Source organism: Thalassophryne amazonica, chromosome 15 (genome assembly GCF_902500255.1).
Source record: "Thalassophryne amazonica chromosome 15, fThaAma1.1, whole genome shotgun sequence".
NCBI lineage: Eukaryota > Metazoa > Chordata > Actinopteri > Batrachoidiformes > Batrachoididae > Thalassophryne > Thalassophryne amazonica.
The window spans coordinates 40,692,264-40,761,471 of NC_047117.1; the positions used below are offsets into that span (position 1 = coordinate 40,692,264).

General features: G+C 44.1%; 1 protein-coding gene and 1 pseudogene across 1 annotated transcript; both read left to right on the forward strand.

Moving 5' to 3' along the window:
* Window positions 1-7,373: 7,373 nt before the first annotated feature.
* On the forward strand, window positions 7,374-22,845 carry LOC117526832 (NADH dehydrogenase [ubiquinone] iron-sulfur protein 8, mitochondrial-like). The gene is made up of 3 exons (XM_034188909.1): window positions 7,374-7,544; window positions 21,619-21,747; window positions 22,561-22,845. Exons 1-3 carry the CDS (start codon window positions 7,389-7,391, stop codon window positions 22,690-22,692), a joined length of 417 nt encoding a protein of 138 aa, XP_034044800.1. The 5' UTR covers window positions 7,374-7,388; the 3' UTR covers window positions 22,693-22,845.
* A 15,438-nt stretch (window positions 22,846-38,283) lies between these two features.
* Window positions 38,284-50,789, forward strand: LOC117526579 (annotated as a pseudogene).
* Window positions 50,790-69,208: the final 18,419 nt, after the last annotated feature.

The following is a 69,208-nucleotide window of genomic DNA, read 5'->3' on the forward strand; positions in this document are numbered from 1 at the left end:
AATTTATTTCTAGTTAATTTACCTTTGCTTTTTTGCCTTGTCAGCAATAGAAGGGGTCTCGCTAGGACACACAAACTTTCATAAAATACCTGGAATTATCCTGTACATCAATTTAATTATATATATCATAGCCATAATTGTAAACTATATTATAAAAAAAAATGATAATAATGATAATAAAATCTTGCTATAGGTTTGTTAATATAATAGATGTTAACATATTTGCATAATACCTGTTATTGCCGGTGTCGTAACCATGGTCAAAAGTATTATTTTTATACATCATGATCCTGTAGTTGAAATGCTAGTCAAATAGAAGTATGGTGATGATGGTAATAACTTAGAGAGAGGGGAAAACATGTATACGAGGGCTGTCAATAAAGTAACGGTCCTTTTTATTTTTTTCAAAAACTATATGGATTTCATTCATATGTTTTTACGTCAGACATGCTTGAACCCTCGTGCGCATGCGTGAGTTTTTCCACGCCTGTCGGTGACGTCATTCGCCTGTGAGCACTCCTTGTTGGAGGAGTCGTCCAGCCCCTCGTCGGAATTCCTTTGTCTGAGAAGTTGCTGAGAAACTGGTGCTTTGTTTGATCAAAATTTTTTCTAAACCTGTGAGACACATCGAAGTGGACATGGTTCGAAAAATTAAGCTGGTTTTCAGTGAAAATTTTAACGGGTGATGAGAGATTTTGAGGTGATTCTGTCGCTTTAAGGACTTCCCACGGTGCGAGACGTCGCTCAGCGCTCTCAGCCGCCGTCGTCAGCCTGTTCAAGCTGAAAACCTCCACATTTCAGGCTCTATTGATCCAGGACGTCGTGAGAGAACAGAGAAGTTTCAGAAGAAGTCGGTTTCAGCATTTTATCCGGATATTCCACTGTTAAAGGAGATTTTTTTAATGAAAGACGTGCGGACGGATCCGCGCGTCGGGACGCAGCCGACGCGGTGCAGCGGCACAGGAAAAACACCTCTGTGTTGATAACCATTTGTAACATCCAGGCGACTTTTGATGGCTTTCAGTGGAGTGAGTATATGAGAAATTGTTTAACAGGCAGGACATGTTCCAACTTGTCCTTAAGGCTTTCAACAGAGGTGTTTTTCCTGTGGCGGAGCGTCGCGGCGGCTGCGTCCCGATGCGCGGACCCGTCCGCACGTCTTTCAGTAAAAGAATCTCCTTTAACAGTGGAATATCCGGAGAAAATGCTGAAACCGACTTCTTCTGAAACTTCTCTGTTCTCTCACGACGTCCTGGATCAATAGAACCTGAAATGTGGAGGTTTTCAGCTTCAACAGGCTGACGACGGCGGCTGAGAGCGCTGAGCGACGTCTCGCACCGTGGGAAGTCCTTAAAGTGACAGAATCACCTCAAAATCTCTCATCAGCCGTTAAAATTTTCACTGAAAACCAGCTTAATTTTTCGAACCGTGTCCACTTCGATGTGTCTCACAGGTTTAGAAAAAATTTTGATCAAACAAAGCGCCAGTCTCTCAGCAACTTCTCAGACAAAGGAATTCCGACGAGGGGCTGGACGACTCCTCCCACAAGGAGTGCTCACAGGCGAATGACGTCACCGACAGGCGTGGAAAAACTCACGCATGCGCACGAGGGTTCAAGCATGTCTGACGTAAAAACATATGAATGAAATCCATATAGTTTTTGAAAAAAATAAAAAGGACCGTTACTTTATTGACAGCCCTCGTATGTATGTATGTATATATGTATGCGTATATATATGTGTATGCGTGTGTATGTATGTATGTATGTGTGTGTATGTATGTATGTACGTATATATGTATGTGTGTATGTATATATGGGTGTGTATGTATGTATATATACATATATGTATATTTATGTTTACATTTATATAAACATGTACATATGTAAGCTTATTGATACATAAAAAGACTTTTCCTTTTCTTTCCTCCTTGTTTCCCCCTCTTACATCACTTACATCATTATCACCAGATCAGGGTTGGCAAGTGCTCAAAGGTCTCCCCCTTCTGCCAGCAGACTCCAAAACCTTGTCTTTTAATGCAGAGCCTAGGACATTCAGCAAAGGGTGGACCTGTGTCAGGGGGCGACCCCTCTCTGGCAGCAGGTTTACAAAATACTTTGCATCTTTTAATGCACCACACACATGACAAATGGGGAAGGAGGGGAAGGGGAAAAAAAAAGAAAATAATAATAATGATAATGATAAATTAATAAAAAAGTTAAGGTAATTAAATTAATAAAATAAAATGAATGTAGCATAATTGTATATGTGTATATGTATTATGTGTATACATGTGTGTATAGGTGATGTGTGTATTTTGTGTATGTATGTTTGCATGTATGATGTGTATATATATATATTGAGACAGAATTACCATCGACACACACAAGAATAGTCCTTTTAAATAGTCATTTTCTGAGTAAATGTGGGGAATTTGACATATGGAAATGGCTTAAGGAATGACACCAGCAATATCAATAGCAATTAAAAAAATGGTAGTAATAATAATAATAGAAATAAAAAAATAAAAAAAATTTTTTTGATTGACAATAATTATTGTCATTATTACTGTCTACAATGGTGGGAATTGTTTTTATCATCATCATTATTATTATTATTATTATAGATACTCATCACTAATATATGCTATCAATTACATAGTAATAAAAAAGGAATATTGGTCACACTCGGTAGTCGTAATAAGGTATGGGTATTTGGGGGTGGGATTAAATAAGTTCGTCTTCATCCCACCCCTTTTCGGGTTAAGTGCGCGGGTATGTATGCGTGTATGTTTGTATCTCCTGTTCTTTTCAACCCAATGTGGGTAAATGTAGATGTCAAACAAATGCTTATTTTGTAAAACTCAAATGATCAATCAGTCAATATGTATGTATACGAGGTCTGTCAATAAAGTATAGGTCCTTTTTATTTTTTTCAAAAACTATATGGATTTCATTCATATGTTTTTACGTCAGACATGCTTGAATCCTCGTGCGCATGCGTGAGTTTTTCCATGCCTGTCGGTGACGTCATTCGCCTGTGAGCACTCCTTGTGGGAGGAGTCGTCCAGCCCCTCGTCGGAATTCCTTTGTCTGAGAAGTTGCTGAGAGACTGACGCTTTGTTTGATCAAACTTTTTTCTAAACCTGTGAGACACATCGAAGTGGACACGGTTCGAAAAATTAAGCTGGTTTTCAGTGAAAATTTTAACGGCTGATGAGAGATTTTGAGGTGATAGTGTCGCTTTAAGGACTTCCCACGGTGCGAGACGTCGCGCAGCACTCTCAGGCGCCGTCGTCAGCCTGTTTCAAGCTGAAAACCTCCACATTTCAGGCTCTATTGATCCAGGACGTCGTGAGAGAACAGAGAAGTTTCAGAAGAAGTCGGTTTCAGCATTTTATCTGGATATTCCACTGTTAAAGGAGATTTTTTTAATGAAAGACGTGCAGACGGGTCCGCGCGTCGGGACGCAGCCGGCGCGGTGCGGCAGCACAGGAAAAACACCTCCGTGTTGATAACCATTTGTAAAATCCAGGCGGCTTTTGATGGCTTTCAGTGGGGTGAGTATATGAGAAATTGACAGCTGGTCATTTTCCAACTTGTCCTTAAGGCTTCCAACGGAGGTGTTTTTCCTGTGGCGGAGCGTCGCGGCGGCTGCGAGCCGACGCTGCAATCCGTCCGCACGTCTTTCATTAAAAAAAAATCTCCTTTAACAGTGGAATATCCGGATAAAATGCTGAAACCGACTCCTTCTGAAACTTCTCTGTTCTCTCTCAGCCGTTAAAATTTACACTGAAAACCAGCTTAATTTTTCGAACTGTGTCCACTTCGATGTGTCTCACAGGTTTAGAAAAAATTTTGATCAAACAAAGCGCCAGTCTCTCAGCAACTTCTCAGACAAAGGAATTCCAACGAGGGGCTGGACGACTCCTCCCACAAGGAGTGCTCACAGGCAAATGACGTCACCGACAGGCGTGGAAAAACTCACGCATGCGCACAAGGGTTCAAGCATGTCTGACGTAAAAACATATAGTTTTTGAAAAAAATAAAAAGGACCTCGTATGTACGTGTATATGTGTGTGTATATATGTATATGCATATATGTAGTATGTGTGTGTATATATGTATACATGTGTGTGTGTGTGTATGTATGTACATGTCTGTGTGTGTATGTATGTATATGTGTGCGTGTATATATATGTGTATATGTGTAGGGGTATGTATATGTATGTGTAAGTATAAATGTATGTATGTGTATATATATGTAGTGTATATTTATTTATGTGTTAGTGGGTATGTATATAGGTATATATGTGAGTGTGTATATGTGTGTGTATAAGTGTATATATGTATATAATGTGTGTGTGTATGTATGTACGTATACAGGTATATATGCACGGCCCAAGCAGAGGGTCACCTCCTAGAGCCTGGTCTGCTTGAGGTTTCTTCCTAAGAGGGAGTTTTTCCTCACCACAGTTGCCTAGTGCTTGCTCTGGGGGTCGGCAGGGTTAATATGGAGTGACTTGGGCCAAGTTTGTGATTTGGCGCTTTATACATAACATACTTATACATGAATTGGAATGTAATTGAATACTGAAGTGTATATCTGTATTGATATGTAGTGTGTTGTGAATTTGTGTATATGTTGTTATGACTGTTATAATTGTTGGACTCATTCTAGCAGGGGTGGGCGTTGATAAGCTTTGCTTCTGCCCACACCCTTTCGGACTCACAGGCTTGTTTATATAACATTCATATTATTGGTATGTTTCTGTTCTGTTGGATTTGTGTGTGTGCCGAATAAATCCATTCATTCATTCAATACCTGTTGTGTCTCAACCCCATTAAGATGATATGACTGTCTGAGTAGCTTCAGATCAGTGAGAAAGGCTTCTACATCTTCCTCGGGGTGGGGGGGTCAGGCTTTTGCATGCCTTTCTCTCATCCTCCTGAGTCCAGGTGCGGTACACCATTGTTGTTGGGGCATCATCAGCTCGTGTTCGTGGATTTGCTACCTCAATTAGGGGACACATTTCTGCCTCACCAGGATGTATTTGTGGTTCCTGCTTTTGCTTCTGTGCTGCTTTCTGAGCGGGCAGTAGAGGAAGTAAAGCTTTCCCATCCCTCAGCATCATTGGAGGGGTCAGGGGAGAGGAATCTTCAGCAAAATGCTTTAACACAGGTGGGTCATCATCTGTGGTCTGGTGAGTGTAGGGAGGTGGAAAAGGCGCACTTGCTGTAGCTTCAACATTATCTGCAGCTGGGTAAAGGGCTGCACCTGCATTCTGCGGAGGGGGCCTCTGGCTCCCTCCCGGTGTCTCATTGTCACTTTCATTTTTATTATAGAAGACGCTTTTAAGGTCTTCTTGCCCCTGCTTCAATTTGTCTTTGACTTTATTCTCAGCCTCACACTGCCTGTAGGCTTCACTTTTCCACTTCAGTGCATTTTCTAACCCACACTTTTTTTGCTTTTTTGCAGAGTCCTTAGCGTTTCTCTTTATATTATCCACTAATTCTGTTGTTACTTCTGGCTGTAATTTCCCTGAGAAATTTAACTGTTTTTGCCAGATTTTTTGGCAGAATCATGATCACAAATATGTAATTTGAAAAAATCCCCTTACAGACATCTTACTCATATACAGTTTCATTGTTTTACTTAATTGCCAAATATGATATAATCTCAACTATTTTTTACTGTTCAGATTTTAAAATCACACTTGTCATGAAGAACTTTAAAACATATGTGCTCACATTTACAGTGATAATATAGATAAATATTTTGATGATCGTAATTGTTAAAAGAGTTGGTAAAACATCTCTTATTTACCTTGTAAATTGATTTTGAGTGATCTATTTATTGTTTTAGAGTGGTTTACAGAATTAAAGGTGAGTTTGGTATTCCTTTCATTGCTCTTTGTCAGCAGTATGTGTCTGTGCTTGATTTTTCACAGTACATGACATTATGTGGGGAAATGTGTGGTTACAAGAAGTATGAGGTGAGGGTTAGGCATGACCTAATTCTCTTAAAATAAATATTTTGCCATTTTGTCTATTTTTAAATATAATGGGAATATGGTTATTATGGTTTTCCCAATTTCTAGTGACGCAACCAAGGTGTTGCTCAATATTCGTGAAGTGACCTAATCCAAAGATGTCCAGATCCACCCAAAATAGCCAGTGTGTCATGCTAATGTGTCTATTTATAATCACAAGAAGGAAGCTCCGTAACAACACATTTACAGCATATCATCCTGAGATATGTAAGAATATATGGTAAAAATATGAATATGATAGTCAACTGTCCACATTGACATCTGGGGTGATGAAACCTGGCATATTTTGACACTTTTTCAAAATTAGCATTTTTCAACAGCTACAAATTTTGTTAAAATAACCTGGTGTATCATTGAAATGTGTAAATATGTTCCATTATATCACAAACCATCAAAAAAAGTTATGTAGCCGCAGCTGGTATTTCTTTGATTTTGAACTAATCAAAGATATGAACGACATGTACAAGTTTGGGTTTCCTACCATTTTAAGGCCTTTGTGGAAGGCAGATCACACTAAATACACCAAAATTGCCAACATTTCCCAACTCTACATCAAGGTTAGCCTGGCATGAGCAGTTTCAAAGCTGTGAGACATATAGGGAGCTCATTATTATTAATGTGCAACGTTGATAGAAAACACTGTTTTCTCAATATCTGAAAAATTCACAGGAATTTCAAGGCTGGCTGTAACTTCAAATGTTTGCAGGATACAGACCTAATCTTTGACATTTCACCATAACTTTGTAATAGGAATAACATATCAAACTGACAGAACAGAGCTGAGGGGTGACCTGGGATCCTCTGGGTAACTTGTGATGGAATTACCCTTTTGTTATAGAATTGCATTCAGCCATTTTCTTCAACTGCATAGTGTGGGCAAATAGTTTAGAGAATAAACTCAGCTCTGTCATTGACACTCTGGTCTGATGATAGTTAAGATCCTTGAGATCATTGAAGAGTATCAGTAAAAGCATTGTGCTCAGTTAGACTTGACTTTATAGAATGCTGTCAGACTGTTGAACAGTTCAACATCCACCACCAAACTGTGAACATTGCACTACATGCACATTGTCACCTTCTTAATACTCCAACGCTGCTGCTGCTTCCGACCCTTGTGCCTTGTATATATATTCTATGGCCACAGGGGTGCGCATATTGTACATTGCAAAAGTTTATACTGCAAAAGTTTATACAAGAGGTTAGGTAAAAAAATTGTCCCAGTTAACTACACTAAGACATGGAGAAACTGCATTTCGTTCTGCCTATAAGGGTCGAGTGACAATAAAAGTGAGTCTGAGACTGAGTCTCTGTGAGTCTGATTTAACTTTTATTAAATAATGTCATTGAATTTAAAAAAAAAAAAGGTCCTTCATTTTCAGAGAACTATAAAATGTACTTTCCAGTATATTTTAAATGCGTGTTTCAACAGGTACCCTTCTGGGGAGGAGCGCTGCATTGCCTGCAAGCTGTGTGAAGCTGTTTGCCCTGCCCAGGTATGTATCTCTATAAATGTGTATGTTTGTGTACACACACACACACACACACACAGTACACACAGTGGTATGTAAAAGTTTGGGCACCCCTGATGATTTCCATGATTTTCCTTTAGTTAAAGTTTCAGTTAAATATATCATATATCAGACAAATACAGTGATATTTGAGAATTGAAATGAAGTTTATAGGATTCACAGAAAGTGTGCAATAATTCTTTAAACAAAATTAGGCTGGTGCATAAATTTGTGCACCCCAACAGAAAAATATATCAATATTTAGTAGATCCTCCTTTTCAGAAATAATGGCCTCTAAACATTTAATGTAGCTTCCAATGAGTGTCTGGATTCTGGTTGAAGGTATTTTGGACCATTCTTCTTTACAAAACATCTCAGGTTTGTTGGTTTCCGAGCATGGACAGCCCACTTAAAATAACACCACAGATTTTCAATAATATTCAGGTCTTGGGACTGAGATGGCCATTCCAGAATGTTGTACTTGTTCCTCTGCTTGAATGACAGTAGATTCTGAGCAGTGTTTAGGGCTGTTGTTGAAAGATCCAGCCCGGACGCAACTTCACCTTTGTCACTGATTCATGAACATTGTTCTCATGAATCTGCTGATATTGATTGGAATCCATGTGACCCTCAACTTTATGTGAATTTCTCCATTGTGAGATCAATAAAGTCTTATCTTAACAAGTTCTCAGTACCTACACTGGCCACACAGCTACACAGCATGATGGAACCACCTCCAAATTTTACTGTAGGTAGCAAGTGGTTTTTTTTTTTTTTTTGGAATGCTGTGTTCTTTTTCTGCCTTGCATACCACCCCTTGTTATGTCCAAATAATTCAATTTTAGTTTCATCATTCCACAGCACCTTATTCCAAAATGAAGTTGACTTGTCCACATGTGCTTTAGCATACCTCAAGCGACTCTGTTTGTTGCGTGCAGAAAAGGCTTCCTTTGCATTACAGCATCTCCTTGTGCAAAGTGGGCTGTATAGTTGAATGACGCACAGAGACACTATCTGCAGCAAGATCATGTTGTACGTTGTTGGAACAGGTCTGTGGGTTGACTGACTGTTCTCACTATCCTTTGCTTCAGCTTATCTGTGATTTTTCTTGGCCTGCCACTTTGGGCCTTAACTAGTACTGTGCCTGTGGTCTTCTATTTCCTCACTATGTTCTTCACAGTGGAAACTGACAGCTGAAATCTCTGATAGTTTTTGTATCCTTCCCCTAAACTATGATGTTGAACAATCTTTGTCTTCAGGTCATTTGAGAGTTGTTTAGAGGCTCCCATGTTGCCACTCATTAGAAGTTTAGTGGAACGACAACCAACAACCTACTACTGCTGCATCGTATTAAACCCTCAACTATGACTGAGCTTGTGGCTAGATTACCTGATATTTTAGCTTTGAGACTGCAGAATGCTAATCAGTAGACTAGCCTTGCGGATAGTCTAAATTTAGCACTTAAAACCACACTTGAAAACCACGCTCTTTTAAGGCCATGCCCTCCTAAGGCACAGTCACCTTGGTTCAGTGGTTACTTGCGTGACCCTGGGCAGAAGGCTAGAGGTTTGGAAGGGAAATGGCGTTCCAAATTAAAGGTGTTCCGCCTTGTGTGGCGGGATGCTATTTTAGATTATAAGCATGCACTACTGGCCACAAAGCGGGCCTATTACGCTGATTTGATCAGCAAAAACAAACATAACTCAAAGTTTTTGTTTGACACGGTCGCATTTCTTATTCACGGGCAGCCACCTGTTAGTCATTCTCCCTTTTCAGCACAGGATTTCTTGGATTATTTTGAGAAGAAAATAGAAGATATTAGGCTGAGCATATCTCAACACGCCTTGGCCCAACCATTAAAACCTGCTATGGAGGTGGGTGCTACCACTGAGGTGTTACAGAGATTGACAGAATTTAATCGTATTTCATTAGGCGTGCTGACAAAACATGTGGCGTCTACAAAAAGCACAGCCTGTTTATTTGATCCCATACCAACAAAATTGTTTAAGAACCTGTGACCCACTCTTGGGCCGACTGTGCTGGAAATTATTAATCTGTTATTAACCTCTGGATCTGTTCCGAAATGTTTTAAATCTGCAGTGATTAAACTGTTACTTAAGAAATCTAATCTTGACCATAGTGTATTGAAAAATTACAGGCCAATATCAAATCTATCATTCTGTTCCAAAATTTTAGAAAAGGTGGTTTCACTGCAGCTTGTAGACCACCTCACTGAGAATGATCTTTTTGAGCCACTGTAGTCTGCTTTTAGGAAGTATCACTCCACAGAGACAGCGCTCACTAAAGTAGTGAATGATCTTCTGCGAGCAATGGACTCAGACACCACTACAGTTTTGGTGTTGTTAGATCTCAGTGCTGCGTTTGATACCGTGGATCATCATATTTTGCTCGATAGGTTGGAGAATTTTTGGGGGGGATTACTGGAAGTGCCCTTGCCTGGTTGATGTCATATGTGTCCAGTCGTTCTCAGTGTGTCTTGTATAATGGCACTACCTCTGACCTTGGTGACATGAGATTTGGGGTTCCACAGGGATCTGTTTTAGGCCCCTTGCTTTTCTCCCTGTATGTGGCACCCCTTGGGCGTATACTGCGGAGTTTTGGGATTGCCTTTCATTGTTACGCTGATGATACTCAGTTGTACTTGCCGATAACTGCGGGAAATCTCACTCCCATAAAATCCCTGGAGAACTGTCTTCTATCAGTGAGAAGTTGGATGTCTAGTAACTTCCTACTTTTAAACTTTAATAAGACTGAAATGATGGTTCTTGGTCCAGCGAGACATCGGCATCAGTTTGACCAGCTGGTGCTCATCCTGGGTTCGTGTGTCATACATCACATAGACAAAATGCGGAACCTTGGGGTAATTTTTGATCCCACGTTGTCTTTTGACCTCCACATCAGGGATGTTAATAGAACTGCTTTTTTCCATCTGCGAAATATAGCGAGGATCAGCCCCATCTTGTCTATGGCTGATGCTGAGACCCTGATTCATGCTTTTGTTTCTTCTAGACTAGATTATTGTAATGTTCCATGCAGGGTTACCGCAGTCCAGCATCAGGGGTCTTCAGCTGGTTCAGAACGCTGCCACCAGACTTGTTACACGTAGCAGAAGGTCTGAACATAACACACCCATTTTGGCATCTTTGCACTGGCTCCCTGTCTCTGTGAGAGCAGATTTTAAGGTTTTGTTATTAACTTATAAGGTTGTTCATGGACTGGCGCCATCTTATCTGGCTGATCTGGTGATACTTTACGTGCCGGCCCAGGCTTTGCTGTTGCAGGATGCGGCCTGTGTTCCCAGGGTGAAGAAGTCAGCAGGTAAAAGAGCCTTTCCGTATCGTGCACCCACCCTGTGGAATAGTCTTCCTGCGACCGTGAGGCCATCGGAGTCCGTGGACATTTTTAAGTCATGACTGAAAACCTATTTTTATTCTCTTTTTTTATGAATAGTTTTTAATTTTATCTGTTTTATTCTTTTACTTCTGTTTTATTTATGTATTTGAAAAATTTTTTTTATTCATTTTTAATTATTTATTTAAATTTTATGTGGAATTGTTTTATGTAAGGTGCCTTGAGGCGGCTTTTGCTGTGATTTGGCGCATTATAAGCTAATTAAATTGAAATTAAATTAAATTCATATGCTATACAATATATTTAACTGAAATTTCTGATCTAGACAACCAATGATTTATAAAGGAAAATCATGAAAATTACCAGTGCTTTCTTGTACCTATGTTTTGGGTAGGGTTGTAGAAATCAGCAGCTTAGGACCTGTTTTTTTTTTTTGTTTTTTTTTTTGGCAATGAACTGTTTTTGTGGAATCCCTGATTGCAGAACTTGAGAAGCTGAAGTAGTAATCTGATTATTTGGATCTTCTGTTGTCCTGGATCAAGACCAGGGTTCTCCCCAGACAATGGAATAACGGTCCCTCACAGTTATACTGCTAAGTAGCGCTGCTTATGCAATGTTTTTATTTGTTTATGTTTAATGTTTGTTTAATGTTTTATTTGTATTTATTTGACAATTTATTCATCAACCTTCATCAAAGCCATGTAAAGATATCAATTGAGACTCACCTTTTTGTTGATTAAAGTCACTAACCGAGACTCTGTTGCTATTGTTGCATTCAAGAAGTGAAAATCATCTGCCGTTTCACACCGGACAGTTTTTATTTGTCCCTCATTAACGTACCTTTTTCAGGGGCAGCCCACAACAGCTCTCAGGCATGGACTGGACCATTAATATCTCCCGCTTTGCTGGTTCGTAAACTGAAGTTATGGAGTTGAAGTTACAGTTCCTCATGTAAAGGAAGCACAATAATAATATCCTTTGTGCGTTGTTTTTTTTTGGGGGGGGGGGGGGCGGGGCGGGACTTCACTCAGGGATATAATCTTCCACGGATTTCTGTCTTTTTCTGGATTTCTGGGCCATTTCTGACATCTGCGTAAATCCATTGAGAAAAATTGGGGTGGATGTGGAGGTGCAGCGCCGTGCTTGTTAAACCTTTCCTCATATGCACGGAACCGCACTGCTGAAACTGCAAGCTAAAACGCGAGATGTTATTGGTTACTTTTTCTACGACATACTTTCAGCCAATCACAAGCTCTGTAAATCTTAACCCCTTAACGCCTATTGTCGCATATATGCTACAATACGTGGTCTGTCCATAAAGTAACGGTCCTTTTTATTTTTTTAAAAAACTATATGGATTTCATTCATATGTTTTTACGTCAGACATGCTTGAACCCTTGTGCGCATGCGTGAGTTTTTCCACGCCTGTCGGTGACGTCATTCGCCTGTGAGAACGCCTTGTGGAAGGAGTGGTCCCGCCCCCTCGTCGGATTTTCATTGTCTGGAAATGGCGGAATGAAAAGGACTTTTTTCCATCAGACTTTTTTCAGAAGCTGTTAGAGACTGGCACCTGGAAACCATTTGAAAAATTTATCTGGCTTTCGATGAAAATTTTACGGGCTTCACAGAGAATAAGGACTCAGAGGACTGAGTGTAGGAGTGGGGAGAGTGATGGAGAAAATTTCTCAAAAAATTCTGCTCGAAACCCATCAGTGCCTAGGTATTTACCAGACTGCATCATTGAAACCGCTGTCTGGGATATTGGCATCTCTAATGCCTCTTTCAGGTTGGGTGCAATTTCGGACATATTAATGCGATTGAGAAAATCAGAAGTTAAATTCTTATTAGTTTTGGATTCTGAAGTGTATAAATAAAAGTCCCTGAAAACGTAATTGATTTGTAAATGATCCAGAATTATGCATTTTTTTAATTGGTTATTGGGTGTATTTTATTTAGTGATGATGCCCTTCAGCTGATTTGAAAGACTTTTCCCCATGTATCTAATATATGGACTTACTTTTCAAAAGTGATTGTTCCATTGAATATGTGGTCAGTAAGTCAAACTTAGTTTGGAGTTCCAGTTGTTTTTTGTACAGATTATGGCATTTGTTTTGAGCATATTGTTGATCAACTTGTTTCACCTGCTAGGCCAGATCATTTCTTTCTTTGTGAGATTTTTGCTTCAGACAGGTAGTATATGAAACAATTTGACCACTGAGATAGGCCTTAAGGGTCTCCCAAACAAGTGAGAGTGTAACCACAGGAGTCCTGTTGGTGGAAAGAAAAAAGGTTCTTTCTTTCTCTATAAATAAGACAAAATCATTGTCTCAGAGTAAAGTTGAATCTCTCTCAGGTGTGAGATATTTAATATGTCAAATATTAAATTTCACATACTTTTAGGTCATCTTTGACCTCAAGGTAAACCCTGAAGCTCAAGGTCGATCGCTTATTCCAGGTAATGGCTTATGCGCCAGACTACCTAGGATCTGTGATGTTTGGAGACAAAATTTTTAAAAAAGTGCGAACAGAAAAGTTGTTTTGGTGATTTTAGTATTTGACCTTTGTGTGACCTTGAGCTTTGACCTTGACCCTTTTGTGTGCTGAAAGGTATCTCCATAGGAGTGCCATATGTGAACTAACAAGAGTCTGCAATAGACCGTTTCACAGATACCTTCATTTTGGATTTGGCGAGGTGCACGCTGGAATTGTTTGGGGACAAACCGCATTGTCTACCTGTTCAGATGTGTTGGAGAAGTTGTGATCCTCCGGTGTTATCTACTACTTAAGTCATAAAACCCTGCTGAATCTAATCATCATACTCATTTGTCATGTCAGTGTATGCTTGAGCCTGAGAGTATAATGGGTGGGGCTGATAATTATGGTTTTTTTTTTTGTTTTGTTTTTACGCAGTGAGTCCACAGTGTATTCATCAACCTCTGGCAAAGCCATTTAAAGATGCCAATCGTGACTCACCTGTTTGCTGATTAAAATGAGGTTGCGTGCGTGTACAACTCCAATTCCAATGAAATTGGGATGTTGAGTAAAATGTAAGTAAAAACACAATACAATGATTTGTAAATCCTCTTCAACCTATATTCAATTGAATACACCACAAAGACAAGATATTTAATGTTCAAACTGATAAACTTTGTTTTTGTGCAAATATTTGCTCATTTTGAAATGGATACCTGCAGCACATTTCAAAAAAGTTGGGGCAGTGGTATATTTACCACTGTCTTACATCACCTTTCCTTCTAGCAGCAGTCAGTAAGTGTTTGGGAACTGAGGACACTAATTGTGAGTGTCATGATTTTGAGCATCCCCAAAAGGCTCAGCCGTTCACAAGCAAAGATGGGGTGAGGATCACCACTTCGTGAACAACTGCGTGAAAAAAATAGTCCAACAGTTTAAGAACAATGTTTCTCAACGTTCTTTTGCAAGAAATTTAGGGATTCCATCATCTACAGTCCCTAATATAATCAGAATATTCAGAGAATCTGAAGAACTTCCAACACGAAAGCAGCAAGGCCGAAAACCAACATTGAATGCCCATGACCTTTGATCCCTCAGGTGGCACTTCATTAAAAATCGACATCATTGTGTAAAGGATCTTACTGCGTGGGCTCAGGAACACTTCAGAAAACCATTGTCAGTTAATGCAGTTCATCACTACATCTACAAGTGCAAGTTAAAACTCTACTATGCAAAGCGAAAGCCATACATCAACAACATCCAGAAACGCCGCCACCTTGAAAGGTACATCCAGGTTTTGGAGCAACACATGCTGCCTTCCAAGCAGCGTCTTTTTCAGGGACATCCCTGCTTTAGCAAGACAATGCCAAGCCACATTCTGCACGTGTTACAACAGCGTGACTTCGTAGTAAAAGAGTGCAGGTACTAGACTGGCCTGCCTGTAGTCCAGACCTGTCGTCCGTTGAAAATGTTTGGCGCATTATGAAGTGCAAAATACGACAATGGAGACCCCGGACTGTTGAACAAATAAAGTTGTACATCAAACAAGAATGGGAAAGAATTCCACCTACAAAGCTTCAACAATTGGTGTCCTCAGTTCCCAAATGCTTATTGAGTGTTGTTAGAAGGAAAGGTGATGTAACACAGTGGTAAACATACCACTGTCCGAAAAAACGTGAAACCTGAAACGTGTTACAGGCATCCATTTCAAAATGAGCAAATATTTGCACAAAACAATAAAGTTGATCAGTTTGAACATTAACTATCTTGTCTTTGTGGTCTTTGAAGAGGATTTGCAAATCATTGTATTCTGTTTTTATTCACATTTTACACATCGTCCCAACTTCACTGGAATTGGCATTGTAATATACTGTATGTCAGAAAAACTGTAAAGTCACACGTAAGGTTGTACACAAACAAATGACACCAAACAAGCCAAAGTAAACACTTTTTAAAAGTAAATTATGAAGGTAAAACCAAAAGTAGTCAAAAGGTCAATTATACTCTGGACCCCAGAGGGTTAAGAAAATCCTCCCTCTATACCACTTCATCATGAAGCTGTATAATGGGATACAAAATATCCTCATATAAAATCAACATTAATTATTATTTATTAAAACTTTATTTAACCGGGTTGATCCCATTGAGACAGAAAGATCTCTTTTCCAAGGGAAGCCTGGCCAAGAAAGCAGCTTAAAAACAAAGTTTCAAGAGGAGAACACAATCAAACAACAATAAAACAGACAAATACAATCTGATCACATCATAGAGTTAATATGGGGCTTTCATAAGCAGGAACAAGAACGATATGAGGCAGATACTATGTCCCTCATAATGTTTTTAAATGTTTCAAGAGAAGTTAGTTCTCTCAAGTTCAAAGTTCTCTGAAGTGAGTTCCAGGCAGCAGGTCCAAAGTACATGATGAATTGCTTACCTAACTCAGTGCGAATTTTGGGGACATTAAGCAAATAGCAATCACTGGAATGCAAGGAGTAAGTGCTCTGGGTTCTTGAAATGTAGACACATAGATATTGGGGGAGTAGACCTAAGATCGCTTTGTAAATAAAAATATGCCAGTGTGAGAGACGACGTGCAGCCAACGAGGGCCACTCAACTCTGCTATATAAAGTACAATGGTGAGTGGAGGTTTTGCAACATGTAACAAACCTCAGGGCACCGTGATACACAGAGTCCAGAGATTGGACACAATATGCAGGGGCATGCATATAAAGAAGGTCGCCGTAATCCAATAAAGGAAGAAAGGTGGCAGCTACTAAATTCTTCCTAGGGGCAAAGCTAAAACGTCCTGTTATGATTAAAAAAAAAAAACAGTTTTAGCTTTAGTTTTTTGATCAGGTTCTCTATATGAGACTTAAAAGAAAGCCTGTTATCAATCAGCACACACAAATACTTTAGCAAGATACTAGCTCAATCGTGTATCCTTGCAGGGAGAACACATTAGGAGGGGGCTCGGGTGTCTTCCTGCCATTTGAAAAAATCATAAATTTAGTTTTAGAAACGTTAAGAACAGGTTTCAAATTTACAAGCTGACGTTCCAAAAGGTTAAAGGCGGTCTTTAAAAAGCCAACGGCCTTAGCAATGGTGGAGCCACAACAGTAAATAACAGTGTCGTCAGCATAAAAATGGAACTTAGCATCAGGGACATTTCTACCAAGTACGTCCACAAAAATGCTAAACAAAATTGGACATAAAACAGAGCCCTGAGGCACACCAGAGGAAAACTTTAACATTGTGGAGAAACTACCACCAAAGTGTGTACATTGCATTCTGTCAGACAGTTCCCAAACCAACCCACTGCTTGCTTTGACAGACCAATATTCAACAATCGTTTCAAGATGGAATGATCCATAGTGTCAAAGGCCTTAGACAGGTCAACAAAGAGAGCTGTACAAAATTGTTTCTTGTCCAATGAAATCTATAATATTGTTTGTGACTTTTCGGGAGGCTGTGATGGTACTGTGTTGCTTCCTGAAACCGGATTGGTATGGAGAGAGAATGTGTTTTTTTTGGAGAAAGTCCTTCAGCTGATCAGTTATCAACCTTTCAAGGACCTTTGACAAAATGCGCAACTTGGAAATAGGTCGATAGTTATTCAAACAGGTGGGATCACCCCCTTTTAAAAGAGAAAGAACATGAGTGACCTTCCATATTGCAGGGATACAATTATTGGTGATTGTGAGATTGAAAATACATTGGATAGGTTTAGCAATTAAATCAGCAGTTAACTTTAAAAACTGAGGTTCTAAACCATCTGGGCCAGCAGATTTGCAATATCCAGAGAAAGGAGAGCTCTATGGAGTTCTTCCGCTGTGAACAATGTGAAACAAAAATGCTGACCAACAGGTATGTGACCATCATCTGGATCAGGGGGCACTGGACCTGAGGCTGGTAAGACAGTTTGGGGGGGGGAATTTAGAGAACAGCGAACCAGAGGCGATAAAATGCTTATTAAAGCAGTCAAGCATGGAAGTCCTAACATGTATAGTGGTGTCATTATAAACAATACTAATACTAGTAATATTAATAATATAAACGCAAACACAGCTCTGGTATGGGAATCAAATCAAATCAATTTTATTTATATAGCGCCAAATCACAACAGTTGCCCCAAGGCGCTTTATATTGCAAGGCAAAAGCCATACAGTAATTACAGAAAAATCCCAACGGTCAAAACGACCCCCTATGAGCAAGCACTTGGCGACAGTGGGAAGGAAAAACTCCCTTTTAACAGGAAGAAACCTCGAGCAGAACCAGGCTCAGGGAGGGGCAGTCTTCTGCTGGGACTGGTTGGAGCTGAGGGGAGAGAATCAGGAAAAAGACATGCTGTGGAAGACAGCAGAGATCAATCACTAATGATTAAATGCAGAGTGGTGCATACAGAGCAAAAAGAGAAAGAAACACTCAGTGCATCATGGGAACCCCCCAGCAGTCTAAGTCTATAGCAGCATAACTAGGGGATGGTTCAGGGTCACCTAATCCAGCCCTAACTATAAGCTTTAGCAAAAAGGAAGGTTTTAAGCCTAATCTTAAAAGTAGAGAGGGTGTCTGTCTTCCTGATCCGAATTGGGAGCTGGTTCCACAGGAGAGGAGCCTGAAAGCTGAAGGCTCTGCCCCCCATTCTACTCTTAAAAACCCTAGGAACTACAAGTAAGCCTGCAGTCTGAGCGCGAAGCGCTCTATTGGGGTGATATGGTACTAAGAGGTCCCTAAGATAAGATGGGACCTGATTATTCAAAACCTTATAAGTAAGAAGAAGAATTTTAAATTCTATTCTAGAATTAACAGGAAGCCAATGAAGAGAGGCCAATATGGGTGAAATATGCTCTCTCCTAGTCCCCGTCAGTACTCTAGCTGCAGCATTTTGAATTAACTGAAGGCTTTTCAGGGAACGTTTAGGACAACCTGATAATAATGAATTACAATAGTCCAGCCTCGAGGAAATAAATGCATGAATTAGTTTTTCAGCATCACTCTGAGACAAGACCTTTCTAATTTTAGAGATATTGTGCAAATGTAAAAAAGCAGTCCTACATATTTGCTTAATATGCGCATTGAAGGACATATCCTGATCAAAAATGACTCCAAGATTTCTCACAGTATTACTAGAGGTCAGGGTAATGCCATCCAGAGTAAGGATCTGGTTAGACACCATGTTTCTAAGATTTGTGGGGCCAAGTACAATAACCAGTTTTATCTGAATTTAAAAGCAGGAAATTAGAGGTCATCCATGTCTTCATGTCTGTAAGACATTCCTGCAGTTTAACTAATTGGTATGTGTCCTCTAGCTTCATGGATAGATAAAGCTGGGTATCATCTGCGTAACAATGAAAATTTAAGCAATGCTTTCTAATAATACTGCCTAAGGGAAGCATGTATAAAATGAATAAAATTGGTCCTAGCACAGAACCTTGTGGAACTCCATAATTAACCTTAGTCTGTGAAGAAGACTCCCCATTTACATGAACAAATTATAATCTATTAGATAAATATGATTCAAACCACCGCAGCGCAGTGCCTTTAATACCTATGGCATGCTCTAATCTCTGTAATAAAATTTTATGGTCAACAGTATCAAAAGCAGCACTGAGGTCTAACAGGACAAGCACAGAGATGAGTCCACTGTCTGAGGCCATAAGAAGATCATTTGTAACCTTCACTAATGCTGTTTCTGTACTATGATGAATTCTGAAACCTGACTGAAACTCTTCAAATAGACCATTCCTCTGCAGATGATCAGTTAGCTGTTTTACAACTACCCTTTCAAGAATTTTTGAGAGAAAAGGAAGTTGGAGATTGACCTATAATTAATTAGCTCAGATAGCTGGGTCAAGTGATGGCTTTATAAGTAATGGTTTAATTACTGCCACCTTAAAAGCCTGTGGTACACAGCCAACTAATAAAGATAGACTGACCCTATTTAAGATCGAAGCATTAATTAATGGTAGGGCTTCCTTGAGCAGCCTGGTAGGAATGGGGTCTAATAGACATGTTGATGGTTTGGAGGAAGTAACTAATGAAAATAACTCAGAACAATCGGCGAGAAAGAGTCTAACCAAATACCAGCATTACTGAAAGCAGTCGAACATAAAGATATGTCTTTGGGATAGTTATGAGTTATTTTTTCTCTAATAGTTAAAATTTTAGTAGCAAAGAAAGTCATGAAGTCATTACTAGTTAAAGTTAGAGGAATACTTGGCTCAATAGAGCTCTGACTCTTTGTCAGCCTGGCTACAGTGCTGAAAAGAAACCTGGGGTTGTTCTTATTTTCTTCAATTAGTGATGAGTAGTAAGATGTCCTAGCTTTACGGAGGGCTTTTTTATAGAGCAACAGACTCTTTTTCCAGGCTAAGTGAAGATCTTCTAAATTAGTGAGACGCCATTTCCTCTCCAACTTACGGGTTATCTGCTTTAAGCTGCGAGTTTGTGAGTTATACCACGGAGTCAGGCACTTCTGATTTAAGGCTCTCTTTTTCAGAGCAGCTACAGCATCCAAAGTTGTGCTCAATGAGGATGTAAAACTATTGACGAGATAATCTATCTCACAGAGTTTAGGTAGCTACTCTGCACTGTGTTGGTATATGGCATTGGAGAACATAACAAAGAAGGAATCATATCCTTAAACCTAGTTACAGCGCTTTCCGAAAGACTTCTACTGTAATGAAACTTATTCCCCACTGCTGGGTAGTCTATTAAAGTAAATGTTATTAAGAAATGATCAGACAGAATGGGGTTTCAGGGAATACTGTTAAGTCTTCAATTTCCATACCATAAGTCAAAACAAGATCTAAAGTATGATTAAAGTGGTGGGTGGACTCATTTACATTTTGAGCAAAGCCAATTGAGTCTAATAATAGATTAAATGCAGTGTTGAGGCTGTCATTCTCAGCATCTATGTGGATGTTAAAATCGCCCACTATAATTATCTTATCTGAGCTAAGCACTAAGTCAGACAAAAGGTCTGAAAATTCACAGAGAAACTCACAGTAACGACCAGGTGGATGATAGATAACAACAAATAAAACTGGTTTTTCGGACTTCCAATTTGGATGGACAAGACTAAGAGTCAAGCTTTCAAATTAATTAAAGCTCTGTCTGGGTTTTTGATTAATTACTAAGCTGGAGTGGAAGATTGCTGCTAATCCTCCCCCTCAGCCCGTGCTACGAGCATTCTGACAGTTAGTGTGACTCGGGGGTGTTGACTCATTTAAACTAACATATTCATCCTGCTGTAACCAGGTTTCTGTAAGGCAGAATAAATCAATATGTTGATCAATTATTATATCATTTACTAACAGGGACTTAGAAGAGAGAGACCTAATGTTTAATAGACCACATTTAACTGTTTTAGTCTGTGGTGCAGTTGAAGGTGCTATATTATTTTTTGTTTTTGAATTTTTATGCTTAAATAGAGTTTTACTGGTTATTGGTGGCCTGGGAGCAGGCACCGTCTCTACAGGGATGGGATATTGGGGGGATGGCAGGGGGAGAGAAGCTGCAGAGAGTTGTGTAAGACTACAACTCTGCTTCCTGGTCCCAACCCTGGGTAGTCACGGTTTGGAGGGTTTAATAAAATTGGCCAATAGTATCAGAATAGTATCAGTATCAGCAGATATCTGCATTCAGGTATTGGCATCGGATCAAAAGTGAAAATATGTGGATCGTGCATCCCTACATATTAGCTAACAACCATGAACAGTGGACATTGATAATAGCATTCTGGACCCACATGCTATTCTAGCAGTACATCATCTATATATTAAAAGCAAAGTGGCCTCTGTGTACGTGCATGCATGCATGTGTGTGTGTACCTTCAAACGTGAACAAATAGGGGAGCGCTCACGTTTGCCATTTAGTTTGCTTATGTATTTTGGGTCGAGGATGAACGTCGCTAAAATGGAATGTTGATAGGACAAATAGTTTTCGAGAAATTATGGTATTAAGTAACAACAGTGAACAATGGGTGTTGATAATTACATTCTGGACTCACACGTCATTCCAAATCATTGAAGAAACTTTGCATAATTTATTACCACCCTCTTTATTTCACAAACACTGCCTAATCTAGAGCCCATTGATTCCCACAAGTAGTGCGATAGTATTAGTAATTTCTTGTCATGTTAATCACTGAGTTGCACGCTTGAAGTAAATCTTCATTCGTCATTTTGACCTGTTCTCCAATTTTTTGTTTGTGTAGGCAATCACCATTGAAGCAGAGACTCGAGTTGATGGCAGCAGAAGGACGACTCGTTATGATATTGATATGACGAAATGCATCTACTGTGGTTTCTGTCAGGAGGCGTGTCCTGTGGATGCTATTGTAGAGGTATTTGTATGAACATATGTAACAGTACAACGAAAACTCACAGGGCTGAAATCATTACTCAAGTAATTCACATAATTCAATTACAAAAAATGTTCAAGGCAAATCCTTCCACAGCTCTTTTTAATAGGCTGTGTTGACGTTCACATGCGGACTCTCCGCAAGCTAAGGATTTTGCTGACTGTCTTTGCTTACGGCTTTCAGGGCGGCATTCTACTATGGTCATCCACAATCCAAAAAAAGTGCAAAAATATAATGAAATGGCTTAATTTGGCTTGCCTCCTACCAGGCTGCCTTATAAAATGCAGAACTGGCAACTGGCTGGCTTATAAATTGCAAATCTGGTAACCTGTCAGAAATTTAGACGAGCTGTGCCCTCGGCCAGACATGAACACAAACTGCAACAAACACTGCTTTATTTTCAAATTTTTACCCAGATGGAGCTTGATCAAACAAGTTTCAAGCTGTAGTCACTACAAATACCCAGTTTTAAAAAGTTCGAGCATGGTTGAAGTCATTAAGACTATGAATGCGATATTGTTTCATTGTTTATGGACTGTCGCTATTGAGTAATCTCACACAGCCTGCTGCAACAATTTATAGTACACTAGCTTCTTTTTTATTTAACAACTTACCATTGTTCTGGTTCTCTGTATTGCTGTGTCCTTTTGTAACATTACGCGCGCGCGTGTCTCCATTGCATATTATGACCATTTGATTTCTCTTTTTAAATGTCTTTCTTTTCAATCCTGTTTTTGCTGTTCTGTCATTGTGCTCTTGCTTCTTAATTCTGACAACTAATCTCTATCATGTTAGGGTCCAAATTTTGAGTTTTCTACTGAAACACACGAGGAACTGCTCTACAACAAAGAAAAACTCCTCAACAATGGAGACAAGTGGGAAGCAGAGATAGCAGCCAACATACAAGCTGATTACCTCTACCGATAGTCACCGTAGGATTAGTAAAGTTCTTTGACTTGCATATGTCCAATATGTGTACATAGCATACAAAAACAGACTCCGCTATAACGGAGGTGCTCTGTGATTGAAACAGGATTTCTGTGTCTTCTCTTTAAAAATAAAATATCAATTGAGTTCTTGTTTGTGTTTGTAGTTTCATGTGTTTACAAATACAGTTATAGTAGTGTTCAGAATAATAGTAGTGCTATGTGACTAAAAAGATTAATCCAGGTTTTGAGTATATTTCTTATTGTTACATGGGAAACAATGTACCAGTAGATTCAGTAGATTCTCACAAATCCAACAAGACCAAGCATTTATGATATGCACACTCTTAAGGCTATGAAATTGGGCTATTAGTAAAAAAAAAAAAAGTACAAAAGGGGGTGTTCACAATAATAGTAGCATCTGCTGTTGACGCTACAAACTCAAAACTATTATGTCCAAACTGCTTTTTTAGCAATCCTGTGAATCACTAAACTTGTATTTAGTTGTATAACCACAGTTTTTCATGATTTCTTCACATCTAGGCAAGGCATTAATTTTGTTGGTTTGGAACCAAGATTTTGCTCCTTTACTAGTGTGCTTGGGGTCATTGTCTTGTTGAAACACCCATTTCAAGGGCATGTCCTCTTCAGCATAAGGCAACATGACCTCTTCAAGTATTTTGACATATCCAAACTGATCCATGATACCTGGTATGCAGTATATAGGCATTGATATCCATAGTAGGAGAAACATGCCCATATCATGATGCTTGCACCACCATGCTTCACTGTCTTCACTGTGAACTGTGGCTTGAATTCAGAGTTTGGGGGTCGTCTCACAAACTGTCTTCAGCCCTTGGACCCAAAAAGAACAATTTTACTCTGTCCACAAAATATTTGTCCATTTCTCTTTAGGCCAGTTGTGTTCTTTAGCAAATTGTAACCTCTTCTGCACGTCTTTTATTTAACAGAGGAACTTTGCAGAGGACTCTTGCAAATAAATTAGCTTCACACAGGCGTCTTCTAACTGTCACAGCACTTACAGGTAACGCCACACTGTCTTTGATCATCCTGGAGCTGATCAGTGGGTGAGCCTTTGCCATTCTGGTTATTCTTCTGTCCATTTTGATGGTGGTTTTCCATTTTCTTCCACGCGTCTCTGGTTTTGTCCATTTTAAAGCATTGGAGATCATTATAGATGAACAGCCTATAATTTTTTGCACCTGTGTATAAGTATGTATAAGTTTTCCCCTCTCCAATCAACTTTTCCTCAGGCTTTCAAAGAGAAAAGCATGTTCAACAGGTGCTGGCTTCATCCTTGCATAGGGGACATCTGAGTCACACCTGTTTGTTCCACAAAATTGACAAACTCACTGACTGAATACCATACTACTATTATTGTGAACACCCCCTTTTCTACTTTTTTTTTTACTAATAGCCCAATTTCATAGCCTTAAGAGTGTGCATATCATGAATGCTTGGTCTTGTTGGATTTGTGAGAATCTACTGAATCTACTGGTACCTTGTTTCCCATGTAACAATAAGAAATATACTCAAAACCTGGATTAATCTTTTTAATCACAGAACTATTATTCTGAACACTACTGTACCTCTGAAAGTATTGGAATAAGAACAAATAGGACTGCAAGCAGTCATGAACAGGCCCTCGAGTCCGCGCTACCACCTCTCCGGGCCAGTGCAATTTCTGTTCAGGGGCTTACCCTCATCACACGTGAAGTTTCAAGTCAATCAGACAAAGCATGAAGGACTTATCATGACTTGATGTTCCATGGCGAAGGGTCAAAACGGCAGACCCATATAGCTGCCACACTCTGACATAAAAAAAAAAGCTTTTGATAACTTTTTATCAGTATAGTCTCTGAATGATCTGAAAGAAATTTGAAGTGCATTGGGCACTTCAGGGAGTTTGTTCAAATACATTCATCTTCAACTGGGTTCAGGTTGCGGGGCAACAGCTCCAGCAGGAGACCCCAGACTTCCCTTTCCCATGCCACATTGACCACCTCTGACTGGGGGATCCCGAGGTGTTCCCAGGCCAGTGTGAAGATATAATCTCCTAACCCTAACCTAGTCCTGGGTCTTCCCCAGGGTCTCCTCCCAGATAGACGCGCCTGGAGCACCTCCCTTGGGAGGCGCCCAGGAGGCATCCTTACCAGATGCCCGAACCACCTCAGCTGGCTCTTTTCAACGCAAAGGAGCGGCAACTCTACTCCGAGCTACCCAAGGATGAACGAACTTCTCACCACACCAGCCACCCTCCTGAGGAAGCCCATTTCCGCCGCTTGTACCCGCGATCTACTTCTTTCGGTCATGACCCAACACTCATGACCATAGGTAAGAGTAGGAATGAAGATTGACCAGTAGATCGAGAGCTTTGCCTTTTGCAGGGCTGTGAAAACTCCGCAGGGAGGGGGGCGGGGGTGGTAGTGTTGTATTCTTTAATCGTGATCGTTACTGAGTTTTCAAAATTTAAAAAGTTTTTAAAATGCTTATCACAAAGCGTTTTTTTACGACATCATGCAAGTTTTATAAGTCCGCGGACACTGATCTGTGTGTTAGATACAAATCAGTTTCCTCGGATCCGCGGAGTTTCGAGGAGAATAAACACCACTCAAAGCCTGGCTGTTACGACAGTTGTCCTAAAGCGGGACTGGTTGGCTGCTGCGGTGACACTGTGTGGCTTCTGTGCGAAGCTAAAAGTAGCATGTGGACATCGCAAAGTTTTAGAACTTTCAAGTTTTTAAAAGAACTTTGCAGCATGTCTGTGTCACGGAGCGACATCAGACAGAACGAAGATGTCGAGAATGACGGTTTGAAAAAGTCTGATAAGGACAAGAATCTGTGGAATTGTTGCTGGCTTCATGAACACACCTGAAAGATAAACAGGAAAAGCGAACTGGTAAGAATTTTTTTCTCTCTGGAAAATAAACATTGTGCAGACCCCCTACGAATTTTTCTCGGATATCACAATTTTCATTTCACAGCCCTGCTTTTGGGTCATCTCCCTTTTCGTCACAACAGTAGAGCGAATGCAATACTGCCTGTGCTGCGCCAATTCTCCAGCCAATCTCACACTCCATCGTTCCCTCACTTGTGAACAAGACCCCGAGGTACTTTAACTCCTTCACTTGGGGCAAGGCTGCATTCCCTACCCGGAGTAGGCAATCCATCGGTTTCCTGCTGAGAACCATGGCCTCAGATTTAGAGGTGCTGATCCTCATCCCAGCCGCTTCACACTCGGCTGCGAACTGATCCACAGTGAGTGTTGGAGGTCACCGGCCGATGAAGCCAACAGGACCACATCATCTGCAAAAAGCAGTGATGAGACCCTGAGCCCACCAAACCGGAAACCCTCCAACCCCTGACTACACCTTGATATCCTGACCATGAATATCACAAACAGGATTGGTGACAAGGTGCAGCCCTGGGGGAGGAACAACCTCCACCGGAAACGAGTCCGACTTACTGCCGAGCACCAGAACACAGCTCTTGTTTTGCGAGTACAGAGATTGGATGGCCCTGAGAAGGGACCCCCTCCCTCCATACTCCCGCAGCACCTCCCAAAGTATCTCCCGGGGTACCCGATCATACGCCTTCTCCAAGTCCACAAAACACATGTAGACTGGGTGGTCATACTCCCAGGCACTCCAGGATCCTTGTGAGAGTAAAGAGGAACCCGCATTGTTCCTCTTCAATCAGAGGTTCGACTATCAGCCGAACTCTCCTTTCCAGCAACCTGGAATAGACTTTACCAGGGAGGCTGAGTAGTGTGATGCCCCTGTAGTTGGCACACACTCTCTGGTCCCCCTTTTTAAATATGGGGACCACCACCCCAGTTTGCCACTCCTCTGGCACTGTCCCAGACCTCAACGCAACTAAGTGATTTCTGCAATCAGTGACCAATGTACTCCAAAAGGAAATGGTTTGAAGGGCAAAGCAAATGAGTGACTTCTGAAAACTGTGACTTAAGTACTGCAAAACCACCCAGAAACTGATCGTTCTTTGAATGTTCATTGAACATTTGCATGAGAACGTGCGCAAACATGGCATGAACATCATATGAACAAAGAATGACAGGTAATGTTTGCATGAACATTATACAAATGTTCAAACATCATATGAACAGCTGCAGCAGAACATTAAATGAACATTTGTAGAATGTGAACATTACCTGTCCTCATTTGTTCTTATGATGTTCGTGCAATGTTCTTGCTCAATTACCTACAATTTGATTGTTCCTATTGATTCCTATTAAATTCAATTCCTATAAAAATCAAGTAAAATAAACTTTATAAATGTTTTAAAATTCAATAGGTTTTATTCCAATAGTGACTTGCAATGTATTTATGTAATTCACATATAAAATCCAGAAACCTTTGAAATCACTTGGAATTCATCTTTACAGAATGAATAAACATCATTGCTCAAAAATAAAAAAACATAAAATGAAGAATTTAACTTCATTTACAAAAGATTTTTCATGGTATACCACATACCACACTTCAAAAATGTTCAGACAAAATAAGAAATCTTAAAATAATAATGAACCCTAAATAATTTCATGTATTGGCCTACATACAACTGAGCAAAAATAAATTCAATCTTTTAGACATCTCCATACAATTAATAATACATCATATTTAAGAGCAAAACTGTGGACAGTTTTAACACAAACACATTACTATCAATAAATTCCCTGAGAAAACTCCTATGAGAAATATTGTATGTTTTTAATCACATAGATTTGAAGACTCAAATTGCCAGTTGTTTAAATGGTATCCCAGCGCAAAGTGTGCATGTGTGTGTATACATACATATACATACATACATACATATATATATACACGAGGGCTGTCAATAAAGTAACGGTCCTTTTTATTTTTTTCAAAAACTATATGGATTTCATTCATATGTTTTTACGTCAGACATGCTTGAACCCTCGTGCGCATGCGTGAGTTTTTCCACGCCTGTCGGTGACGTCATTCGCCTGTGAGCACTCCTTGTGGGAGGAGTCGTCCAGCCCCTCGTCGGAATTCCTTTGTCTGAGAAGTTGCTGAGAGACTGGCGCGTTGTTTGATCAAAATTTTTTCTAAACCTGTGAGACACATCGAAGTGGACACGGTTCGAAAAATTAAGCTGGTTTTCAGTGAAAATTTTAACAGCTGATGAGAGATTTTGAGCTGATTCTGTTGCTTTAAGGACTTTTCACGGTGCGAGACGTCGCGCTGCGCTCTCAGGCGGCGTCGTCAGCCTGTTCAAGCTGAAAACCTCCACATTTCAGGCTCTATTGATCCAGGACGTCGTGAGAGAACAGATAAGTTTCAGAAGAAGTCGGTTTCAGCATTTTATCCGGATATTCCACTGTTAAAGGAGATTTTTTTAATGAAAGACGTGTGGACGTGTTGATAACCATTTGTAAAATCCAGGCGACTTTTGATGGCTTTCAGTGGAGTGAGTCTATGAGAAATTGTTTAACAGGCAGGACATGTTCCAACTTATCCTTAAGGCTTTCAACAGAGGTGTTTTTCCTGTGGCGGAGCGTCGCGGCGGCTGCGTCCCGACGCGCGGACCCGTCCGCACGTCTTTCATTAAAAAAATCTTTAACAGTGGAATATCCGGATAAAATGCTGAAACCGACTTCTTCTGAAACTTCTCTGTTCTCTCACGACGTCCTGGATCAATAGAACCTGAAATGTGGAGGTTTTCAGCTTGAACAGGCTGACGACGCTGCCTGAGAGCACTGCGCGACGTCTCGCACCGTGAAAAGTCCTTAAAGCGACAGAATCACCTCAAAATCTCTCATCAGCCTGTTAAAATTTTCACTGAAAACCAGCTTAATTTTTCGAACCGTGTCCACTTCGATGTGTCTCACAGGTTTAGAAAAAATTTTGATCAAACAACGCGCCAGTCTCTCAGCAACTTCTCAGACAAAGGAATTCCGACGAGGGGCTGGACGACTCCTCCCACAAGGAGTGCTCACAGGCGAATGACGTCACCGACAGGCGTGGAAAAACTCACGCATGCGCACAAGGGTTCAAGCATGTCTGACGTAAAAACATATGAATGAAATCCATAGTTTTTGAAAAAAATAAAAAGGACCGTAACTTTATTGACAGCCCTCGTGTATATATATATATATATATATATAGTGCTATCAGTGAGTTTATATTGATGTTGTAGGATAAACTAACATTTTATTTATGTTTTAATGGCATCTAAAAGGAGGACATGTATGTGCACATGCATGAGCTTCTGTAAAGCGTGGAAGTTACCTTTGACCGGAGGATGTGCGTGCACACTGATGTTCGCAAGATGTCTTAAATCACTCCAGATGTGTTATCAGGTTGTGGAAATGGCGTAGAAGTGTTTTTCAGTAGCTTTTACATAATATATGATCGACATGTTAGATTTACACAGAAATTAAGCTGTTTTGGAGCAGATTCTGCCATGTTGCATTAGCAGCCAGAGAGAGACCAGATGTCACGGTGCCTGTCTACTGTGACTGGCTGTCACCCCTCCAAAAAAAAAATAAAAAAAAATTGCAAGATTGTTAGTTTCTCAAACCTATAATCTGGGCCAGGAAAAAGTTCAGTTTGATTCTGCTTGGATAGGACAGCTTCGGTTTATAGCACAAGTGTAGAAATGATGGTAGTACTGTCCACTGATGTGATACTTATTGCAGCTGACAACTCTGTAAATTTGTGGCATGTCCCTGGCAAGGCTGCCTTTGACGGTTCCTGACTTGTCCTGACTGCCAAAGATAAACAGGAGCCGTATTGTACAAGACACCCTGACAGTGATTGTTACTGTATTCTTCCCTTGTTCCATTCCAGGGGTGTATGCAGTCAAGGCATTGATTAGGGCATTCCTCCGGTACCTGGTTTCCTTGTCCTCTCCACCAAGTTTGTCATTAGCACTCTTGAGCTGCAAGTTGAAAATTTCCATTGTTAGTCATAAGCAAATATATATATTTTACTGTTCAGATAGTGTATAATTTGAGCAGCATGGTCATAACTGGTATTCAACTCAACACCTTATTGGACAGGAGCTATATTTTTAACAAGCTGTTTATTTGTGCCGGATAAATAAATTCAATTCATTTCAATTCAATTTGCTTGCAGAATTTTCTCAAGTTAGGGCTGCACGGTGGCTTAGTGGTTAGCACTGTTGCCTCACAGCAAGAAGGTCATGGGTTCAATTCCCGTGGAGTTTGCATGTTCTCCCCGTGTTTGCGTGGGTTTCCTCCGGGTGCTCCGGTTTCCTCCCACATCCAAAGACATGCGGGTTAGGTGGATTGGAATCTTTAAATTGTCCGTAGGTGTGCGTGTGGGTGTGTCTGTGTTTGTTTGTGGCCCTGCGACAGACTGGCGTCCTGTCCTGGGTGTACCCCGCCTCACGCCCTATGACTGCTGGGATAGGCTCCAGCTCCCTGCGACCCTTAATTGGACTAAGCGGTAGAAGATGAATGAATGAATGAATTTTCTCAAGTTAGTTATCAGCTAGGTATACCACACAGGTGAAAGCAGATCAGACAAAAATGATTAATCCTATGTACCCACTGCTATTTTAAGGACTTTTCACACCACACGCTTTGGAAGCGTCACACATCGGTCTAAAAAGCATTATATTCAATGAAACGAGCTGCTTTTTAGAGGCGTCAGAAGCACTGCATCAAAAGCCGAGCTAAACCAATGCTTCTTCCATGAGCGCATGCATTGCCGCTTGTCAACAAACTGACACGGTCAAAGTTCAACCCAGTTCAACTTTCGCCGCTCTGAACTGTGACATAGCTTCGCACTGTCCAATAGAAACAAAGCGTCGGATCCAAACTCGGAAGACTAGTGGCAGAAACGACTGATCTCTACAAAACAGAAACATGTCACATGACTGCTCATTTATACAGAAGATAAATCCTAGCAAATGTTTTTTTTAAACCTCAAAATTAATTGTCGCACATACAACATGGCAATCACTCAGCTTTCCTCTGGAAAAAAAATCAGCGAAAATCTCCGCCCTGATGCCACACGCGATGCGTTGGGGGCGTCGCCTGACACGTATAAAGCGTGCAACATAAAAGGCCCTTTGGTTACTGTATCTCCATAAATGCAGCATGTTTCATAATATACTGTGTAAACAATAAAACGGCAAAACTTTATTGAAGTGAAGAGGATCTAACAAACAACACACATCAAAACACATCAACTCACTTCTTCGAGTGACTTTACTGGAAGCCCCATTACTTCCAGGCACTGCTCGTAATTGGTTCCAGCCCACACTTATGGTTTAGAGCTGGCCATTCTTCAGATGATCATCTCAGCAGCGTCCACATTGTTCTCCCTCCTGGTATGTCCGGGAACCGACACTTTCAGGGACGGTCCAAGGATGCAGTGCATCAACTTTGCCATTCAGCTGTTTGATACTGCGAATGATGTCATTCTGCTTCTCCTGGAACACAAAATATATATCCACATGTTACAACCTTAATACAGAAGTCCCCACTTTACATTAAATCCTAATGCTTCAGAAATGATTAAGCCAATGCTGTTGACCTTTCATCATGAACATGGAGAAATCTGCATTAACGGAGTGATGAAAGTGAGCCATGGAAAAAAAAAAAAAAAAAAAAAACCCTGAAAGATCTTGGCAAGGCCCTGGCGGGGTCTGGTGGGTGTCCCCCAGAAAAAAATGTGAAATCTCAAATGCATTCTGGTGCTTTCTCAGGTCTATTTACCCACCAAAAGAATCTCCAATAATTAATTTTTTTGTTGGATCAGGTCAGTTTTTCCACCCCAGATAAGGTGGTAAACCTCAGTAGTACAGCATAGAGGTCTTTCTGTTTCAAGTGTATGGTACCATAGACTATATGCAAGGGACACAGAAATTGAGTTTTTATATTAATGAATGAATGAATGAATGAAAACTGTTTATTTCGAACATTTGATACAACAACAATTACAAGATAGATCAGTAAAGACAACAACAAAAAAGTTCCTACTGTGTACCCAACATGTCCGAAAAGGGGTAGGGTGAAGCATCAGCTTATTTATCCCTACCCCTTCTTCCCCACAACCAGTAATACCCTTTGCCACATATACACATAAATTCCTACACACCTAAACCGATATCAATATATATATATATACATATATATACACACACATACATATACACATCAACATACACATATATACACATATACATATATACACGTATATATACACAAACATAAATATACACCTACACATACCTACTTACATACAAAATACTATATATTTACAAGCCGAAGCAAACAACAAAAACACCCTAACCCTCATTACCCTTCCTCCTCCCTATACCCAGAAAAAACCATATTTTTGTACCGCTGTTTGAACTGGTTCATGCTTGGACATTGCTTGAGCCCCACTCCCAATCTGTTCCACATCCTCACCCCACAGACAGAAATACAGAAACCTTTTAATGTTGTTCGTGCCCACTGATGCTTTAAATTAAATTTCCCCCTCAGACTGTAATCCCCTGATCTGTTAAAAAACATATTTTTAATATTTGCTGGAAGTAAATTGTTTATTGCTTTATACACAATTTGTACTGTTTGAAAATGAACCAAGTCTGTGAATTTTAATAATTTGGATTGTAAAAATAGTGGATTTGTATGATCTCTATAGCCAGTATTATGAATAATTCTTATAGCTCTTTTCTGCATTACTGATAGTGATTGTGTTGTACCTTTATAAGTATTACCCCATACCTCTGCACAGTACTGTAAATATGGTAAAACCAGTGAGCAGTAAAGAATGCGGAGTGAGTTGTGGTCCAGAATATGTTTCGCTTTGTTTAGAACTGAAATGCTTCTTGACAGTTTACTTTGTATATGTTTTATATGAGTCTTCCAGTTTATCTTATCATCTATTATCACCCCCAGAAACTTATTTTCATGTACCCTTTCAATATCTACCCCCTCGACTTGTAACTGAACCTGTATGTCTGTATTACAATAGCCAAATAACATGTATTTTGTTTTACTTAAGTTTAATGATAATTTATTTCTGTCAAACCATATTTTCAATTTTCCCATTTCTATACTGATCCTCCTCAATAACTCCTGCAAATCCCCCCCTGAACAAAAAATGCTTGTGTCATCTGCAAATAATACTAATTTTAATATTTTGGAAACATTGACAATATCATTTATATAAATTAGAAACAGTTTTGGACCCAATACTGACCCCTGTGGGACGCCACAAGCATTGTCCAAGCATGATGATGTATATTCCCCCAACTTCACAAACTGTTTTCTGTTACTTAAGTAGCTTCTCACCCAGTGCAACACCAACCCCCTAATCCCATACTGTTCAAGTTTACTGATTAATATGTCATGATTGATTGTATCAAAAGCCTTTTTAAGGTCTATAAATATTCCAACTGAATGTAATTTGTGGTCTATGGCGTTTGTAATCTCCTCAACTGATTCTATTAATGCAAGTGATGTTGAACTATGTGCTCTGAATCCATATTGACTATCAGTAAGTAATTTATGTTTATTTATGAATTTGTCTAATCTATTATTGAATAACTTTTCTAATAATTTGGAAAATTGTGGAAGCAAAGAAACAGGTCTATAATTTGTGAAGTGGTGTCTATCCCCAGTCTTATACAGCGGCACAACCTTAGCTATTTTCATTTGATTGGGAAATTTACCGGTTTGAAATGATAAGTTACAGATGTATGTTAATGGTTCTACAATCCATTCAATGACCTGTTTTACCACCACCATATCAATTTCATTTAAATCGGTAGATGTTTTATATTTACAATTATTCACAATGTCTATAATTTCATTTCCATCCACTGCTGTGAGGAACATTGAACAGGGATTTCTTTCTATGAGATTATTATCCCAATCCTCAGGTTGGGAATCGGGAATTTTTTCTGCCAAGCTTGGTCCAATATTTACAAAAAAATTATTAAAACCGTTGACTACCTCATCCTTATTTTCCTTCTTGACATTATTATCAATGAAATACTGAGGGTAACTCTGTTTTTTATTACCATTTTTGATAATGCTATTTAATATATCCCATATTCCTTTAATATTGTTTTGTTATTATATAATATGTTACTATAATATTCCTTCCTACATACCCGTATAATATTAGTTAATCTATTTTTGTATTTCTTATATCTATTTTCTGCCTCTTTAGTCTTTAGTTTTATGAATTCTCTATACAGTGTATTTTTCTTATTACATGCATTTCGTAACCCTTTCGTCATCCATGGTCGAGCTTGGATTTTTTGTTTTCTGTAGTCTTGTTTAATTGGACAATTTTTATCATATAATGATGTAAATATTTGTAAAAAAGTTTCATATGCACTATCAACATCACTTTCACTGTATACCTTTTCCCAGTTTTGCTCCTGTAAATCCTTCTTTAGTGTGTTCATGTTTTCCTCTGTCCGCACTCGCCTGTATTTTATTTTCTCCTCTGGCTGATTCCGCCGATGGTTTCTATTATAAACGATGAAAACTGGTAGATGATCACTAATGTCATTGATTAATAATCCACTCACAGTGTTATTCTCAATATCATTGCTGAATATATTATCAATTAAGGTGGCACTATGGGATGTAATTCTGCTTGGCCTGGTGATTTTTGGATATAAACTCATACTGTACATTATACTGATAAATTCATCTGTTATTTTATGCTTATTTGGATTGAGCAGATCAATATTTAAGTCACCACAAATGAACACAGTTTTTTGATTAGTTTTTGAGAACATTTTTCCCATACAGTCAGTGAATGTTTCAATACTAGATCCTGGTGCTCTATATATACAGCTGACTAATACATTTTTGCTTTTTTCTTCACATATTTCAATAGTTATACATTCTAATAAGTTATCAATCACAGTTGTCATATTGTCTACTATTTTATAATCCATGTTCTTATCCACATACACAGCCACTCCTCCTCCACTCTTATTTTTTCTGTTTACACAATTAAATTCATATCCATCCAGTTCAAAATCCATTCCTTTATCTTCATTGATCCATGTTTCTGATATAGCAATTATGTTAAATATTTTTTTAAACTGACTTAAATATTCTTTAATGTTGTTAAAGTTTGCATATAGACTTCTGCTGTTGAAATGGATTATTGATAATTTGTTATCCGTTTTAATGATCCGATTAAACTGTTCATCTGTATAATAGCAACAACTGTCATTGATATTTGAGAAGAAATTATTGTCCGGGTCTATATCGTGCTCCAAGTCCAGTACATTGTGGTCTGTGTATTTAAATGTTCTCAGTTCTACTTTTCCATGATCAGCAATCCTTTGAGTTATATCCTTCTTGTCTCCAGATGTAGATGAATAGGTAGTAGATGAATAGGTTCCTCTGGTCTGTGTCATGGTGTTGTGATGTGTTTGTGTCCTCATACCTTATTGGTCATATCTGTCCAGATCCTCGCTTTAAGAAACACTATTGTTCATATTTGTCCAGCTCCTCGATGTTCCTTATTGCCATGACTTTTGCTTGTTCTGGTGATCCGTTCAGTTTGATGAATATTTTACAGTTTGAAGTCCATGTGTGCTGGATTTTTCCCTGTTTCTTCAAGAAGCGTGCTTTCCTGGCGATGTCGGCATTCCGTTTGGTGAGATGTTCATTGATGAATACGTTTGTCCCTTTCAGTTTTCTTCCTTGTTTTAACAGTGCTGTTTTGTGTTTTCTGTTGATGAATCTCATGATGACGGTTCGTTTATCACCGTCATTTCTCCGGGGCAGAGGGTGGCATGCTTCAATGTTATTTAAATCCATTTCTATACCTTTAGATAGGAGGAAATCAGCAACCTGTTTTTCCACAGAGCTGACCTCCTGTTCACTGGGCTCCCCTCCGCTCTCATCTGTTACCGCCCGTGCGTAGGACCGTGGTTTGATGTGAAGACCTGTGATGATGACGTCGTTGATTCTGGTGTACTGCTCCAATTCAGCCACTCTATTTTCCAGCTGCACCAGATGCCGGTCTTTCTCGGCATTCTGGAGCCGTAATGCCTTCACCTCCTCCACCAGATCCATGATTGATTTCTGTTGCTGCTTCACAACAGAAATCTCCTCTGATAAAAAGTCCAGAGATTTTTTAATATCGTCACCTTCCTCCGCTGTCAGAACCTTCTTAGGCCCCATGGTCGGCTTATGAGCAGCTTGTCGATCGCCGATGTTAACAGCCTGCGTTGTTTGTCACCGGGATGGATCTGCACTGCGCTGGTGCCGCGCGGCCTCGGTGTTTCCGCGCTGATGGATCCGCGGTGGCTGCACGAGGCCTCGGGGAAGCGGCACTCGTGACGAGCGGCTCTAATGACGCAGCGCGCGGCCTCAGTGAATTCACCACGTTGGGCCTCGGACGTTGTTGCTGTCCAGTCGCGGGGCTAAGTTGCCGGTTGAGGTGGTATTCCCACTGTCCGGGTTGGCAAACACCGGCGTGGCAGATGGCAACTACAAACACCACCTCTGAAAACTCAGGTACAAACTTTTTGCAGCTCACTCTGACGACACGCAGCTCTGACTGACTGTGACTGACGCAGCTCTGACGTGTAGGTGTGAAGACCTCGCAGATGTGAAGAAAAAAAATGAATTAAGAATTCTAAAACTTTATATCAGTAATAAATAAACATGTTTATTAAGTAACAGGGCCTGTAAATTATTTATTTAAGGAAGGAAAGTTAGTGTATACAACTTCATTACTGACAGATTTTACTGTATTTTCAAATTATATCCCAAACAGAATATTTCTTGCCAGAAATGTTTGAATACTTTGCTTGTTGTATGTTAATTTTAAAATCTACTGGCACAAGACACTGTACAATCGTATTAACCATTATAGTACAAACCTCGGGATATCGGGCTGATGTGAATCATCTGCAGGCACACACTCAACACACTGATCAGATGGAGGATTCACTGATTTAACAACTCTTATGGCAGCCGGCATGGTTGCTGTTGGGTTGGAAACAAGCAATAATCCAAAAAATATTATCACAAACTTATCTTCATAAAGTCTCTTTCTAGGCACTGACATTACTTAAACTTCAATTGCTTCAACACCTAATAAAAGACAGAGTATATATTTTAGCCATGGTCATAAAAAGTTATGTATAGTTTAAATTTAGCCTTTATTTAACCAAGTTAGTCTCATTGAGATCGAGACCTCTTTTACAAGCGAGACCTGGACAATTATAAAGTTTCCAATTCATCCAACCTGCATGTCCTTGGCTGTGACATGCCCACACACACTTTATTGACACCGTTAGGCTTAATATCAGAATAGATAAAACATGCACAAAATATTAATTAGGCCCATGCCTCTCTGGCTAACGTTAGCTCCGTGCTAGTCAAAAACCATGGAACTTAGTAAGTTCCAAGGTTTAATAATACATAAGGATTGTTTACCCAGGCATGTATGGATTCATTAGAAAGATCAATAAAAGGGCTTTAAAACAAGCCTACTTTTATTAGTCTGTTAATAGCGACAACAGAGCGAGAAAAGCAGCACGGTTTGTCATAATTTCGCCAAATTTCTGCATTTTACATTTTTTTTTTCACCCACACATGCATATGTTCATTGGAAATAGCTTTCAAAGGGCTTTAAAACAAGCCTACATTTATTAAAATCCATTAAGAAATAGTGACGCTAGTGCAAAAAAGCGGTCAGTTTATTAAGTGGGCCTTCCTGTCCTGAGACACACTATTAGATTGAGGTGCGCACGTCCATTCCAGGTCTATATTTCCATGTCAAAAACATGTTGGTTTGGTTCCCATTAGTCCATGGCTGGCGTAATCATGTTTCAAGCAAGTTTTGTTATTTCTGGCTAAAACGAGTTCGTGCTCACATCAGGTTCCTTTACCTTAAAGTGTCTTTTGATATTCACAGCGTCGTGATCACGATAGATTTGAAGCTAACTGCTAACTCGTGGTAGCGGCGGCCTTCTCTCTGACGAATCCCAGTCGATGATCCTCCAGCGTTAATCTCGTCTGCTCAGTAGTATCTTAATCGTAGTATAGAGACTGAACAGGCAAATTAACGTGTTGAACATAAACTTTTATTTGCCAAAACAAATCAAAGAGCAGCGCTGTTAGTTCGTCAGCTACGTCTTCTTCTCTTTCTTCTTCTCAGCGGGTTTTAACCCAACTCGGTGCACTACTGCCACCAAGTGTTTGGTGGAGAGCACTCCAAGCAACTGTGAGCAGCTGCAAGCATATTGTTAACTAAATAAGTTAATAGTAAATAGATCTATGTACACAAACTACTTTAAATAAAATGTATTCATTTGAATTGTATCCTCTGATAATGTTGGTCAAACTTTTTTAAATAAAGCACTATAGTGTTTCAGATATTTTATACGACCCATTTATTACAGTAGTTTTGTGAGAGAGCATTTCTCTGAGAATAGATGATAAACCTGCACCTCTGCCTTTACATTTAACCACGAAGGAACCAAACACGTATGCTAGAAATTTAACTTAATTAATTGGCAATACTTGAATGTATAATGTGATTACAGGAAATTATACACAATGATCGCTGATGCCTTTTTTGACCAAAATGAGTATGTTGCATTTTACATACAGAAATGATTGTATCTTGGTGTTACAATTATATTGTGTACAATGTACATGTTTTACCCTGGATACTTATAATATCATGCCTCACTGCAAACATGAATTAGCAGCTGAAATTAAAGGAATCAGAAAGCAAGAAATATGTTGTTATGTAACAATTCCGGCCAAACACCGTTCGACTGTGACATGAAGTCATCCTCAAATGAGGCCTGAGTGAAACACTAAACCCTCGACAAATGTTCATTCTGGAAATGTGAAAACTCGTTGATGTTCTACTGTAACGTGTGACTATTCATCTCATGTTCAGCATGTTTGTTTAAAAACATGTCTGATAATGTTTGAATTTCAAGTTGTGAAGTGACCAGTAAAAAATATTATTCGTCTGTGAGCTGTTTAATTTAAATGTCAATGCTTCCTGCTTATGCATGTTGAAAACATTATTTTGTAAATCAATTTTTAATACCTTTAATGTATTTTTCCCTATTTACAAAAATGCTAAAGATAATATGCTTTTATAAAATTTGGCAAAATGTATGTAACTCAGGTCTGTGGAACTTCTGGATAATAAGCTGCCATTGCAATCTGTTTCCATAAAAAAACATATTTTTGGTAGCTGACAATCACAGTCTGTATAGTGACCTAAATTATTTTGCAGAAGTTAATATTCTAATTAACAGAGTGCATGTTTATGCAAGTTGCCCCAAGACATGTTTCTGAGTTTGCTCTGTCAGTTTATTACAGTAATCCTGAAATTATATATTCAGTAGGCCTGAATAAATCATAAATTGACAAACTCTTGGTTACCATGGTAACTAGAGGGCTTAAATTATTTCTATTATTCATTCTACCTATGTTTGCACACATAATTTAAATGGAGTCCAACATTAACTTTCTGTAGACAGTAAATGACATTTAATGTTTTCCAGTAATAATGAAATGAAATTTTACAAAATTTTAGAATATATACTTTTATTTAGAGGCAAGCTTTACGCATACAACATGAACATAATGTGAATGTTCGCAAACACACTGAACATTAAGCATACATTCTATGAACATTTGATTGATTTTTGCAAATGTTTGCTTACATGTTTGTCTGTTTGCTTCCATGCAAACATCAGACAAACATTACAACATATGAACATTCGCAAACTTGCTGAACAGTAAACAAACATTCTATGAATGTTTGTTTGATGTTTGCAAATGTTCGCTTCCGGGTGGGAAGGAAACAGTTCGAAGTACAAAGCAAAAGATTGACTGCTGCAAACTGTGAACAAAGTACTGCAAAAGGAAAAGGTATGAAGTGCAATGCAATAGAGTGACTTCTGCAAACTGTGACTAAACTACTGCAAAAAGAAATGGTATGAAGTGCAAAGCAACTGAGTGACTTCTAAAAACTGTGAGCAAAATATTGCAACCGGAAATGTTGTGAAGTGCAAAGCAAGTGAGTGACCTCTGAAAACTGTGACCAAAGTACTGCAAAAGGAAAAGGTTTGAAGTGCACTGCAATAGAGTGACTTCTGAAAACTGTGACCAATGTACTGCAAAAGGAAAACGTTTGAAGTGGAAAGCAAAAGAGTGACTTCTGTAAACTGTGACCAGGAAACTGCAAAAGGAAAAGGTTTGAAGTGTAAAGCAACTGAGTGACTTCTGTAAACTGTGACCAAAGAAAGTACTGTAAAAGGAAGTGCAAAGCAAAAAAGTGACTTCTGCAAACTGTGACCAAGGTACTGCAAAAAGCAACAGTGTGAAGTGCAAAGCAACTGAGTGACTTCTCAGAACTGTGACCAAAATACTGCAAACGGAAATGGTGTGAAGCGGTGTGCCATATAAGGTCTACAAGAACTGCCCGAAACTGCTACGCCGGCTTTGGAAGGCCCTGAAGGTGATCTGGAGGAGAGAGAAGACTGCCCAGCCGTGGAGGTATGCTGAGGCAGTGTACATACCAAAAGAAGAAAAGTCTGAGAACATCAACCAGTTTTGGGTAATCTCCTTGCTAAGTGTGGAGAGCAAAATCTTCTTCAGCATAGTGGCCAAGAGACTCTCCAACTTCCTGCTGAGCAATAAGTACATCGACACATCTGTATAGAACGGAGGGATACCAGGAGTCCCCGGTTGCCTGGAACACACAGGCGTGGTAACCCAGCTCATCAGGGAGTCAAAAGAGGGCAGAGGTGACCTGGCTGTGCTGTGGCTGGATCTCACGAACGCTTATGGTTCCATTCCCCATAAGCTGGTGGAGGTCGCACTGGAGAAACATCATATACCCCAGAAGGTGAGAAGCCTTATCCTGGACTACTATAGCAAGTTCAGCTTGAGAGTTTCATCTGGCCAGCTGACATCTGACTGGCACCAGCTGGAAGTGGGCATAATTACTGGTTGCACCATATCAGTGACCCTCTTTGTGCTGGCAATGAATATGCTGGCCAAGGGAGTTGAACCAGAATGCAGAGGTCCACTCAGTAAGTCTGGAGTAAGGCAACCGCCCATCAGAGACTTCATGGACGACCTCACATTGACAACAACAACCGTACCAGGAGCCGGATGGATTCTTCAGGGGTTGGAGAGGATCATGGCTTGGGCACGCATGTGTTTCAAGCCAGCAAAGTCCAGGTCTCTGGTTCTACGGAAAGGGAACGTCTCAGACAAATTCCGCTTCAGGTTGGGAGAGCATCTGATCCCGTCGGTCAGTGAGAAACCAGTGAAGAGCCTGGGAAAGGTCTTCAACTGCAGCCTGAATGACAGAGACTGTTGGGAAAGTGTAGTGACACAGATCCACAACAGGGGGCGTAAATGATCGGACAATGAAAGAGTCGAATATGAACACTTTACTGTTGTGAAAGAGCACAACAAAAACACAGAGGATTACAGAATTTGAGCAAACAGTCAATCCACAAAGGTGACGTGTGGGCAGGCTCGAGGATAGAAGACGTCTGTCCTGAGAAGAACCGGAACCACACGATTTCCTCCGCCACCGAACCTGGAGAATACTGGAGCCGCCAAGTTCCGAGTCCCTAGGTGGCCACCGTCTCCGAGTGTCGGATCTGGTACTGCTGGCGAGGAGCAAAAACAGTCAGATGTGGGTGCGTGCACACTCAGAAACAACAATGGTGGGAATTCCACCTCCACCTCCAATACACACTCGTGCAGCTCCTGTGTAACCACTTATCTGGTTGGGGTGTGAAGCGAAGCCGTCGCTGATCACACCAAATGCCAATCTGTCAGAATAAGGAACACCACAGGAAAGCGGCTGCAAAAAGAGTTCAGACTAAGACACAGTTCAGTGTTAAGGCTGAGAATATTACCTTCACAGGTAGATGATATCTCGGCGACGAGGTGGAGATGACGTCCGGTTTTTTATGATGAAGTGTAGATGGATGACAGCTGTCATGAGATAATGAATGACAGCTGTCACCCCCGGCTGTGTCCGTGGCGGCAGCGCCCTCTCGTGCCTGAAGCCTGCATTTCAGGCAGGGGGCCCTCTGGTGGTGGGCCAGCAGTGCCTCCTCTTCTGGCGGCCCACACAGCAGGACCCCCCCCTCAACAGGCGCCTCCTGGCGCCTGACCAGGCTTGTCCGGGTGACGGCGGTAGAAATCAGCCAGGAGGGCCAGGTCCAGGATGAAGCTCCTCTTTACCCAGGAGCGTTCTTCGGGTCCATACCCCTCCCAGTCCACGAAATACTGGAGCCCCCGGCCCATTCGATGGATGTCCAGGAGCCGGCGCACTGTCCAAGCCGGCTCCCCGTCGATGATCCGGGCAGGAGGCGTTGCCGGACCGGGAGCACAGAGGGGTGAGGTGAGGTGGGGTTTAATCCGGGAGACATGAAAAACAGGGTGGATCCGCAATGAAGCCGGGAGTTGGAGCTTCACTGCAGCAGGACTGAGGATTTTGATGATCTTGAAGGGTCCAATGAATCTGTCCATCAGTTTGGGTGAGTCCACCTGCAGGGGAATGTCCTTAGTTGATAACCACACCTCCTGCCCGGGCTGGTATGCAGGGGCCAGGGACCGCCGGCGGTCTGCATGGGTCTTAGCCCTCGTCCGGGCATTCAATAAGGCAGAACAGGCGGTGCACCACACCCGACGGCACCTCCGCAGGTGGGCCTGGACCGAGGGCACACCGACCTCTCCCTCCACCACGGGAAACAACGGGGGCTGGTACCCCAGACACACCTCAAACAGGGAGAGGCCGGTGGCAGAAGACACCTGACTGTTGTGTGCATACTCGATCCAGGCCAGATGGTTACTCCAGGCCGTCGGGTGCGCGGATGTCACACAGCAGAGGGTCTGTTCCAACTCTTGGTTGGCCCGTTCTGCCTGTCCGTTCATCTGTGGGTGGTACCCGGATGAGAGGCTCACATTGGCCCCCAGTTCCCTGCAGAAACTCCTCCAGACTTGAGAGGAAAACTGGGGACCACGATCCGAGGCTACGTCAGCTGGTATCCCATGCAGACGAACGACATGGTGGACCAGGAGGTCAGCAGTCTCCTGGGCCGTTGGGAGCTTCGGGAGAGCCACGAAGTGGGCCGCCTTGGAGAATCGGTCCACTATCGTGAGGATGGTCGTCATGCCCTGGGACGGCGGGAGGCCCGTGATGAAATCCAGGCAGATATGGGACCAGGGGTGATGAGGCACTGGGAGCGGCTGGAGAAGTCCTTGGGTCCTCTTATGGTCTGCCTTGCCCCTGGCATAGGTGGTGCAGGCCTGGATATACTCCCGGACGTCGGCTTCCATAGACACCCACCAAAAGCGCTGCCGGACAACTGCCATGGTCCTTCGCACCCCTGGATGACAGGAGAGCTTGGAACCATGACAGAAGTCCAAGACTGCAGCTCTGGCCTCTGGTGGGATGTACAGACGATTTTTTGGTCCAGTTCCAGGGTCCGGGTTCCGTGACAGAGCCTCCCGGACGGTCTTCTCCACGTCCCAGGTGAGGGTAGCCACGATAGTGGACTCCGGAATGATGGGCTCCGGTGGATCCAACAGCTCAGTTTTGACTTCGTCTTCATGTACCCGGGACAAGGCATCTGATCTTTGGTTCTTGGTCCCGGGGTGATAGGTGATCCGGAAGTCAAAACGCCCGAAGAACAGTGACCAGCGGGCTTGCCTGGGGTTCAGCCGCTTGGCGGTCCTGATATACTCCAGGTTCCGATGGTCAGTGAAAACCGTGAACGGCACAGACGCTCCCTCCAACAGGTGTCTCCACTCCTCTATAGCCTCTTTCACCGCAAGGAGTTCTTGGTTGCCGACGTCATAGTTCCATTCAGCTGGGGTCAACCTGCGAGAAAAGTAGGCACATGGGTGAAGAACCTTATTGGTCTCTCCGCTCTGGGATAGCACGGCTCCTATCCCTGAGTCAGAGGCGTCCAACTACAAACTGACGGCCAGGGTCGGGCTGCACCAGAACTGGTGCAGTCGAGAACTGTCGTTTCAACTCCCTGAACGCGGTTTCGCACTGATCCGACCAGGTGAAGGGGACTTTTGGAGAGGTCAGGGCTGTCAGGGGACTAACTACCTGACTATAGCCCTTAATGAACCTCCTGTAGAAATTTGCAAAGCCGAGGAACTGTTGCAGCTTCCTACGGCTTGTTGGTTGGGGCCAATCTCTCACCGCCGCAACCTTGGCCGGATCAGGGGCGACGGAGTTGGAGGAGATGATAAACCCCAGGAAGGACAAAGAGGTGCGGTGAAACTCACACTTCTTGCCCTTCACGAACAGCCGGTTCTCCAACAACCGCTGCAGGACCTGACGTACATGCTGGACATGAGTCTCAGGATCCGGAGAAAAGATGAGTATATCGTCCAGATATACGAAGACGAATCGGTGCAGGAAGTCCCGCAAGACGTCTTTAACCAAAGCTTGGAACGTCGCGGGGGCGTTAGTGAGGCCGAACGGCATGACCAGGTACTCAAAATGACCTAACGGGGTGTTAAATGCCGTCTTCCACTCGTCTCCCTTCCAGATCCGAACCAGGTGGTATGCATTTCTAAGATCCAACTTGGTGAAGATTTTGGCTCCATGCAGGGGCGTGAACACTGAATCTAACAGGGGCAACGGGTATCGATTGCGAACCGTAATCTCATTTGGCCCCCTGTAATCAATGCATGGACGGAGTCCGCTGTCTTTCTTGCCCACAAAAAAGAAACCTGCACCCATCGGGGAGGTGGAATTCCGGATCAGCCTGGCAGCTGATGAGTCCCGGATGTAGGTCTCCATTGATTCGCGCTCAGGTCGTGAGAGGTTGTACAGCCTGCTGGATGGAAACTCAACGCCCGGAATCAAATCAATGGCACAATCGTACGGACGGTGCGGGGGAAGGGTGAGTGCCAGATCCTTGCTGAAGACGTCAGTAAGATCGTGGTACTCAACTGGCAATGCCGTCAGATTGGGAGGGACTTTGACCTCCTCCTTAGCCTGTAAACCGGGAGGAACCGAGGATCCTAAACACACCCGATGGCAGGTTTCGCTCCACTGAACCACCACCCCAGATGGCCAATCAATCCGGGGATTGTGTTTCAACATCCAAGGGAAGCCCAAAATCACGCGGGAGGTAGAAGGAGTCACAAAAAACTCGATCTCCTCCCGATGATTTCCAGACACCACCAGAGTTACAGGTTGTGTCTTGTGCGTGATTAAAGGGAGAAGGGTGCCATCTAGTGCCCGCACCTGCAATGGCGAAGGGAGCGCCACCAGAGGGAGCCCTACCTCCCTAGCCCATCTGCTGTCTAGCAGATTCCCTTCTGACCCTGTGTCCACCAGTGCTGGGGCTTGAAGGGTTAAATCCCCGCTCAGGATTGTAACTGAGAGTCGTGTGGAAATATGTGTATGTCCCATGTGAATGTCTTGGCCCACCCTAAGCCCAGTTTCTAGGGGCGGGCGTTGGTGTTTAACTGCTTGGGGCAGTCTCTCTGCAGATGCTCACTAGAGCCGCAGACAAAGCACTCCCCGCGGGCCAGCCTCCTCTGTCTGTTAGGTGGTCTAAATGTGGCCCTGCTCGTGTCCATAGCTTCGTCAGCAGGGGGAGCTGTAGCCACACGGAGCGTTGAGGCTGTGGAGCGTGGGGAGGGCGGAACCTTTTCGGACCCGGAAGGGAGAGGGATGGCGCGTGCCCGGCCACGTCCTTCGTCTCCCTCCCGACGGCGTTCCTCTAACCGATTGTCTAACCATATAACGAGATCAATAAGCCCATCTAAATCCCACGGTTCTTCCTTGGCTACCAGATGCTCCTTCAGGACCGACGACAGTCCGTTTATGAAGGCGGCGCGGAGCGCAACGTTATTCCAGCCGGACCTCGCAGCCGCGATGCGGAAGTCGACTGCATATTCGGCTGCGCTCCGGCTCCCCTGTCTCATTGACAGCAGCACAGTTGAAGCAGTCTCTCCTCTATTAGGGTGATCAAAAACCGTTTTGAACTCCCTCACAAACCCAGTATAAGTGGTAAGGAGCCGTGAATTTTGCTCCCAAAGCGTTGTAGCCCAAGCGCGTGCCTCACCACGAAGCAAGTTAATTACATAAGCCACCTTACTGGCGTCACACGCGTACATTACGGGACATTGTGCAAAGACGAGCGAACACTGCATAAGAAAGTCCGCGCACATCTCCACACAACCTCTGTACGGCTCTGGGGGACTTATGTATGCTTCAGGGGATGGTGGGGGGGGGGTCGTTGAACGACCAGTGGAACGTCTATATTCTGCACCGGGTCGGCAGGAGGAGGAGCTGCAGCAGTGCCCTGAGCACGCGCTTCCACCTGCGCGGTGAGAGCCTCCATCCTGCGGTTAAGGATGACGTTTTGCTCGGTCATCAAATCCAACCGAGCGGTAAAGGCGGTGAGGATTTGCTGCAACTCACCAATCATGCCTCCTGCAGATGCCTGTGCACCCTGCTCTTCCATTGGTTGTCCAACAGATGGTTGACGCCCCTCGGGATCCATGACGCTGGCCGAGATATCCTGTTGGGAAAGTGTAGTGACACGGACCCACAACAGGGGGCGTAAATGATCGGACAATGAAAGAGTCGAATATGAACACTTTACTGTTGTGAAAGAGCACAACAAAAACACATTACAGAATTTGAGCAAACAGTCAATCCACAAAGGTGACGTGTGGGCAGACTCGAGGATAGAAGACGTCTGTCCTGAGAAGAACCGGAACCACATGATTTCCTCTGCCACCGAACCTGGAGAATACTGGAGCCGCCAAGTTCCGAGTCCCCAGGTGGCCACCGTCTCCGAGTGTCGGATCTGGTACTGCTGGCGAGGAGCAAAAACAGTCAGATGTGGGTGCATGCACACCCAGAAACAACAATGGTGGGAATTCCACCTCCACCTCCAATACACACTCATGCAGCTCCTGTCTAACCACTTATCTGGTTGGGGTGTGAAGCGAAGCCGTCGCTAATCACACCAAACGCCAATCTTTCAGAATAAGGAACACCACAGGAAAGCGGCTGCAAAAAGAGTTCAGACTAAGACACAGTTTAGTGTTAAGGCTGAGAATATTACCTTCACAGGTAGATGATATCTCGGCAACGAGGTGGAGATGACGTCCAGTTTTTATGGAGTGGAATGATGAAGTGTAGATGGATGACAGCTGAGATAATGAGTGACAGCTGTCACCCCCGGCTGTGTCCGTGGCGGCAGCGCCCTCTCGTGCCTGAAGCCCGCACTTCAGGCAGGGCGCCCTCTGGTGGTGGGCCAGCAGTACCTCCTCTTCTGGCGGCCCACACAACAGAGACTCCATCAAGGCAACCAGTGATGACCTGGACGGATGGCTGAGAGCAGTGGACAAGTCTGGGCTCCCGGGTAGATTCAAGGCCTGGATGTACCAGCATGGAATCCTGCCAAGAATCCTCTGGCTTCTCCTTATCTACGAGGTTCCCATGGTGGTGGAACATTTTGAGCAGAGGGTGAGCAGCTATCGTCGCAGATGGCTGGGGCTACCACGCAGCTTAAGCAACATCAGGCTGTACGGAAACATCAACAAGCTCAGGCTTCCTTTTAGCTCGGTCAGGGAGGAGTTCATCGTGTCATGGACACGGGAATACCTGCAGTACGCAGGATCCAGGGACGCCAAAGTGTCCGGGGCAGGAATTCTGGTGAGGACAAGGAGGAAGTGGAGGGCAGCCAATGCAGTCCAGCAGGCAGAATCTCGGCTGAAGCACAAGGCCATCCTCGGTACAGTGGCACAAGGCAGAGCGGGACTTGGGATGTCAGTGTCAACCCGGTACGTGTCTGCCAATGGGAGGGAGAGGCAGAGGCTGGTGCAGGAGGAAGTGCGAGCTTCAGTGGAGGAAGAGTGAAACAGCAGAGCAGTGGCCATGAAGCAGCAAGGAGCCTGGATGAAGTGGGAGCAGGCGATGGAGCAACACATCACCTGGAAGGACATCTGGCAGTGGAACCCCCAGAGGATCAAGTTCTTAATCCAAGGGGTTTATGATCTCCTCCCGAGCCCATCTAAGCTGGGGCACCTGGGGCAAAATGGAGACACCTGCATGCACCGTATGTTCCAAGACGGGGACATTGGAGCACATCTTGAGCAGCTGCTCCAAGGTGCTGAGCGAGGGCCGCTATCGATGGAGGCACGATCAGGTCCTCAAATCCACAGCTGAGGCAATCAGCAAGGGGATTAAGGACAGCCGGTGCACCCAAGCTACAGCCAAAGCCATCCAGTTCGTAAAGGAAGAACAGAAGCCAGAGAAAGCACCAAAGAACTGCTCAGCTGGGTTGCTCTCCATGGCCCGAGACTGGGTGATGACAGTTGACCTGGAGAGGCAGATGAAAATACCACCGCACATCACCCAGTCCAAATTGAGACCAGACATCATTCTGGTCTCTGAGGCTACAAGGCAACTGGCCATGCTCGAGTTAACAGTTCCGTGGGAAGATAGGATGGAGGAGGCACAGGAGAGAAAGAGGGAGAAGTACCAGGAAGCTGGTGGAGGACTGTCGAAGGAATGGCTGGAGGACCAGATGCATGCCAGTGGAGGTGGGGAGCCGGGGATTTGCCAGCCACTCCCTGAGCAAGGCCTATGGCACACTAGGTATAACAGGTGCCAGTCGAAAGAGAGCCATTAACAGCAACGCAGAGGCTGCAGAGAAAGCGTTCAGATGGCTCTGGCTGAAGAGGGGAGAGAGGTGGGGGGAGTAGAATGCCACTTGGACACAGGCCGGGGTCTGATCAGCCCCGGTTGGGTCACCTGGACGAGGGTGTCTGTTGTGAGACCCGAAACACCCAGTGACTCCAGGAAACAACATTGATGATGTGTCCAAGTTAGTGCATCAGGGGATGATTGCAAAACTGAAGTGCAAAGCAACGGAGTGACTTCTGAAAACACTGACCAAAGTACTGCAAAAAGAAAAGGTTTGAAGTGCAAAAACAATAGAGTGACTTCTGTAAAATGCGAACAGGAACTGCAAAAGGAAAAGGTTTGAAGTGCAAAACAACTGAGTGACTTCTGAAAACTGTGATGAAAGTACTGCAAAAAAAAAAGGTTTGAAGTGCAAAACAATAGAGTAACTTCTGTAAAATGCAAACAGGAACTGCAAAAGGAAAAGGTTTGCAGTGGAAAGCAATAGAGTGACTTCTGCAAACTGTGACAAAAGTACTGCAAAAAGAAACGGTGTGTGAAGTGCAAAGCAACTGAGTGACTTCTGAAAACTGTGACCAAAGTATTGCAAAAGGAAGCGGTTTGAAGGGCAAAGCAACTGACTTCTGCAAACTGTGACAAAAGTACTGCAAAAAGAAACGGTGTGTGAAGTGCAAAGCAACTGAGTGACTTCTGAAAACTGTGACCAAAGTATTGCAAAAGGAAGCGGTTTGAAGTGCAAAGCAACTGACTTCTGTAAACTGTGTCCAAAGTAAGTACTGCAAAATGAAAACGTTTGAAGTGTGAAGCAATAGAGTGACTTCTGCAAACTGTGACCAAAATACTGCAAACGGAAATGGTGTGAAGTGCAAAACAATAGAGTGACTTCTGTAAAATGCGAACAGGAACTGCAAAAGGAAAAGGTTTGAAGTGCAAAATAAGTGAGTGACTTCTGTAAACTGTGACCAAAGTACTGCAAAAGGAAAAAGTTTGAAGTGCAAAGCAATAGAATGACTTCTGAAAACTGTGAACAAGGTATTGCAAAAGGAAACGGTGTGAAGTGCAACGCAACTGAGTGACTTCTAAAAACTGTGACCAAAATACTGTAACCGGAAATATTGTGACGTACAAAGCAACTGAGTGACTTCTGAAAACTGACCAAAGTACTGCAAAAAGAAAAGGATTGAAGTGCAAATCAATAGAGTGACTTCTGTAAAATGCAAACGGGAACTGCAAAAGGTTTGAAGTGCAAAACAACTGATTGACATCTGTAAACTGTGACCAGGAAACTGCAAAAGGAAAAGGTCTGAAGTGCAAAGCAACTGAGTGACTTCTGTAAACTGTGACCAAAATACTGCAAAAAGCAATGGTGTGAAGTGCAAAGCAACTGAGTGACTTCTGAAACCTGTGACCAAAATACTGCAAATGGAAGTGGTGTGAAGTGCAAAGCAACATAGTGACTTCTGAAAACTGTGACCAAAGTACTGCAAAAAGAAAAGGTTTGAAGTGCAAAACAATAGTGACTTCTGTAAACTGTGACCAATGTACTGCAAAAAGAAAACGTTTGAGGTTCAAAGCAATAGAATGACGTCTGAAAAGTGTGACCAAAGTATTGCAAAAGGAAACGGTGTGAAGTGTAAAGCAACTGAGTGATTTCTACAAACTGTGACCAAAGTACTGCAAAAGGAAAAGGTGTGAAGTGCAGTGCAATAGAATGACTTCTGAAAACGTCTGAAGTTCTGTGACCAAAGTAAGTACTGCAAAAGGAAAATGTTTGAAGTGCAAATCAATAGAATGACATTTGAAAACTGTGACCAAAGTATTCCAAAAGGAAACGGTGTGAAGTGCAACGCAACTGAGGGACTTCTGAAAACTGACCAAAGTACTGCAAAAGGAAAAGGTTTGAAGTGCAATGCAATAGAGTGACTTCTGAAAACTGTGACCAATGTACTGCAAAAGGAAAATGTTTGAAGTGTAAAGCAACTGAGTGACTTCTGCAAACTGTGACCAAGGTACTGCAAAAAGCAACGGTGTGAAGTGCAAAGCAACTGAGTGACTTCTCAAAACTGTGACCAAAATACTGCAAACGGAAATGGTGTGAAGCGGTGTGGCATATAAGGTCTACAAGAACTGCCCAAAACTGCTACATCGGCTTTGGAAGGCCCTGAAGGTGATCTGGAGGAGAGGGAAGATTGCCCAGCCGTGGAGGTATGCTGAGGGAGTGTACATACCAAAAGAAGAAAAGTCTGAGAACATCAACCAGTTTCGGGTAATCTCCTTGCTAAGTGTGGAGAGCAAAATCTTCTTCAGCATAGTGGCCAAGAGACTCTCCAACTTCCTGCTGAGCAATAAGTACATCGACACATCTGTATAGAACGGAGGGATACCAGGAGTCCCTGGTTGCCTGGAACACACAGGCGTGGTAACCCAGCTCATCAGGGAGTCGAAAGAGGGCAGAGGTGACCTGGCTGTGCTGTGGCTGGATCACACGAACGCTTATGGTTCCATTCCCCATAAGCTGGTGGAGGTCGCACTGGAGAAACATCATATACTATAGCAAGTTCAGCTTGAGAGTTTCATCTGGCGAGCTGACATCTGACTGGCACCAGCTGGAAGTGGGCATAATTACTGGTTGCACCATATCAGTGACCCTCTTCGCGCTGGCAATGAATATGCTCGCCAAGGGAGCTGAAACAGAATGCAGAGGTCCACTCAGCAAGTCTGGAGTAAGGCAACCGCCCATCAGAGCCTTCATGGACGACCTCACAGTGACGACAACAACCTTACCAGGAGCCAGATGGATTCTTCAGGGGTTGGAGAGGATCATGGCGTGGGCACGTATGTGTTTCAAGCCAGCAAAGTCCAGGTGTCTGGTTCTATGGAAAGGGAAGGTCTCAGACAAATTCCACTTCAGGTTGGGAGAGCATCTGATCCCGTCGGTCAGTGAGAAACCATTGAAGAGCCTGGGGAAGGTCTTCAACTGCAGCCTGAATGACAGACTCCATCAAGGCAACCAGTGATGACCTGAATGGATGGCTGAGAGCAGTGGACAAGTCTGGGCTCCCGGGTAGATTCAAGGCCTGGATGTACCAGCATGGAATCCTCCCAACAATCCTCTGGCCTCTCCTCATCTATGAGGTTCCCATGACCATGGTGGAACGTTTTGAACAGAGAGTGAGCAGCTATCTTCGCAGATGGCTGGGGCTACCACGCAGCTTAAGCAACATCGGGCTGTACGGGAACACCGACAAGCTCAGGCTTCCTTTTAGCTCGGTCAGGGAGGAGTTCATCGTGTCACGGACACGGGAATACCTGCAGTAAGCAGGATCCAGGGACGCCAAAGTGTCCGGGGCAGGAATTGTGGTGAGGACAGGGAGGACGTGGAGGGCAGCCGATGCAGTCCAGCAGGCAGAATCTCGGCTGAAGCACAAGGCCATCCTCGGTACAGTGGCACAAGGCAGAGCGGGACTTGGGATGTCAACATCAACCCGGTACATGTCTGCCAATGGGAGGGAGAGGCAGAGGCTGGTGCAGGAGGAAGTGCAAGCTTCAGTGGAAGAAGAGCAAAACAGCAGAGCAGTGGCCATGAAGCAGCAAGGAGCCTGGATGAAGTGGGAGCAGGCAATGGAGCGACACATCACCTGGAAGGACATCTGGCAGTGGAACCACCAGAGGATCAAGTTCTTAATCCAAGGGGTTTATGATGTCCTCCCGAGCCCATCTAAGCTTTACACCTGGGGCAAAATGGAGACACCTCACTGACCAAAGTACTGCAAAAGCAAAAGGTATGAAGTGCAATGCAATAGAGTGACTTTTGAAAACTGTCACCAATGTACTGCAAAAAGTAAAGGTTTGAAGTGCCAAACAATAGAGTTACTTCGGTAAAATGCGAATAGGAACCGCAAAAGGAAAAGGTTTGAAGTGCAAGGGAATAGAATGACTTCTGAATACTTTGAACAAAGTATTGCAAAAGGAAACGGTGTGAAGTGCAAAACAACTGAGTGACTTCTGTAAACTGTGACCAAATTAAGTACTGCAAAAGGAAAACGTGTGAAGTGTGAAGCAATAGATTTACTTCTGCAATCTGTGACCAAAGTACTGCAAAAGGAAAACGTTTAAAGTGAAAAGCAACTGAGTGATGTCTGAAAACTGTGACCAAAGTACTGCAAAAGGAAAAGGTTTGAAGTGCAATGCAATAGAGTGACTTCTGAAAACTGTCACCAATGTACTGCAAAAGTTAAACGTTTGAAGTGCAAAGCAACTGAGTGACTTCTGAAAACTGGGACCAAAGTAAGTACTGCAAAAGGAAAAACATTTGAAGTGCGAAGCAATAGAGTGACTTCTGCAAACTTGTCCAAAGTACTGTAAAAGAAACGGTGTGAAGTCCAAAGCAACTGAGTGACTTCTAAAAACTGTGACCAAAATATTGCAACCGGAAATGTTGTGAAGTGCAAAGCAAGTGAGTGACCTCTGAAAACTGACCAAAGTACTGCAACAGGAAAAGGTTTGAAGTGCAATGCAATAGAGTGACTTCTGAAAACTGCCAATGTACTGCAAAAGGAAAACGTTTGAAGTGGAAAGCAAAAGAGTGACTTCTGTAAACTGTGACCAGGAAACTGCAAAAGGAAAAGGTTAGAAGTGTAGTGCAATAGAATGACGTCTGAAACTGTGACCAAAGTACTGTAAAAAGAAAAGGTGTGAAATGCAAAACAATAGAGTGACTTCTACAAACTGTGACCAAAGTACTGCAAAAGGAAAAGGTATGAAGTGCAATGCAATAGAGTGAATTCTGAAAACTGTGACCAAGGTACTGTAAAAAGAAAAGGTGTGAAGTGCAAAACAATAGAGTGACTTCTGTAAAATGCAAACAGGAACTGCAAAAGGAAAAGGTTTGAAGTGCAAAACAACTGACTGGCATCTGTAAACTGTGACCAAAGTACTGCAAAATGAAAAGGTGACGTGAGAGGTTGTACAGCCTGCTGGACGGGTACTCAGCGCCCGGAATCAAATCGATGGCACAATCGTACGGTCGGTGCGGGGGAAGGGCGAGTGCCAGATCTTTGCTGAAGACGTCAGCAAGATCGTGGTACTCACATGGCACCGCCGTCAGATTGGGGGGGACTTTGGCCTCCTCCTTAGCTATCTCACCGGGTGGAACCGAGGATCCTAAACACTCCCGGTGGCAGGTTTCGCTCCACTGCGTCACAACCCCAGACGGCCAATCAATCCGGGGATTGTGTTTCAACACCCATGGAAAACCCAAAATCACTCGGGAGGTAGAAGGTGTTACAAAAAACACTATCTCCTCCCTGTGATTCCCAGACACCACCAAGGTCACTGGCTGTGTCTGGTGTGTGATTAATGGAAGAAGAGTGCCATCTAGTGCTCGTACCTTCACAGGGGAAGGCAGAGCCACCAGAAGGAGCCCTACTTCCTTTGCCCATCTGCTGTCCAGCAGATTCCCTTCTGACCCCGTGTCTATAAGTGCTGGGGCGTGAAGGGTTAAATCCTCACAAAGGATTGTGACTGGGATTCGTGCTGATTTTCGGGGTTCCCCCGCGTGCGTGTTATGGCCCACCCTTAGCCCAGTTTCTAAGGACGGGCGTTGTAGTTTGACCGTTTGGGACAGTTCCTTTGTATGTGACCTTTAGACCCACAGAAAAAACACTCCCCGCGGGCCTGCCTCCCTTGTCTGTCCTTTGATTTCATTTTGGCCCTGCTCATGTCCATAGCTTCATCAGCAGGGGGAGCTGTAGCCACACGGGGCCCTCTGGCTGTGGAGCGTGGGGACGACGGCATCCTTTCGGACCCGGAAGGAAGAGGGACGGCCCGTGCCCAGTCACGCCCCCCGCCCTGCTCCCGACGGTGTTCCTCTAACCGGTTGTCTAAGCATATAACCAGGTCGACAAGCCCGTCAAAATCCCGCGGTTCCTCCTTAGCCAGCAGGTGCTCCTTCAGGACCGGAGACAGTCCGTTTATGAAGGCGGCGCGGAGTGCAACGGTATTCCAGCCGGACCTCGCAGCCGCGATGCGGAAGTCGACTGCATACTCGGCTGCACTCCGGCGCCCCTGTCGCATTGACAGTAGCATGCTCAAAGCAGTCTCGCCTCTGTTGGGATGATCAAAAACCTGTTTGAACTCCCTTACAAACCCAGCGTATGACATTAGGAGCCGTGAGTTCTGCTCCCAGAGCGCCGTAGCCCAGGCGCGTGCCTCTCCTCGAAGCAAATTGATGACATAAGCCACCTGGCTAGCGTCTGACGCGTACATGACGGGACGCTGTGCAAAGACGAGCGAGCACTGTATCAGGAAGTCCGCGCACGTCTCAACACAACCTCCGTACGGCTCCTGAGGGCTTATGTATGCTTCAGGGGATGGTGGGGGGGGGTCGTTGAACGACCAGTGGAACGTTTGTGTCTGACAAAGGATCAGCAGGAGGAGGTGCTGCAGCAGCGCCTTGATCACGCACCTCCACCCTGGCGGTGAGAGCCTCCATCCTCCGATTGAGGATAACGTTCTGCTCGGTGACCAGATCCAACCGAGCAGTGAAAGCGGTCAGTATTTGCTGCAGCTCCCCTAACACGCCTCCTGCTGGTACCTGTGCACCTTGGTTTTCCATTGGCCGTTCAGGCTCGAGTTGACGCCCCTCGGGATCCATGACGCTGGCCGAGAAATCCTGTTGGGGAAGTGTCGTGACATGGACGCACAACAGGGGGCGTTAATGAAGGGACAATGGAATAGCCAAAAAGTAACAATTTAATGTTGTGAATGTGCACAACGTGATACAGACAGATACAAATATGTGTTATATCAATCCAACAAAAGGTGACGTGTGGCAGGCTCGAAGATAGGAGACGTCCGGTGAGAGAGAAGCCGGAACCCACACAAGCCTCACCACCAACGGACCTGAAGAACACCGGAGCTGCCAAGCCCTGCGCCCCAGGTGGCCACTGACTTCAGCAGTCAGACCCGGTACTGCTGGCAGAAAACAGAAACAGTTCTGGATGAGTGTGAGTCCGCACACTCAGTAATCCCACAGTCTGTGTTCAGTTACGGAGGGAGAACCTCCACCTCCAATCACACACTCGTGCAGCTCCTGTCTAACCACTTATCTGGTTGGGGTGTGAAGCGAAGCCGTCGCTGATCACACCAAACGCCAATCCCACAGATAAGGCAAGCACCACAGGAAAACGGCTGCAAAAGAAGTTCAGACTATTACTATGTTTTGTTCAGCAGAGAAAAATTACCTGTATGGTAGATGATTTCTCGGCGAGGAGGTGGAGTTGCAGTCCGGTCTTTATAGTGGTGGTGATGGGTGACAGCTGGTGTTGAGTGATGACAGCTGTCACCTCCAGCGGCTCCGACGCCCTCTTGTGCTTGGAGCCCGCACTCCAAGCAGGGCGCCATCTGGTGGTGGTGGGCCAGCAGTACCTCCTCTTCAGCGGCCCACACAACAACTTTGAACAAAGTATTGCGAAAGGAATGCAATAGAGTGACTTTTGAAAACTGACCAAAGTACTGCAACAGGAAAAGGTTTGAAGTGCAATGCAATAGAGTGACTTCTGAAAACTGCCAATGTACTGCAAAAGGAAAACGTTTGAAGTGGAAAGCAAAAGAGTGACTTCTGTAAACTGTGACCAGGAAACTGCAAAAGGAAAAGGTTAGAAGTGTAGTGCAATAGAATGACGTCTGAAACTGTGACCAAAGTACTGTAAAAAGAAAAGGTGTGAAATGCAAAACAATAGAGTGACTTCTACAAACTGTGACCAAAGTACTGCAAAAGGAAAAGGTATGAAGTGCAATGCAATAGAGTGAATTCTGAAAACTGTGACCAAGGTACTGTAAAAAGAAAAGGTGTGAAGTGCAAAACAATAGAGTGACTTCTGTAAAATGCAAACAGGAACTGCAAAAGGAAAAGGTTTGAAGTGCAAAACAACTGACTGGCATCTGTAAACTGTGACCAAAGTACTGCAAAATGAAAAGGTGACGTGAGAGGTTGTACAGCCTGCTGGACGGGTACTCAGCGCCCGGAATCAAATCGATGGCACAATCGTACGGTCGGTGCGGGGGAAGGGCGAGTGCCAGATCTTTGCTGAAGACGTCAGCAAGATCGTGGTACTCACATGGCACCGCCGTCAGATTGGGGGGGACTTTGGCCTCCTCCTTAGCTATCTCACCGGGTGGAACCGAGGATCCTAAACACTCCCGGTGGCAGGTTTCGCTCCACTGCGTCACAACCCCAGACGGCCAATCAATCCGGGGATTGTGTTTCAACACCCATGGAAAACCCAAAATCACTCGGGAGGTAGAAGGTGTTACAAAAAACACTATCTCCTCCCTGTGATTCCCAGACACCACCAAGGTCACTGGCTGTGTCTGGTGTGTGATTAATGGAAGAAGAGTGCCATCTAGTGCTCGTACCTTCACAGGGGAAGGCAGAGCCACCAGAAGGAGCCCTACTTCCTTTGCCCATCTGCTGTCCAGCAGATTCCCTTCTGACCCCGTGTCTATAAGTGCTGGGGCGTGAAGGGTTAAATCCTCACAAAGGATTGTGACTGGGATTCGTGCTGATTTTCGGGGTTCCCCCGCGTGCGTGTTATGGCCCACCCTTAGCCCAGTTTCTAAGGACGGGCGTTGTAGTTTGACCGTTTGGGACAGTTCCTTTGTATGTGACCTTTAGACCCACAGAAAAAACACTCCCCGCGGGCCTGCCTCCCTTGTCTGTCCTTTGATTTCATTTTGGCCCTGCTCATGTCCATAGCTTCATCAGCAGGGGGAGCTGTAGCCACACGGGGCCCTCTGGCTGTGGAGCGTGGGGACGACGGCATCCTTTCGGACCCGGAAGGAAGAGGGACGGCCCGTGCCCAGTCACGCCCCCCGCCCTGCTCCCGACGGTGTTCCTCTAACCGGTTGTCTAAGCATATAACCAGGTCGACAAGCCCGTCAAAATCCCGCGGTTCCTCCTTAGCCAGCAGGTGCTCCTTCAGGACCGGAGACAGTCCGTTTATGAAGGCAGCGCGGAGTGCAACGGTATTCCAGCCGGACCTCGCAGCCGCGATGCGGAAGTCGACTGCATACTCGGCTGCACTCCGGCGCCCCTGTCGCATTGACAGTAGCATGCTCAAAGCAGTCTCGCCTCTGTTGGGATGATCAAAAACCTGTTTGAACTCCCTTACAAACCCAGCGTATGACATTAGGAGCCGTGAGTTCTGCTCCCAGAGCGCCGTAGCCCAGGCGCGTGCCTCTCCTCGAAGCAAATTGATGACATAAGCCACCTGGCTAGCGTCTGACGCGTACATGACGGGACGCTGTGCAAAGACGAGCGAGCACTGTATCAGGAAGTCCGCGCACGTCTCAACACAACCTCCGTACGGCTCCTGAGGGCTTATGTATGCTTCAGGGGATGGTGGGGGGGGGTCGTTGAACGACCAGTGGAACGTTTGTGTCTGACAAAGGATCAGCAGGAGGAGGTGCTGCAGCAGCGCCTTGATCACGCACCTCCACCCTGGCGGTGAGAGCCTCCATCCTCCGATTGAGGATAACGTTCTGCTCGGTGACCAGATCCAACCGAGCAGTGAAAGCGGTCAGTATTTGCTGCAGCTCCCCTAACACGCCTCCTGCTGGTACCTGTGCACCTTGGTTTTCCATTGGCCGTTCAGGCTCGAGTTGACGCCCCTCGGGATCCATGACGCTGGCCGAGAAATCCTGTTGGGGAAGTGTCGTGACATGGATGCACAACAGGGGGCGTTAATGAAGGGACAATGGAATAGCCAAAAAGTAACAATTTAATGTTGTGAATGTGCACAACGTGATACAGACAGATACAAATATGTGTTATATCAATCCAACAAAAGGTGACGTGTGGCAGGCTCGAAGATAGGAGACGTCCGGTGAGAGAGAAGCCGGAACCCACACAAGCCTCACCACCAACGGACCTGAAGAACACCGGAGCTGCCAAGCCCTGCGCCCCAGGTGGCCACTGACTTCAGCAGTCAGACCCGGTACTGCTGGCAGAAAACAGAAACAGTTCTGGATGAGTGTGAGTCCGCACACTCAGTAATCCCACAGTCTGTGTTCAGTTACGGAGGGAGAACCTCCACCTCCAATCACACACTCGTGCAGCTCCTGTCTAACCACTTATCTGGTTGGGGTGTGAAGCGAAGCCGTCGCTGATCACACCAAACGCCAATCCCACAGATAAGGCAAGCACCACAGGAAAACGGCTGCAAAAGAAGTTCAGACTATTACTATGTTTTGTTCAGCAGAGAAAAATTACCTGTATGGTAGATGATTTCTCGGCGAGGAGGTGGAGTTGCAGTCCGGTCTTTATAGTGGTGGTGATGGGTGACAGCTGGTGTTGAGTGATGACAGCTGTCACCTCCAGCGGCTCCGACGCCCTCTTGTGCTTGGAGCCCGCACTCCAAGCAGGGCGCCATCTGGTGGTGGTGGGCCAGCAGTACCTCCTCTTCAGCGGCCCACACAACAACTTTGAACAAAGTATTGCGAAAGGAATGCAATAGAGTGACTTTTGAAAACTGTCATCAATGTACTGCAAAAGGAAAACGGTTGAAGTGCAAAGCAACAAGTGTCAGCGCCCTGTCCCCCTGGCGTTTAGGAGGATTTGCATATGGACTGCGCACAAAATTGGCCCATATTTGCCAAACATCCGCAATATCCGTACATGCCTGTATGAGTCGGCCGTCATCCGAACATGCCTGTGATCATCCGCAGAGGCGCTCATGTCCGCAGCCAGGATTTTTGAGCTGTTCAAAAATCTGAATGCGGATAATATCCGCCTTAAATACTCCATACATACTCAAATCATACACAATACATACTCACTCTATGCGCTGTATATCTGCCATTAACCGCTGATATCCGCAACTGACGGGGATTTACGGCTTGACAGCAGACTGGGACAGTGTGTAAAACAGATATATATCGTGCCTGTCATGTCCACATCACAAACTAAAATATGTTGCAGCAAATGCATACAGATTGGCCACCAATAAATAATAAATATAAATAAATATATTGCAGACAATCTGTGAATGCATAACAAACACGTCACGTAAACCCATAGTGTGGCAGAAAGCGACATACCTGCCAGTCATTGCCGGTCCGGCTGTGTAAATCCACAAAGATGTAATAGCTGCTGCAATCCAGGACTTTTATTTAACACCAGCAAAAGGAAGAGTTGTTGTTTAGCCACAACTGTGACACTCCAAAAAAAAAAGAAAAGAAAAAGAAAACCCAGAGCGGCTTCCCCCCTCCCGCTCCCCAAACTCATGAACAGTTAACCCTCGCATGACAAAATGAACACTGACTGTGATCAATTGTCCAAATCCAGCAATGCCCCAGAGGGTGTATTGTTGGTGTGAATAGTGGTGCCGATGGCCCGAGTGCGCTTCATTTATGACCGCAATACAGATGCCATGCACGCGCAATACGTGCGCGATGCTTTCATAATACACCCGTAATACTGCCGTGATAATCTCATTGTGTCGGATCAGTTTCCTCACTACATGCGTTATATAACCGTGATTGTTCATCATATATTCGCTATATATTATTAATATATCCGTAATTCATACTGGGACATTTGTCATTTTTGGCCATTTTTGTTGCAGACGACACGAACGCTGGCAATGTGTATACTCAGTTCATGCGCAATTAATCCTCTCCCCAGTGGGACAGGGTCCTAAACTGTGACCAAATAACTACTGCAAAAGGAAAACGTTTGAAGTGCGAAGCAATAGAGTGACTTTTGCAAACTGTGACCAAAGTACTGTAAAAGAAACGGTGTGAAGTGCAAAGCAACTGAGTGACTTCTAAAAACTGTGACCAAAATATTGCAACCGGAAATGTTGTGAAGTGCAAAGCGAGTGACCGCTGAAAACTCTGACCAAAGTACTGCAAAAGGAAAAGGTTTGAAGTGCAATGCAATAGAGTGACTTCTGAAAACTGTGACCAATGTACTGCAAAAGGAAAACGTTTGAAGTGGAAAGCAAAAGAGTGACGTCTGTAAACTGTGACCAGGAAACTGCAAAAGCAAAAGGTTTGAAGTGTAGTGCAATAGAGTGACTTCTGAAAACTTCTGAAGTGATGTGACCAAAGTAAGTACTGCAAAAGGAAAACATTTGAAGTGCAAAGCAATAGAATGACGTCTGAAAACTGTGACCCAAGTATTGCAAAAGGAAACGGTGTGACGTGCAAAGCAACCGAGTGAATTCTACAAAAACTGTGACCAAAATACTGCAAAAGGAAAAGGTGTGAAGTGCAGTGCAATAGAGTGATTTCTGAAAACTTCTGAAGTGCTGTGACCAAAGTAAGTACTGTAAAAGGAAAAGGTTTGAAGTGTAAAGCAACTGAGTGACTTCTGTAAACTGTGACCAACGTAAGTACTGTAAAAGGAAAAGTTTTGAAGTGCAAAACAATAGACTGACTTCTGTAAAATGCGAACAGGAACTACAAAAGAAAAACGTTTGAAGTGCAAAACAATAGAATGACTTCTGAATACTTTTAACAAAGTATTGCAAAAAGCAATGGTGTGAAGTGCAAAGCAACTGACTTCTGAAAACTCTGACCAAAGTACTGCAAAAAAAAAAAAGGTTTGAAGTGCAAAACAATAGAGTGACTTCTGTAAAATGCGAATAGGATGTTGTGAAAGTGTCGTGACACGGACCCACAACAGGGGGCGGTAATAAACGGACAATGGATAAGCCAAAAGTAACAATTTAATGTTGTGAATCGCACAACGACGTACAGACAATAACAATATGGTGGACTGTCAATCATACACCAGGTGACGTGTGGGCAGGCTCGACGATAGAAGACGCCTAGCGAGAGAAGAGCTAGATCCCCACACAGCTTCCACCACCAACAGAGCTGAAGAACACCGGAGCCGCCAAGCCCTGCGCCCCAGGTGGCTGCTGTCTTCAGCAGTCAGACCCGGTACTGCTGGCAGAAAACAGAGACAGTCCTGATGAGTGTGAGTTCGCACACTCAGTAATCCCACAGTCAGTGTTCAGTAAAGGAGGGAAAACCTCCACCTCCAATCACACACTCATGCAGCTCCTGTCTAACCACTTATCTTGGTTTGGGGTGTGAGGCGAAGCCGTCGCTGATCACACCAAACGCCAATCCCACAGATAAGGCAGAACACCACAGGATAACGTTACCTGAATGGTAGCTGATTTCTTGGCGAGGAGGTGGAGTTGCAGTCCGGCCTTTATGGTGATGGTGATGATGATGAATGAGTGACAGCTGGTCCTGAGGATGAGTGACAGCTGTCACTCCCAGTGGCTCTGGCGCCCTCTCGTGCTTGAAGCCCGCACTCCAAGCAGGGCGCCATCTGGTGGTGGTGGGCCAGCAGTACCTCCTCTTTAGCGGCCCACACAACAGGACCCCCCCCTCAACGGGCGCCTCCTGGCGCCCAACCAGGCTTGTCCGGGTGCCGGGTGTAGAATTCGGCCAGGAGGGCCGGGTCCAGGATGAAGCTCCTCTTCACCCAGGAGCGTTCTTCGGGTCCATATCCTTCCCAGTCCACCAAATACTGGAACCCCCGGCCCTTTCGACGAACGTCCAGGAGTCGGCGCACAGTCCAAGCCGGCTCCCCGTCGATGATCCGGGCAGGCGGCGGTGCCGGTCCGGGGGCACAGAGGGGAGAGGTGTGGCAGGGTTTGAGTCTGGAGACATGGAATACCGGATGTATCCGCAGTGAAGCTGGCAGCTTCAACTTCACTGTGGCTGGACTGAGGACCTTCACGATGGCGAAGGGTCCTATAAATCTGTCCTTCAGCTTTTGGGATTCCGTTTGCAGAGGTATGTCCTTTGTGGATAACCAAACCGCTGGTATGCAGGGGCCGGGGAACACGGCGGTCTGCATGGGCCTTAGCCCTCATCCGGGCTCTGAGCAGGGCAGAGCGGGCGGTATGCCACACCTGACGGCACTTCCTCAGATGGGCCTGGACCGAGGGCACCCCGACCTCTCCCTCCACTAGCGGAAACAATGGGGGCTGGTACCCCAAACACACCTCAAACGGGGAGAGGCCGGTGGCAGATGAAACTTGGCTATTATGAGCGTACTCGATCCAGGTCAGATGGTCACTCCAGGCCGTCGGGTGCGTGGAGGTCACGCAGCGGAGGGCCTGCTCCAGTTCCTGGTTCGTCCGCTCTGCCTGCCCGTTCGTCTGGGGGTGGTACCCAGACGAGAGACTGACGGTGGCCCCCAGTTCCCTGCAGAAACTCCTCCAGACCTGGGAGGAGAACTGAGGACCACGATCCGAGACGATGTCCGATGGAATCCCATGCAGACGCACGACGTGGTGGACCAGGAGGTCTGCAGTCTCCTGGGCCGTCGGGAGCTTCGGGAGGGCCACGAAGTGGGCCGCCTTGGAGAACCGGTCCACTATTGTTAAGATGGTGGTGTTGCCCTGGGACGGCGGGAGGCCCGTGACAAAGTCCAGGCCGATATGAGACCAGAGGCGACGAGGCACAGGCAGAGGCTGGAGGAGGCCTTGGGCCTTGTGATGGTCGGCTTTGCCCCTGGCACAGGTGGTGCAGGCCTGGACATACTCCCGGACGTCGGCTTCCATAGACGCCCACCAGAAGCGCTGCCGGACCACTGCCACGGTCCTTCGCACCCCTGGGTGACAGGAGAGCTTGGAACCGTGACAGAAGTCAAGGACCGCAGCCCTGGCCTCTGGTGGGACGTACAGTCTGTCCTTCGGACCTGTCCCCGGGTCCGGGCTCTGTGTCAGGGCTTCCCGGACGGTCTTCTCCACGTCCCAGGTAAGGGTGGCCATGACAGTGGACTCGAGGATGATGGTTTCAGGGGGGTCTGACAGCTTGGTCTTGACCTCCTCTTCATGCACCCGGGACAGGGCGTCAGATCGTTGGTTCTTAGTCCCGGGGCGGTAGGTGATCCGGAAGTCAAAACGCCCGAAGAACAGCGACCAGCGGGCTTGCCTGGGGTTCAGACGCTTCGCGGTCCGGATGTACTCCAGGTTCCGATGGTCCGTGAAAACCGTAAATGGTACCGATGCTCCCTCCAACAGGTGTCTCCACTCCTCAAGAGCCTCCTTCACCGCAAGAAGTTCCCGATTGCCGACGTCATAGTTCCGTTCAGCTGGGGTCAACCTGCGGGAAAAGTAGGCACATGGATGGAGAACCTTATCGGACTCCCCGCTCTGGGATAGCACTGCTCCTATCCCTGAGTCAGAGGCATCCACTTCAACAACAAACTGGCGCTTGGGATCGGGCTGCACCAGAACCGGTGCAGTCGAGAACCTGCATTTCAACTCCCTAAACGTGGCTTCGCACCGATCCGACCAGGTGAAGGGGACTTTTGTGGAGGTCAGGGCTGTCAGGGGGCTAACTACCTGACTGTAGCCCTTGATGAACCTCCGGTAGAAATTTGCAAAACCGAGGAACTGTTGTAGTTTCCTACGGTTCGTTGGTTGGGGCCAATCTCTCACCGCCGCAACCTTGGCCGGATCAGGGGCGACGGAGTTGGAGGAGATTATGAACCCCAAGAAGGACAAAGAAGTGCGGTTGAACTCACACTTCTCGCCCTTCACAAACAGCCGGTTCTCCAACAACCGCTGTAGGACCTGACGTACATGCCTGACATGGGTCTCAGGATCCGGAGAAAAGATGAGTATATCGTCTAGATATACGAAGACAAACCGATGCAGGAAGTCCCGCAAGACGTCATTAACCAATGCTTGGAACGTCGCGGGCACATTGGTGAGGCTGAACGGCATGACCAGGTACTCAAAGTGACCTAACGGGGTGTTAAATGCCGTCTTCCACTCGTCTCCCTCCCGGACCCGAACCAGGTGATAAGCATTCCTAAGATCCAATTTGGCTTAAAATTTGGGCTCCATGCAGGGGCGTGAACACTGAATCCAACAGAGGTAACGGGTATCGGTTGCGAACCGTGATCTCGTTCAGCCCTCTGTAATCAATGCATGGATGGAGTGCGCCGTCCTTCTTGCCCACAAAAAAGAAACCAGCACCCATCGGGGAGGTGGAGTTCCGGATCAACCCGGCAGCTAATGAGTCCCGGATGTAGGTCTCCATTGATTTGCGTTCCGGACGTGAGAGGTTGTACAGCCTGCTGGACGGGTACTCAGCGCCCGGTATCAAATCAATGGCACAATCGTACGGACGGTGCGGGGGCAGCGTGAGTGCCAGATCCTTGCTGAAGACGTCAGCAAGGTTGTGGTACTCAGCTGGCACCGCCGCCAGATTGGGGAGGACTAAAACGTCCTCCTTAGCTGACACACCAAGGTGGAACCGAGGATCCTAAACACTCCCGGTGGCAGGTTTCGCTCCACTGAACCACAACCCCAGACGGCCAATCAATCCGGGGATTGTGTTTTAACACCCATGGAAAACCCAAAATCACTCGGGAGGTAGAAGGTGTTACATAAAACACAATCTCCTCCCTGTGATTCCCAGACACCACCAATGTCACTGGCTGTGTCTTGTGTGATTAGTGGAAGAAGGGTGCCATCTAGTGCCCACACCGACAATGGTGACGGTAAGGCCACTAGAGGGATCCCAACCTCCTTTGCCCATCTGCTATCCAGCAGATTCCCCTCCGACCCGTGTCCACCAGTGCTGGGGCGTGAAGGGTTAGATCCCCACTCAGGATCGTGACTGGGATTCGTGCAGATCGTCGGGGTTTGCCCATGTGGGTGTTGTGACCCACCCTTAGCCCAGTCTCTAAGGACAGGTGCTGCTGTTTTGACCGTTTGGGGCATTCTCTCTGTGTGTGCTCGGTAGAGCTGCAGAGAAAACACTCTCCACGGATCAGCCTCCTTTGTCTCTGATCTGATCGTTTTTTGGCCCTGCTCGTTTCCATAGCAACGTCAGCAGGGGGACATTGCTCACAATTGTCAGTGGTCACTCTATTGCCTTGCACTTCAAACCTCTTCCTTTTGCAGTACTTTGGTCACAGTTTTCAGAAGTCCATCTATTGTGTTACACTTCAAACCGTTTCCTTTTGGCGTACATTGGTCACAGTTGTCAGAAGACACTCTATTGCGTTGTTGTTCTAACCTTTAACTTTTGTTGGACATTGCTCACAATTTTCAGAGGTCACTCTATTGCCTTGCACTTCAAACCTCTTCCTTTTGCAGTACTTTGGTCACAGTTTTCAGAAGTCACTCTATTGTGTTACACTTCAAACCGTTTCCTTTTGCAGTACATTGGTCACAGTTTTCAGAAGTTGCTCTATTGTGTTGCACTTCAAACCTTTTTCTTTTGGAGAACACTGCTCACAGTTTTCACAAGTCACTCTATTGACTTGAACTTTAAACCTCTTACTTTTGCAGTACTTTGGTCAAAGTTTTCAGAAGTCACTCATTTGCTTTCCACTTCAAACCTTTTGCTTTTGCAGTACATTTGTCACAGTTTTCAGAACTCACTTTATTGTGTTGCACTTCAAACCTTTTCCTTTTTCGGTCCTTTGGTCACAGTTTTCAGATGTCACTCTATTGTGTTGCACTTCAAACCTATTCCTTTTGGAGTACATTGGTCATACGTTTTCACAAGTCACTCTATTGTGTTGCACTTCAAACCTCTTCCTTTTGTAGTACTTTGGTCACAGTTTTCAGAAGTCACTCATTTGCTTTCCACTTCAAAGTTTTTCCTGTTGCAGTACATTTGTAAGAGTTTTCAGAAGTCACTCTGTTGTGTTACACTTCAAACCGTTTCCTTTTGGAGTACATTTGTCACAGTTTTCAGAAGTTGCTCTATTGTGTTGCACTTCAAACCTTTTTCTTTTGGAGAACATTGCTCACAGTTTTCACGTCACTCTATTGACTTGAACTTTAAACCTATTACTTTTGCAGTACTTTGGTCAAAGTTTTCAGAAGTCAGTCATTTGCTTTCCACTTCAAACCTTTTCGTTTTGGAGTTCATTGGTCACAGGTTTCAGAAGTCAGTCATTTGCTTTCCACTTCAAACCTTTTCCTTTTGCAATACATTGGTCATAGTTGTCAGAATTCGCGCTATTGCGTTGCCGTTCTAACCTTTAACTTTTGGAGGACATTGCTCACAATTGTCAGTGGTCACTAGATTGCCTTGCACTTCAAACCTTTTCCTTTTTCGGTCCTTTGGTCACAGTTTTCAGAAGTCACTCTATTGTGTTGCACTTCAAACCTTTTAATTTTGGAGTACATTGGTCACACATTTTCACAAGTCACTCTATTGCCTTGCACTTCAAACCTCTTCCTTTTGCAGTACTTTGGTCACAGTTTTCAGAAGTCATTCTATTGTGTTACACTTCAAACAGTTTCCTTTTTCAGTCCTTTGGTCACAGTTTTCAGAAGTCACTTTATTGTGTTACACTTCAAACAGTTTCCTTTTTCGGTCCTTTGGTCACAGTTTTCAGAAGTCACTTTATTGTGTTGCACTTCAAACCTCTTCCTTTTGCAGTACTTTGGTCACAGTTTTCAGAAGTCATTCTATTGTGTTACACTTCAAACAGTTTCCTTTTTCGGTCCTTTTGTCACAGTTTTCAGAAGTCGCTTTATTGTGTTCCACTTCAAACAGTTTCCTTTTTCGGTCCTTTGGTCACAGTTTTCAGAAGTCACTTTATTGTGTTACACTTCAAACAGTTTCCTTTTCGGTCCTTTGGTCACAGTTTTCAGAAGTCACTTTATTGTGTTACACTTCAAACAGTTTCCTTTTTCGGTCCTTTGGTCACAGTTTTCAGACGTCTCTCTATTGTGTTACACTTCAAACCTCTTCCTTTTGCAGTACTTTAGTCACAGTTTTCAGAAGTCACTTTATTGTGTTGCACTTCAAACCTTTTCCTTTTGCAGTACTTTGGTCAAAGTTTTCAGAAGTCACTCATTTGCTTTCCACTTCAAACCTTTTCCTTTTGCAGTACTTTGGTCAAAGTTTTCAGAAGTCACTCATTTGCTTTCCACTTCAAACCTGTTCCTTTTGCAGTACATTGGTCACAGTTTTCAGAAGTCACTTTATTGTGTTACACTTCAAACAGTTTCCTTTTTCGGTCCTTTGGTCACAGTTTTCAGAAGTCACTTTATTGTGTTACACTTCAAACAGTTTCCTTTTTCGGTCCTTTGGTCACAGTTTTCAGAAGTCACTTTATTGTGTTACACTTCAGTTTCCTTTATCGGTCCTTTGGTCACAGTTTTCAGAAGTCACTTTATTGTGTTACACTTCAGTTTCCTTTTTCGGTCCTTTGGTCACAGTTTTCAGACGTCTCTCTATTGTGTTACACTGCAAACCATTTCCTTTTGCAATACATTGGTCACAGTTGTCAGAATTCGCTCTATTGCGTTGCCGTTCTAACCTTTAACTTTTGGAGGACATTGCTCACAATTGTCAGTGGTCACTCTATTGCCTTACACTTCAAACCTCTTCCTTTTGCAGTACTTTAGTCACAGTTTTCAGAAGCCACTTTATTGTGTTGCACTTCAAACCTTTTCCTTTTGCAGTACTTTGGTCAAAGTTTTCAGAAGTCACTCATTTGCTTTCCAATTCAAACCTGTTCCTTTTGCAGTACATTGGTCACAGTTTTCAGAAGTCACTTTATTGTGTTACACTTCAAACAGTTTCCTTTTTCGGTCCTTTGGTCACAGTTTTCAGAAGTCACTTTATTGTGTTATGTTATGTGTCGGACGCAGCTCGGAGAACCGACCAGCGTTTGAAGGACCCAGTATGAAATAAGCAGAGCACGGTTCAAAGGCTAACTGAATTTAATACATAACAGTGATAATATAATAACAAAAGGTGCGGCCTGGCGTGGTGCGCTCCCAGCAGCGCTAACGGTCCGGAGCCAGAAGCTGTTTCGGACCCAAGGACCCCGCCGACACCCCCCAGGTGGCCGCAACAACCGAGTCTGTGAAAGAAGGAACCATTATGTGAGTCCACACTCTACACACAGAACACTTAAAGGTGTACAAACAGCAAACACTTCCTGGCTTGATTACTAATCAGCTTCCCAACCTGCAGGCATGGAACAATCAGTTCACAAAACTCCACTGCAGTGAAAGCTGATACATGACTAACAAACAGCTCAATACAATAAGGTGTGAGGGACACCACATTTACTGACTGTATAAATGTTAGTCACAAAATCTAACGTACCTCAGGAAGTGTGCTGACGAGCGTGAAACCTCACCCCCTCCTCTTTCACAGACTGTGCATCAAACCTGGACGTTCTCAGCATCCGCTGTTGATGAGATGGCTCCCGAGACGACGATCTCACCCGTCTGGTCACAAGGTCGAGTCTCTGGCAAATACACACTGTGCACTCCAGTCTTAAATGCCAACATGTTCCAATCCATCCAGATGCACCACAGCTGTGAGTCCTGACGAGTCGCAGGTGATCAGGGTGAGGTCCTGACAGCCTCAGCAACACAGTCACTCAGTCCCAAACGCACGCCACCTGGGAGGAAAACCGAAAGACAGAAACAAACCGGCAGCCAGGCCCCCCCAGCCATATAACAGTACCCCACCCTCACGGGAAGCCTCCCGGCGACCACACACACCTGGCCCAGGAGAAACACCCCCCTCCAGGGACCATGGCTGGAAACCGTGTCTGCGTTCATCCTCCAACAGACTGGTTGAACTGGCTGCATCTTTGCCCTTGTTTCTGACAGTCTCTTAGCACAGGTGTGGCCAGGAGTTCCTACACCTGTGCGGTCAGCCTTTATCCAAACGTGTAATTAGTCATAAAACAAAACACAAACAACCAAAACACCCCCCCCCCCCTCCCCAGGGGACCGTCCCATCAAACCCCAGGAA

Coding starts and splice junctions, on each gene's coding strand:
- LOC117526832 (XM_034188909.1), top strand. CDS start 7,389: ATGTCATTGAATTTAAAAAAAAAAAAGGTCCTTCATTTTCAGAGAACT. Junction 7,545..21,618: donor AAGCTGTTTGCCCTGCCCAG/GTATGTATCTCT, acceptor TTGTTTGTGTAG/GCAATCACCATTGAAGCAGA. Junction 21,748..22,560: donor CTGTGGATGCTATTGTAGAG/GTATTTGTATGA, acceptor CTATCATGTTAG/GGTCCAAATTTTGAGTTTTC.